Source organism: Triturus cristatus, chromosome 2_2 (genome assembly GCF_964204655.1).
Source record: "Triturus cristatus chromosome 2_2, aTriCri1.1, whole genome shotgun sequence".
Classification (NCBI taxonomy): Eukaryota; Metazoa; Chordata; class Amphibia; order Caudata; family Salamandridae; genus Triturus; species Triturus cristatus.
The window spans coordinates 1,072,685,615-1,072,757,703 of record NC_140582.1 but is presented as its reverse complement, the minus strand read 5'-3'; positions in this window follow the sequence as shown (position 1 = coordinate 1,072,757,703).

Sequence of the window (72,089 nt, the reverse complement as noted above, 5' to 3'; positions counted from 1 at the left end):
AAGAAAACAACAAGACAATAGAAAGGAAATACTAAATGCTAATGGAAAATCAGAAGCAAGAAAGAATGACTTAAAAAGAAAAACAGAATTTCAAAACATTCGTAGGAAAATGTTTCATAGAAGAGTGGTGTTCAATTTGCTAAAGGATGTGAAAAAAAATAGGAAGAAAGCAATATTTTATAAGAAAAAGAAACATATTGAATCAATTGTTGCAAAGGCTTTGGAATTAATAAGAAAACTATTCATTTAAATTTTGACCAGGATCCGTACATTAGATAAAATAGTCAATGTAATTCAGTCAAAAAGCAAAAGGAAAAGAGTAGTGAAAAAAAATAACTTTTGTAATGTGTTCTTAGGAGAATGGAAGCATAGTTCAAGTACTGAACCATTTTTTAATGAAGAGAGTTATCTTCAAAGTAATAGTTTGCTGTATGCAGTTGACACCAGTGGTCGAACTTATGAAGTTAAAGATGGTTGTGTAATGGAAAAGGAGAAAATGGTTTCAAGAAATGAGGAAGAAGTGTTAGCTGATGAGGTTATGGGGAAACGTCCTAAAGCCCCAGTGTACACTTGGAATTGTAGTAGTATTTGTACTGTACGACAAGAATCTATTGATAAATTACGTGACTTTCTAAGAGAATATAGTAAAAAAAAGTGTTAAACAGAAGATTAAGGTGCTTCAAAGACTATATCCATGCAGAGTGAGAAAGAATACTGGTTTGCAAGGACATTCTCTGGCTTGTCTTTCTAGGAAAGTTTGTCAAAGTGTTTTTCACAATTTTACCATTTTAGGATGCTGGCAGGACATCATACTGAAATGAGAAAGTTTGTGAGAAGATTGTATTTTGCTAAAAGTCCAGCACTAAAGTTAAATGAGTTGAATAGTGCTCTGTTGCATGGATCTGTATCAGATGTAGAGAAGGTTACTGATGATATTCAGTTTTGTTACTTTGGTCCAGAACAAGAAAGTGCAGGAAATGACACAGTTATTGAAGAAAATGTGGAAGAGAATATAGAACCCACTGTTAGTAAAAATTTTGAAGATCAAATGACAAAATGTACTATCATCTCTAATGAAAGACCAAATATTACTTGTATTTGTTGCCGGAGAAGCCATTATAAAAGTCAAACAAGGAATGTTGATCTCTATAAAAAAGTGAAAAAGAAAATAATTATGAGTGGAAGGATTTTGGTAGATATTTGTATCTGGAAAATTGTTTTGATTTGGGTGAAGATCAGCGTATTTGTAAATACTGTTATAACAAGTTAGAAGAAAATAAAATGCCAGCTAGAGCTGTACATAATAATTTAGAATTGGTTGATATTCCTGCAGAACTTAGTGATTTAAATACGTATGAGTCTATACTCATTCAATGTGTCCATCCGTTTCAGACTATAGTTCGTATGGAGCCCAAAACAGGTAAATTACCTCCTTCAGATTTACAAAGAGGTTTAAAAGGAAGAGTTGTCTATTTGCCATTAGATTTGAAAAAAAATATTGAAACAATCGATGCAGATAGTTTGGAAACTGAACCATTAGTTATTCTGGTTAATGGTGTACCTACAAAGAATAAGAAAATTTGGCAGGAGCTAGTAGATGTACAAAAAGTACAAAGAGCAAATTTCTATTTGAAAAGAAATAATAAGTACTATGAATCAATTTATATGGATGAAGATGAAGAAGTTTTACTAGTAGACACAGGAATACCAACTGGGCAAATTGAAAAAGTAGATAAGTCAAAAGAAGAAAAAATTTATGAACATTTCAGCATACATCCTCTTCATTCTAAAGAAGTTATGGGAAACACTATTGATCTGTTTCAGATGAAAAAAGCTAAAGGAACTCCCGTGAGTGTATGGGAGGAAAGCTTGGAAGCTCGTTGTTTTCCCCAGTTGTTTCCTACAGGAAAAGGTGGACGATATGATGAACGTCCAGTACAGATTCCTGCTTCTGAGTATCGGACTACAAGATTATATGCAGAAGATCCAAGATTTCGTCAAAGTATTCCTTATTTGTTCCATCTTTTATTTGAAAGTGACTTGTCTGCACTATCTTATGCAGTAAATCACATTTTAAAAACTGGAGTACATCTACATAATGTGTCTGCAAAGGATTTTATGAACAAAGTGCAACAGCGAGATGATCATTTGGAATCTCAATTGATTAATCTGATGGCTTGTCAGCGTGGAACTAATGAATATTGGTACCGACGCCATGGAGAATTGAAATGTATGTTACGGAATTTAGGAACTCCTACATGGTTCCTTACCCTAAGCTGTGCTGAGTACGCTTGGTATGATATACTGGATTTTCTTCGAGAGGCAAATTCAAATATTGAAAACATCCAATGCAAGACAGCAGGAGAATTGTGCTCATTGGATCCGGTTAATGTTTGCAGATATTTCAATCATAGATATGAGGCTATTATGTCCTTCATCTGCAATAAAAAAAATCCACCTCTTGGAGAAGTTGTGGATTTCTTTTGGAGAAAAGAGTACCAAGCAAGAGGTGCTCCTCATATTCATAAGCTGTTGTGGATCAAGGATGCCCCAAAATTTGGAACAGATTCTGATGATGCAGTTTTATCTTTCATTGAAGAACATGCAACATGTGCTATAACTAAAAGCACAGAAGAAAAAAACTTAAAAGAGCAAGTTTTACGTTTCCAAAGTCATCGGTGTGGAAAATACTGTCGACGAAAGTACAAGAGTAAAGATAAATTCTACACAAAATGTTGATTTGGATTTCCACGACCTGTTCTTTCAAAAGGAAGAGTAAACAGTTTTATGTCAGCTGTGCGACATACCATTACAAGAAAATCTCCGAAAAATACCTATAACCTAAGAAGAAAAGAAGAGTCAAAATATATAAATGACTACAACCCAGTCATTTTATCCATGTGGAATGCTAACATGGATATTCAGTATGTAGCTGACAATTCTATTGCTGTTGCTCGGTATGTCACATCTTACATCACTAAATCTGAGAAAACGGAATTGAAAGAAATGTGGGAAGAGATTTCTCATGAGAAGACTGTCAGTAAAAAGCTATACAGTTTCAGTTTAAAGATGTTATCGCATCGAGAATGCTCGGATAGGTTATCATCTGCAAGTCTGTACTCCAAATCCAGAAGAATAATTTGGGTAAGTTTAGGCCTTGCAGGAATGCGAAATCGGGTACTGAAATCTAGTCGAGAAATTTAATATTTAGCACAGAACGAACCAGAAAGTACAGACATTTTGAAAACAAATATGTTGGACACATATTACCCAAACAGAAGTCATCATCTTGAGAACATGTGTCTCTATGAAGTGCTGCAGAAATAAATTTTTACATGGAATGCCACAGAAGACATAAACAATGGAAAATATAAAGTCTTTGGTGAGGAAGGATGTTTGGTGAAACAAACAAAAGGAAGTTTGATTAATCACAGGAAGCTGAGTTGGGACACTACTGACAAAAAGGAATTTTACTACTTAGCACTTTTACAGCTGTTTAAACCATGGCGTTCAGAGGATGAATTACTTGGAGATTTTCAGAGCTATGAAGATTCCTTTAATGCATGTAAAGATAGCATAGAATGCAGTACTTTCACAAATTATGTACAAATGTTAAATGAAGAAGCTACAATTGCAGCTGAAGTAGCTAGAGACAGTTCTCAAGACAGTCAAAGTTCTGGTACGCACAGTCAAGATCCCCTAGGACAACCAATCGTAGAAAATGAAGCTGCAATAGCCATGACTGAAGTGGAAACAGCTATGAATCAAGCTCAGGAAGATTTAATAGACTTACCAAATTTGGAACAACAATTGAATGATGAACAACAGCAAATTTATGAAGAAGTCACAAAACAAATTAATCATGGATTACTACATGAAAATAAAGAGTGCTCATGCACATCATTTGAACCAATCAGAATGTATTTGAGTGGACAAGCTGGAACTGGAAAAAGTTTCTTAATTAAAGTAATTAGAAGCTACCTACAGAAAAAAACTGATTCAACTTTGTCTTGTGTTGTTACTGCTCCAACTGGGTTAGCAGCATATAACATCAAAGGAATTACCTTACATCGTTTGCTAATGTTACCAGTAGAGCATGAGAATAAAATAGAATACCACAAGCTAACAGGAGAAGCATGTTTTGAAGTTTCAAGAGTGTTGAAGAAAATGAAAGTTCTCATTATTGATGAGGTAAGCATGGTATCAAACTTAATGCTTGCCTTTGTGCATTTAAGAATGCAGCAAATTCTAAAGACAGACTATGACGTGTTATTTGGAGGAAAACATGTTATAGTTTTTGGGGATCTACTGCAGCTCACTCCAGTTAAAGGACAACCAGTATTTAATACTCTTGCACATGAAGACACAAAAAATCATTAAGAAGTATAGGTAATGTGAATATTTGGTCATACTTTGAGTACAAAGAACTCATTACCAATATGCGGCAAGCAAATGATGATGATTATGCACGTATTCTCAAAGATATCAGAATTGGACTACCTACAGAAAATGGCAGAAAAGCTTTAGAGTCGATTGCTATGTAATTTGTTTCCAACAGAACAAATAGTTCCAGAGAAAATATACAAGAAAATTGCATAAAAAAATACTGTAATCTGCTTAATGCCAACACTACATGAATGCTCTATATTCAATGAAGAACTTTTGAAATTGGAAAATGAAGAGATTATGAAAATGGAAGCCGTGGATAAAATACAGCATGAAGGAATAACTATTACATTGACAGGCAAATTGAAAACTGAATTGGATTCTCTAGAGAAAAACATATCGAAAACAGCTGGTTTAGAAAAGAACCTTTATGTATGTATGAACTGTCGAGTAATTTTAAGACGTAATTTGAATGTAGAAAAAGGTTTAGTGAATGGAGCTATGGGTAAAGTTGTGGGATTTGTTAACTACCAGAAAAAAGATGGAATTGAATTTTTAAAAATAAAATTTGATCAGATTGAAGAGGTTAAAGACATTAGTAGTTGTTCAGTTCGTTTTTTGCTTGTGAAAGACTTATATGTACGTAGGAAGCAGTTTCCGTTTTCTCTAGCATATGCTGTAACTATTCACAAATCTCAAGGATTAACTGTAGATAGTGCTTTTGTAAACATTGGATCTAGTGTGTTTAAAGAAGGTATGGCATATGTTGCTTTGTCACGAGTGAAAAAATTATCTGGTTTATTCATGATAGACTTTGATGACTCAAAAGTTAGTGCTGATGCAAATTGTGTAAAGGAGTATAATAGATTAAGAAGAAGCTATGCTCCTCATTTAGGTCAGTATCCTGTGTTTGAAAAACGTGTTGTTTGTCGGAAAAGGAGAATTGAGAATATCTGTAATGAGGATGTACAGAAGAGAAAACAAAAGGAGAGTGATGTGATTGCAAGCAAAAAGAAAAAGGACAATGTTGAAGAGGTTGTTGGTTGTCATTTTGAAAATAGCTCTGGTGTCAACTGCTACGCTAATATAGTGCTGAATGTTGTATTTTATCTTGAAAGTTTGCAACAGCAGATAATACTAAATCATGAAAAAAGATTTTGTTCTCTGCTGAGTTTCCTTTATGAGAAGTTGAGTAATGATAAAACTAAAATAGAAAGTGCTTCTGATGTTAGAAATCTTTTAGATGTATGTTCTGGATGTACACAGTTTACTGAAAATGTCCAGCAAGATGCACAGGAATTCTTAATGTATATGCTTATGGTACTGGAAGATGAAGGGGTAGAAATAGAAAATATGTTTGGTCTCTCTTATAAATGGGAACATTGTTGTGAAAACTGTATGAACACATGCAGCACTAATGTTGATTCTGAAAGGTTCATACATTTAACATTACCAGAGAGTAAATCAGTGACTTTTAGTAAATTAGTTAAAGATGCAAATCACAGCATGGAATGTTCTCAATGTAAATCAGAAATGTTATCAACGTTATTTTTAAAGAAACATGGACAGTATATAATTTTAATGATGCAACGTTGTAGAGCTGATGGAACAAAATTGGACACTTTTATAAAGAAGTTTGTAGGAAATCAGTTATCAATATCAGGAAAGACTTTTGTTGCAGTTGCAATAATGTTTCATGATGGACCTTCTATAACTTCTGGTCATTACATATTTTATCTAAAATGTGAAAAAGGCTGGACACTGTGTAATGATTCTCAATTGATTTTCAAGCAATGTTTGCCTGCAGAATTACCAAATTTCTACTTAATTTTTCTAAAACCAAAATTTTAGATACAAATTGCAGCATCTGAAGAAACCATTATTTCAATTTTATAGGATTATCATTGGATATTTCACCAAAAAAGGGTTTAAAAATTACCATTTGGCCTCATGGAATGGTAAATGTTTCTATTGTGGACTTCTTTGACCGATATTATTTTAGTGTATGTGCTTAAGCAACAAGATTTACAGACGTTATTTATTGCAAATAGTTATTGTTCTTAGAAGATATTTTTAATATATATGTTACATTTCTATCAAGGTATGTTTTACTGAGGATAGATTCAGGGCTTTTTTAAACAATCTTTCAGATTGTTTATTTTTTTGCCCGCTGTTAAGTTATGAATGCAATTGATATCACTATTTTTCATGAAATTCAATATATTCTGAAAACAGCAAAAAAAGGGCAAAAAATTACTTTGTTAAATATGAAAATGTGTACTGTATTCTAAAATGTATTGGTAAATATTACTACTTTTTTTCTTTTTTTTCAGATCGAGAAAAAAAATTTAGGAAATTGAATCTATTTTCTTGTAATTAAAAAAAACATTTATTTCTAATTAAGTTATTTTGTTGGTCAGGTAAGTTTAAAATATCTGTATTTCTCACCCCTTCACTTTCATGCTCCCTTTTCTTCACTTCTCCTCACTCTGCTTTTCTCATTCCCCTTCCCTCTCTCTTCTTCCTTTACTGCTCTTTCGTAACTCCCTCACTCCTTCTCTACTACTCCCCTAGGTTTACTGCCTCCATCACTATTTTTTCAACCATGTTTCTCTCCCTGTCTCCATATGTCTCAGTCATTCAAACTGCCTTACTCCTTTTCTCAGTTCCTTGCTCTATGTCTCTGTTTCTGTCTCTCTCCCTTTGTCTGTCTTACCCTTCATTTCCTTAACATCTCTGGGGCAGATTTATGTTTCCTGGCGCATCCCTGCAAGTCAGCAGGGATGCGCCAGGAAAGATGCGTCACGCAAGTTTACCCTTGCGCCACCACAGATGCGCCGCATTTACAATGCAGCGCATCGTGGCGCAAGGATAAACAGATGCGTGACGCATCTGATGGCGTAAGGGCGGTGCATTGCTGGAGTCGTGTCGCAAGCACGACGCAACTCCAGCAATGTTTAGGGGCTGCCCATACCTAACATGCTGCGTCATGCCTTATGCCTGCTTCAAGCAGGCGCAAGGTTTTGACACAGCAGCGTCGGAAAAGTGACTGAGTGAAATCTTGTAGATTTCACTACGTCACTTTTCTGAGGCTTTTCCCGCTGGAACGCCCACCCTGCATACATTAAACCTGACGCAGGTTTAATGTGGCGCAGGGCTTTACACCGTGACGCATCTCCATAGATGCGTCACGATGTAAATAGGGTGCAACGTGGCGCAGGGTTTACGCCGCCGCTGCGTCACAAAAGTGACGCAACGGCGGCGTAAAAGTGGCGCAAGTCTAACATAAATCTGCCCCTTTGTTTCTACCACTCCTCCTCTCTCCATCACTCATTTTCTATCTATGTTAATTTTTTAACCTTCTCCGTCATTCTCCTTCCCTCACCTTCCCTAACTGTCACTATCCTTTACTCATAGTCACTCCTATTCTCCTACTTCACTTCCTCCTGTCTGTATCTCACACCCCTTCATCTTTTCGCATTCTTTCCTTCACTCTCCCTCACTCTCCTTTGCTCATTGAAATCCTGACTCCCTTTCTCTCACTCCAGTTTCCTAAATCCCTCCATCCCCTCACTCCCCATCTCTCACTTTCCCTTACTCCCTTTTCTAATACTCATACCCCTTATCTCACCATCACTCCACTTCTCTTACTTTCAATCCCTTTACCCTGCTGTACTTCATCAGTTTCATCTGTTACTCCCTTTTCCTATCTCCGTCCCTTACTCCCCTTTTCTCACACCCCCTCCATCACTCTCCATTACTCACTGCCATTCCCTTACTCATTCACTCTTCTTACCTGTATCCTCTACCCTTAGTCCTTTTTTTGCAGTCAGTCTTTCACTTCCCTTTCATGACTGATCATACTTTCCTTTTCTCACTCTGTCTGTCCTTTCCACCTCTTCACTCATTTGAATCATTTCAATCATTCATGTATACACTACACATTCATTCAATAAAATTACAACACAGTATATTAGGAATATAGCTCTTCTTGGAGAAGTGAAGTGAGTTCTGAAAATAACTGTTTTTTTTGTCTTTTTTGTTTTGTATTTTTTTTTTAGTTTTTTAGAGCACCAAAAAAAAACTGGGAATGAAAAACTGTTCACAGGAACAAAAACAATAAATGAAAAAAATTACGGGGTGGAGCATGTGTGCTGCTGGATTTTGTTCTCAATCAAATTAATGCTGCTCTCTCCGTAACAAAGAACAGCCTTGCACACATTGCAATGTATGTGCACCTTCTTGAAAAGGGGGCGGATGTCCAGTTGCCTGGTGCACGGTGAATCTGTGGCCGCAGATGATGTGCTCGGCTGAGCAGGTGGAGGGTTGTCCCCGCACGGAGCACGCACCCCCGCGGCAGAAGATAGCCAAAGAGAAAAGTTAAGAACGTGAAAACAAGTAACGGAAGACACTTCCTAACGTCCTAGGCCTTTTTTTTTTTTTTTTTTTAAATCACGGGGTGCGCGCACCGTGCGTGCACGGTGAAAAACACTTTAAAAAAAAAAAACATTTAAAAATGTTTATAATTTTATAGAAGATATTAACTATGCTGTTCAACTTTATCCAAATAAAAAAAAAAAAGAGCTGAGCCATTCCATATTACAGCATACAGTCAATCTATAACTATATACATAGGTAGTTTATTGTAAAATAAATATATAAAAAATATGATAATACATACATAAATTAGCATTTAAAAAACCTTACAAATTCACTAAAAAAACCATAGGTTTCACACATGTTATAGTTAGAAATTAGCATTTAAAAAGCCTTGCAAATTCACTTAAAAAACCATAGGTTTCACACACGTTATAGTTAGGAATTAGCATTTAAAAAACCTTGCAAATTCAAATGCATTTGAGATGTCATCAGTGATGTCATGAGTGATGTCACTGACCATGTCATGAGTGATGTAATATGTGACGTCATCAGCAGTGGATTGCGGGCGCGCGAGTTATAGTTAGCTGAACTAACTATACCTAGGAATTTCAATGGTTTTTTACGAGTGAAATGTCCAGCTAACTATAACATGTGTGAAACCTATGGTTTTTTAAGTGAATATATATATATATACAAAAACACCTTCTCCTCCGAAAAAGACAAGGGGACATGGCAGGGCTTCAGGAAAACATTTATTCAATTTTCTGGCATGACGCGTTTCGGCGGTAGCCTCTTCAGATGCCTCCGATGTTACTATTTCAAGGTTGCCTCCTATTAATTTAGCCCCTCCTTCATGGGGCACACCTGTACCATATCTCAGCTGAGAACACTCGACCAGTTCAGGATTACGGACTACAAGTCCCATCATGCAGTTGGTTCACACCGGAAACGAGTGTCACATACAGCCAGATTTTTCCTCCTCAAGGTGAGTGGCTGACGAGTGATAGGCTTGAGATCGTAGCACTGTGCTGGGAAAATTGTAATTCTTGGACCCTGCGCTTCCAACCTCATCATCCCGATGTCGGCAAACGCTTAGGAGACGACGATAAAGTAACTCCGTCTCTCCGTGTAATTCACAGAATGTCAACTGACAGCAAGGGCCTCTGCCTCCATCAGGCGTGGGGTGGTCCGGGTATTGCCACTGGTCCCTGGGCACTTCTGGAAGGGTCCCCCTTGCGTGATGCTGGCCCACGCTAATATGCAATAATTAATCTCAACAAAAACATATTCAAGTAAGTAAAACTTATATTCAAACAAAATATTTAATGTTATTAAACTAAAGAATATAATTTAACAAATAAATAGTAACACACTCTGCAACTTTTATCTATTTACATTGACTTCCTAGAAGAAAAGAAAACCAACTTCCAAACCAATAAACTGCCAAATAATACAACTTTAACACATCTCCAAGAATATATATTATAAAGTAAGTATGCATAAATTATAAATTACAAAATCTCTCAACCAATGGCTGGAAATACATTTTATAATTAATGTTAAAGAGCACAACCTCCCCCCAAATGTGACAGAAATAGTGGTTGGAAACATTTTACAAGACATAAGAGAAGCAAGCACTAGCTACCAGGAACCTTAAAGCCAAATCCTTAAAGACATACTACCCAAAGTCCCCTTACATGTAACAGGCCAAATACCACCTATACAAACTTTAAAATGCTGAATTGGACACACAAAAAAATACATCAGCATTAGCCCACCTGTCCCTAGATCATACCAAGACATACATATACCTGAACCCCTTTCTATTACATGACCGCTTTATTACGAATATGGGGGATTGCTACTGCACAGACCGCAGCTGAACCGCCGACACCAGCAGCACACCTCAGACCGCCGGGGTCACGGTCGGGGAAAAGCAGCTGCCATAGGGTTTCACTGCTGTCTGTATTACAAGTTGGCTTTCCGACGAGCTGACCGCAGCGGTCAGACCACCAACTTCAAGTTGGGGGAAATGAAGGACTTGGGGTGCCTATTCACCACTTTCCTGTTCTCACCTTCAGAGTTCGACATGGATCCCTTTCTTCAGGTCCCCCCTACATAGCAGCATCTTCAACCCGAGGATTATGACCCTGTTTGTGGCGATATATACAGGTGAGTCCTTCTTGTGCCATATACCCAGTGCCTCGACTACCCACATATGGGCCAGACTCCAGCAACGGGTAAATGGTATTTTTGCACATGTATCATGCATATGTGTTCATTCTACACTTATGGAGTTGAAATGTTCACACAGGCTTTGATACATGTGAAAAAATAGCCACCACTGCAGCAAGATCTCCACAGCCACACCACTGGCACCATGGTAGACTCGGAATATGGCAGTCTGAAGACCGCCAGCGCTGTAGTCAACTGGCGGACCCGGATGCGGCATTTAGGCGGTCAAACCGCCAAACTCATAATCAGGCCTTAAGTGTATCATACTCCATTAATAGATAATTCGCTTTCAAAATAAATAAAAAAGCTAGCACTAGCTTATGTCCCTGTCACAGAGGTAGTCAATCACTGTAACTTACTAATAGAAAGTACTTTCTACCAACAAAATAAAGGCAATCTTAGTCCCCTAATGGACTATTTTGAAGATACTTGGGTTGGCAAACTGCATCAGTGGGACACGGATGCCAAGCCAAGTACCAGGTAACATGATGGAATGTCTATATCAGCAAGCTCAGCACAGGAAGTCAAAACAAACAACACAGTGGAAGGGTGGCACAATGCCTTCAAATCCACACTAGGCAGAACTCAACCTAGATTATACAAATTGAATTGATTCATTACAAAGAGTTTAGAGTTACTAACAATGGAACAATCTGGTACCCAAATTGGCCTTAAACTTAGCAAACAAACTAAAAGAATGTACGACATGCTACAATTTAACATCAAACTCTTCATAGACAACAATGACTACATCATTTAAATATTATAGCCAAAAGCATATTATAAATTAAAGTTTAACCAACCAAAAACCTCAAAAACTACAACAAACTCTAAACCAGTAAGTATTATAAATATGTTATTACATCAGTGAAACAACTATACAAAATTACAAAGTTGAAAAACACTGATATAATAAAATATATGTAAGAAATATTTATTTTAAATGTACCAGTAAACCACCCAACTTTGAAAAAATTCAATACATAACATCAAATAAAAATAACACATAATCCAAACATTTCCACATAATAATAAACATACACCTAACATCCATTAATATAATATCACATATTCCACAAAAAATAGGAAATAAAACTTACTCTTATGTTGCTGCATATCTTTCTCTATCATCACATAAAAAAAGTACTCCACAAAAAAGATAAGAATCCAAATGCAAAAAGCCCCCAAAAATACATATAAATAATATTCTAATCCAAAGAGGCAGCAGTGGTACAGGAGTTGCATTTCCTTGTCGTAGGAGCAGCATAAGATACATAAACACAACATCAGTGCTCTGAACACTAAAACACATCTGTTGTCATGATGTGTGCATCTATTCTTGACCAGAGAAAAAAATCTCACAGTCCAGGCATGAGCAAAACAAAGAATAGTGCAGCACTGCTCACTTTTATCCTAAATTGATTGTCCAGGTCAATTAGTGCAATTATTTATACTTTTTATATTCATGAAACATATTTCAATGAACAATGTAATCAAAAAGACTCAAAATATTTTCATCAACGCTTCAAATATTGAGAGTAGTGATATTTGTTCTTGTTCCCGATATTACAGAGAAGCATACAATGTCATAACTGTGAATTACATTTTTTTCAACAGTAACTACAGAGATGTTGGTTGAAATGCTTCATAGATGGTCTCAAGGAACACATGTTTTACAACAGCTATGGGCTTTTTCAAGGCTGAATATTGGTACAATGAAAAAAGAAAGCATAATTAAAAACAATTTTTTATTTCCAAGAATAAGTAAAAATATTAAATAATAGTAAGAACCATTATTGTAGCACCACCTGGAGCATTTCCTTCTCACCACGTGATCTAATAATAATTTGTGACCATTAAAAACATAAAATGATGAGGTGCCAATGTATCCAATTCGCAAACCATCACCTAGACAAAAATTGCAAATGTGATAGGGAAAAGAGTTCTAACGTTGTGAAACCAGTGAACATGAGGTCACACTTGATGTGAGTTCTCTATGTACATGCATTCCCAAGAATAGAGACCTGGAGGTAGTACAATACTTTCTGTCCAAGAGATCAGCTTCTTACGTGGAGCATATAGATATGTTGATTGACATGATTGAATTCACACTGGAAAATAATGTTTCCACCCATGCAGGACAGTGGGTCTGACAGGGAATAGCGATGAGCTCAGGTTTCTCACCTTTACATGCAAGTTGAGACACATATGGCAGAAGGGACCTCCTCATCTAACTGAACATATCCTTTTCTGGGGTAGCTACATTAATGATGCCCTGTTAATTTGGACGGGGTTTGAGTAATTGTTGATAAAGGTTTGTGCCTACCTCAACACAAATGATTTCAACATCCAAATGACATTTGAGTTCAGCGAACAGTCCAGCTGCTTTTTGGACATATAAATATACATCAGTGATGGTAAGGTACAAACCAAAATCTACTGCAAGCCCACAACATTCTACATATTATTAGATGCTGCTAGTGCCCATCTGGCAACTCAATTGTCAACAATACCCTATGGCGAGGTGTCAAGGATTAAAAGAAATTGCAGTGAGTCTGGATTATCTGAAACTGAACTAGACCACCCGGCTTAACAGGTTCTTACACAAGGACTATTACAAGAAGGTCATAATAGGTGCCTGGATGAAAACTGCAAAAGTATCCAGAGCATCTTTGTTAAGGAAATGGCAGAACATATGAAGAAGGCAGCATAAGGCACAATCTCTTTTTATACACCATATTGTAGTGACAGTAATTCCATCCATAGAATACAGCTAAGGCATTGGTACATTCTCGGCATAGACAATATAATCATTGTGTAATTTCACCAAAACCAAAAATGTTTCACGAATGAGGAAACACGATCACAGACACAGCATGTAACAGCTACTTGCTGCATATAGGTGAGATATAAAATACACGCCTACCCACTACACCAAAAGGTTTTTTCAAAATGCAGTACCTGTAATATGTGTAGTTTGACAATGCAAAGGACATATAACATTCATGATTGAGACTTTTATCAACTGCAACCTCAAGTATGTTGTTTATCTGTTGATCTGTGCTTGTAGGATCATCTATGCAGAAAGAATAAATCAAGGCTTAAAAGAAAATATTGAAGAACATATGCGTTAAATGAGAAACAATGACCCAACTTCCCTATTAGTGAGGCACATTAGAGTTATGCATTCAACATCCAAAACACTTATTATTATATTTTTGGGGGTAAGTCAGACAAAATCCAAGCCAAGTGTTGGAAACCATATGGCTTGTCTAAGGAAAAATTAGACACGGTTGACTATCAAATTGAGAACCATAGAGGTGGGCATGAACCAAGTCAATAAAATGTATCATTTTCTATAGTAGACTGGATTTGGATTGTAGTTTATATCTACGTCATTATGTATCACTGCCAAAAGAAGAGGGCTTGTAAATAAGGGTAACGTTGCATAATTATGTGGGGCATATGTTTACTCCCACTCCATTAACCAGCATGTTGATGCAAGATATACTTTTCAATGTTATTATATCTATCATATTGAATTGTTCTCCTTATCCTCCATTATATGTGTCTCGGTTAACCTATGTATCAAACAAGTGGTGGGATTATGACTTTACATGATGATAATGTTCTATGTGAGCGATCTAGGAATATGGTATTACAATGCAGACACTGGTTATTCTAGCACCATAAAATAACTTTAGGTTTGAAACGCCATTGTTATGGTTGCATATTTGACGTCTTTTATCTTGGCATATGGATTTGATTGCTTGTTTCTCTGTACATCTAAGGCATGCTTGACATATGTATGCATACATAATTACTGTTGTCGGCTTATTTCTAAATATGCCATTGATGTACTTACTGGATTTAGACACTATCTGACTTATGAGAAAGAACTACTTTATTTACATCCATGCTGGTTGGTGATGGGACTATGCAACTCCCCGATCTATCACAAACATGGGCCTTGACAAGTTACTAACCATTTTCTGTGAAACGGATTGGGGACATGATCATATATTTCCCCTGGACCTATGCCTTCTCTGGTGTGAGTCCTGGTTATGCGTTTTTCTTCACTGATAGTGTTTCTTATTTAGGAGACCTAGTTAGCAGTGGATAATTGTGATAAATTGGGCACTCACCCTCTGTCGAATAGATTGTGGTATACATGATTGCGTTGTTCTGGTGAAAGTCCTGGCAATGTGTTTTTCTTCATTTATAATGTTTCTTATTGAGGAAACCTAGTTAGTAGCGAAACATTTTGACGAATCAGGGACTCACCCTCGGTTGATTTGATTGTGGTATATATGGTCACGGTTACTTTTATATATTTTCTCATTATTTCTTTCTTCTCATTTTAACTTGTTCATGTTGCTACACTGCTATCTACATGGTGGAACATCCACCAATGTTTAAATGTTCGCCTTGTCCATAGTTATATTTTTACACACAGAGTCATTTTTATATGGTCAATTAAATGGAGCTTTTTATAATATGGAGTTTGATGCTTTTTTCCCCCCCTCCTTTTCCTTTTGTTCTACAGGGACTTTATCCATTTAACATTTGCACAAGGTGATTTCCTCTCTCCTATACAACACATCTTCTATCTCCATAGCACGTGAATACGTTTATTAAGGAAGCCTTGTTAAGTACTGTAGACCTCATTTCCGCAGCCCTGGCAACACTTTTGCATAGCCGGAGCATCACTTTTTTGACGCTCCGGTGGCGTAATGTGACACAGCATATTTACAAGGCCAAGCAAAGCCACTTTGATTGGCTTTTCATACCCTTGTGTATATGTGCCCCTTTCACACAGAAGACTGTGTGAAAGGGGTGTACCATGGATGTTGCCGTGGGTGTTCAGACACAACACCCATGAAATTTGAGGCATTCCCAGATTTATAAGGAATAGTAAATCTGGGAATGCGTCACACCCAACGAGGTGCAACGAGGAGAAATATCCCTATTTTTCCTCATTTGTACCCCTTTCTATGTGTGGTGCATTTTGCAGCACACATAGAAGGAGAAAATCAGCTCCATTGATTATATGCAAAAAGTTGTCCCTACCTACACCAAATTGTCTCCGCAAAGCAGGCACCCGTGCAACATGGCACAAGGGTGCCTGCATTGGCACAAGGCTGCTTTTTAACACCTGCGCAGGGACTAGTACAAGAATGCACTGTGTTCTTGGAAATACTAGACATTACTGCACTTTTAGAATGACGCAGCATGGCAAAAAATTGCTTGCTGCACTTTGCTGTGCTATTCTACTGTAATTGAAGGCCTCAATCTTTTAACGTGAGTTAAATTCGAAGTATTTTCATCTTGATTGATTATATGTGTTTTACTTTTAGAATTTGGCAGCTTCCTCTTTGTACTGGTATCTAGGGCTGCATGCCATGAAGGAAACAAAATACTTGTCGACACACGCCTAAGCATTTTTAGGTTCCGCTGCATCATTCCCTCAAAATTACTCATACTTTGAAGTCAGTTTTGGTTTTTAAGGTTAGTCCTGACCTTTAAAATTATGGTTTGGAATTGCTTGAGTTAATGCCAATTTTCACACATTTCCCTTAGTGATTCTTATGATCCTATTGATTTATAAGAAGACTTTGACTCTTGCGCTTATCAAACTACTTTCTCATTTATTACCTATGGAAATTAGTTGTACCTCTCTTTTCATTATTATGGCATATGATCTACCCTATTTACTAACATAGTGCACTTAGTAGGTTGATTCACTTTTGGTTTCCTTTGACAAACCTGTTCTCTAAGTAACTTTATAGGCTCTCCTTGACACAATTAATCTCTAATTTCTGTTTTCCTATAAAATCACTGGTTTTACTCCTTCGGATCTAATTTGCCTATCACATTTGCAATTTTTGGCTAGGTGATGGCTTGCACATTGACTACATGGCCACCTCATTGTTTTATGTTTTTAATGTTCACACAATATTTGGAGATCACATGGTGAAAATGAAATACACCAGGTGGTGCTATGATAATCTTCCATATTAATAGAAGACCGGACTGGGACACCCCCTTGACGTTTACAACTGGAGGACATCTGCCCCGTAAGGTACTGTTGACCCTGCTTCCTGTCTGTTTTTGCCTTGTCTCCCCGTAACATATGGCGAAACGGGCCAAGCGGAAGGAAATTCAATCAGGCGGAGGTGGACTCGTGCGGTGTCAGTGTTGATGCATGAAATCCTCCTAACTGAAAAAAGATTGTCACTGGATACTGTGGTGACCCATAGGAGATCATCGCTGGGAGGGTTGAGTGGGGCTAAATCCCCGTAAGTGCTACGTCTGATTTAGAGTTCGCGCCCGCAAAAAGGCGGCGGAGTGGCGAAGGCACGGGAGAGGGGGAAGAGGGGAAAACACAAGGAATCTTACTGGGAGTACATGCCAGCAAACTGTTGACACAGGGACCGGGAAACACAGTACTGATAATGGGGAAATGATGACCATAGTTAGCATTAACCCCCCTCTGGTCGCGCCCAGTAAAGACCCAGCGCCCCTGATAATCCTGGCCCCAAACCCAGCTGGAAGTCGAGAGGAAAGAGCAGCTCGTACTAGATCAAGCAAGATACAGAGGGCCAGTCTAATTAACCCCGGTGCCACTCAAACCCCATCAGCAATAAATGATTCAATGGCTAAATGTACAAGGGGAAGAGCTGTTCATAAGCCTAAGCAGAAGTGCAGAGCGAGGAAGTTACCATCTAGAGCAAATACCCTTGACCAGTCAGCGGAGGTAGACAACCGTTGCATAGAGGAACACCCCCAGCTCCCGCGAGTCTGTGAATGTGAGAATGACCAATGGTCCAGACTAGAAACACTGATGGCCATCACGTTAGAGCCTTTATTGAGTAAGTTAAATATAATCGAGGAGAAACTACGATGCATTCAATCTAAAAAAGATTCGCACATGGGGGAGTCTTTCAACCCAACAGGTGACAATGGAACCAGCTATTTCCAATACCCCATTAGTCCAGGGCCTTGGGTTACACAATAGGCATAATATGCACGGGGATAGGCCGGGAGCAGGGGGACACAAGTGTACTGATCATTCACAGGAGGGGGCCATACAGAGGGGGAGCGGTAAAGACATAATAGATCACCCCATCAGCCGAGTTGCCGACATAAGAGGGACGGACTCACATCCTCCTAATTCAGAGTTAATCGTAGTAAACAGGGCTATTGCAAATTACCAACAGCAGAATAGACAGGGGGCATCAGTGAACAACCAGAGGGAAGCATCTCAAGTTATCAATCTCCCCCCAGCCTGTACCCCGTACACTGTAGTTTTAACAGTTGTTCCAGCTTATACACTTAAGCACGAAGAGACCGCCGAGCAGCTAATTAATAAGGTGGCTCACTGGCTGTGCAAATTCACTAGATTCCATAGGGAAGATTATCGGCACATTTTCATGGTCCGCAGGGTCTCATGGATAGGTAGGTCTCAAAAAGTTTATGGAGGGGATTGTTTAATTGTTACCCTCAGATACCCGGGGTTGGTGCAGGGGATCCTATCAAACACAGCTAGGTTATTTGATTTGGAGACCAGCATCAAACCCATGCCATTTGGTTTTTTTTACAGACCAGTGCTGGGACCCATCGGTGTTAATGCAAGGGATAGCCACATACAAGGTATAAGCGGGAACCCTTGGGGAGGGACAATGGAGCTATCTAACGTTTTTACACCATTAGGGGATTTAAATGAAACAGACTGACTGACGGCCAGTAAGTGTGAGGACAGTCTCCCTGAAACCCCTATACACCCAGCCATGATTAGGGACTCGCGCGCAGAGCCAACAGAAGTCCCACATAGGGTCTGTAGGGACCCGCACGAGACAGACCAGATGTGGGTGGGCTTAGTAGATCTTGGTAGTAAAGATAGTGGTCCCCCTGAACCAGAGGTGGACACTGGTCCAGGTCACAGAAAGATCATCTCCTGGAATATAGCAGGGTTGGCAAGCAAGCTTGGGGTGGCCCAATGGCTTAATTTTGTGAAGGGCTTTGATATAATATGCCTACAGGAAACACGGGCAACGGAGAATGACTTTTTTATAGAAGGGTTTAAATCCTTCTTTCGCCCGGCGGTTAAAGCAAGAGCAGGGCGGGCAATAGGGGGCTTGTTAGTGTTCGTTGCCCTGAAGTTACGTGGCAGCTGGAATGAGCTGCAGTGTGACTCCAAGAATAAACAAGGGCTGTCCTTTAGATCGAAAGGACTTAGGGTCACCATAATACATTTTTACAATGCCACTCAGACAGTTGCCCAGGGCCCAAATAGTCTAGCAGAGTTAAATAGCTGGTTGGAGCATAATACAACGAATGCAAGTGCTACCTCGCAAATGATCTTAGTGGGCGATTTCAACTGTCATATGTGCCCTCATCTAAAGGTAGCCAAGGGTGATTGGTCAGCGTGCCCCCTCACTAAAGGTCCACATTTGGAACATACGGAAATGGGAAAGGTGCTAACAAGTATTTTATATGCTTTTGGGTTAACTCACACAATGGACATGGCCACTAACAAGGTTGGTTGTGTTGTACCCCCGACATACAAAGGCAGAGGGTGCCATTCAGTGATTGATTACATATTTATATCCCACACATTAGAAATTAGCGCAATAAAATTTACCTTCGAACATAGCGCGTTCAGCGTCCATAATCCCCTGACATTAGAAAAATTGCTTGCTGCACTGTGCTGTGCTAATCTACTGTAATTGAAGGCCTCAATCTTTTAACGTGAGTGGGCTAGGGTACAGATGGTTTTGTCTTGCAGTAATTACATGGTTTATGTTCTCAAAATTCGAAGCCTTTTAAAGAATGTATTTGAAATTTGGGAGATGTGTCCATTTGAAACAATGTAGAATTTCGCTGGATTATGTCTCATTGCAATTACGGCTTCACGTGTCCATCTAATGGAGATTAGTTTGACATGCAATGTCCTTGTTTTCCCATTTATTTTGTTCATCAACATGTCACATATATACTTGTTTGTGGCAGTATTTGGAGCAAATGGGGTTTGTATTGAAGCTCTCTTTCTTTGTTTGTTACAGCTTCTTGGTACAACACATACATAGAAGTTCGGTACCTTAGCTTTACTAAATATTAGTGGTCCGATATCTGATATTTCATAGAACTATTTGGATTAGTGGGAATTCTTAGTGCTCCACATGACAGAGCCTTTTCTCGCAAAACACATTGCTCAAATAGACTGGCAGGACTAGTCTACGTACTCGTTTGTAAGTCATTTTACTGTGAGAATCACTGGATGACTCAGTTAGTATTTTCATCTTGATTGATTATATGTGTCTTACTTTTAGAATTTGGCAGCTTCCTCTTTGTACTGCATCCCATGAAGGAAACAAAATACTTGTCGTCACACGCCTAAGCATTTTTAGGTTCCGCTGCATCATTCCCTCAAAATTACTCATACTTTGAAGTCAGTTTTGGTTTTTAAGGTTAGTCCTGACCTTTAAAATTATGGTTTGGGATTGCTTGAGTTAATGCCAATTTTCACACATTTCTCTTAGTGATTCGTATGATCCTGTTGATTTATAAGAAGACTTTGACTCTTGCGCTTATCAAACTACTTTCTCATTTATTACCTTTGGAAATTAGTTGTACCTCTCTTTTCATTATTATGGCATATGATCTACCCTACTTACTAACATAGTGCACTTAGTAGGTTGATTCACTTTTGGTTTCCTTTGACAAACCTGTTCTCTAAGTAACTTTATAGGCTCTCCTTGACACAATTAATCTCTTATTTCTGTTTTCCTATAAAATCACTGGTTTCACTCCTTTGGATCTAATTTGCCTATCACATTTGCAATTTTTGGCTAGGTGATGGCTTGCACATTGACTACATGGCCACCTCATTGTTTTATGTTTTTAATGTTCACACAATATTTGGAGATCACATGGTGAAAAGGAAATACACCAGGTGGTGCTATGATAATGTTCCATATTAATAGAAGACCGGACTGGGCCACCCCCTTGACGTTTACAACTGGAGGACATCTGCCCCGTAAGGTACTGTTGACCCTGCTTCCTGTCTGTTTTTGCCTTGTCTCCCCGTAACATATGGCGAAACGGGCCAAGAGGAAGGATATTCAATCAGGCGGAGGGGGACTCGTGGGATCTTTAGATGCTTTTTTAACTCGAGCGGTGTCAGTGTTGATGCATGAAATCCTCCTAACTGAAAAAAGATTGTCACTGGATACTGTAGTGACCCATAGGAGATCATCGCTGGGAGGGTTGAGGGGGGCTAAATCACCCGTAAGTGCTACACCTGATTTGGAGCTCGCGCCCGCAGAAAGGCGGCAGAGTGGCGAAGGCACGGGAGAGGGGGAAGAGGGGGCATACACAAGGAATCTTACTGGGAGTACATGCCAGCAAACTGTTGACACAGGGACCGGGAAACACAGTACTGATAATGGGGAAATGATGACCATAGTTAGCATTAACCCCCCTCTGGTCGCGCCCAGTAAAGACCCAGCGCCCCTGATAATCCTGGCCCCAAACCCAGCTGGTAGTCGAGAGGAAAGAGCAGCTCGTACTAGATCAAGCAAGATACAGAGGGCCAGTCTAATTAAACCCGGTGCCACTCAAACCCCATCAGCAATAAATGATTCAATGGCTAAATGTACAAGGGGAAGAGCTGTTCATAAGCCTAAGCAGAAGTGCAGAGCGAGGAAGTTACCATCTAGAGCAAATACCCTTGACCAGTCAGCGGAGATAGACAACCTTTGCAAAGAGGAACACCCCCAGCTCCCGCGAGTTTGTGAATGTGAGAATGACCAATGGTCCAGACTAGAAACACTGATGGCCATCATGTTAGAGCCTTTATTGAATAAGTTAAATATAATTGAGGAGAAACTACGATGCATTCAATCTAAAAAAGATTCGCACATTGGGGGGGGAGTCTTTCAACCCAACAGGTGGCAATGGATCCAGCTATTTCCGATACCCCCATAGTCCAGGGCCTTGGGTGAAACAATAGGCATAATATGCACGGGGATAGGCCGGGAGCAGGGGGACACAAGTGTACTGATCGTTCACAGGGAGGGGGCCATACAGAGGGGGAGCGGTAAAGACATAATAGATCACCCGATCAGCCGAGTTGCCGACATAAGAGGGACGGAGTCACATCCTCCTAATTCAGAGTTAATCGTGGAAAACAGTGCTATTGCAAATTACAGACAGCAGAATAGACAGGGGGCATCAGTGAACAACCAGAGGGAAGCATCTCAAGTTATCAATCTCCCCCCAGCCTGTACCCTGTACACTGTAGTTTTAACAGGTGTTCCAGCTTATACACTTAAGCACGAAGAGACCACCGAGCAGCTAATTAATAAGGTGGCTCACTGGCTGTACAAATTGGCTAGCTTCCATAGGGAAGATTATCGGCACATTCTCATGGTCCGCAGGGTCTCATGGATAGGTAGGTCTCAAAAAGTTTATGGAGGGGATTGTTTAATTGTTACCCTCCGATTCCCGGGGTTGGTGCAGGGGATCCTATCAAACACAGCTATAAGCGAGAACCCTTAGGGAGGGACAATGGAGCTATCTAATGTTTTTACACCATTAGGGGATCTAAATGAAATAGACTGACTGATGGCCAGTAAGTGTGAGGACAGTCTCCCTGAAACCCCTATACACCCAGCCATGATTAGGGACTCGCGCGCAGAGCCAACAGAAAGAAGTCCCACATAGGGTCTGTAGGGACCCGCACGAGACAGACCAGATGTGGGTGGGCTTAGTAGATCTTGGTAGTAAAGATAGTGGACCCCCTGAACCAGAGGTGGACACTGGTCCAGGTCACAGAAAGATCATCTCCTGGAATATAGCAGGGTTGGCAAGCAAGCTTGGGGTGGCCCAATGGCTTAATTTTGTGAAGGGCTTTGATATAATATGCCTACAGGAAACATGGGCAACGGAGAATGACTTTTTTATAGAAGGGTTTAAATACTTCTTTCGCCCGGCGGTTAAAGCAAGGGCAGGGCGGGCAATAGGGGGCTTGTTAGTGTTCGTTGCCCTGAAGTTACGCGGCAGCTGGAATGAGCTGCTGTGTGACTCCAAGAATATACAAGGGCTGTCCTTTAGATCGAAAGGACTTAGGGTCACCATAATACATTTTTACAATGCCACTCAGACAGTTGCCCAGGGCCCAAATAGTCTAGCAGAGTTAAATAGCTGGTTGGAGCATAATACAACGAATGCAAGTGATACCTCTCAAATGATCTTAGTGGGCGATTTCAACTGTCATATGTGCCCTCCTCTAAAGGTGGCCAAGGGTGATTGGTCTGCGTGCCCCCTCACTAAAGGTCCACATTTGGATCATACGGAAACGGGAAAGGTGCTAACAAGTATTTTATATGCTTTTGGGTTACCTCACACAATGGACATGGCCACTAACAAGGTTGGTTGTGTTGTACCCCCGACATACAAAGGCAGTGGGTGCCATTCAGTGATTGATTACATATTTATATCCCACACATTAGACAGTAGCGCAATCAAATTTACCTTCGAACATAGCGCGTTCAGCGACCATAATCCCCTGACATTAGAAATTCAGTGTAATAATCCATCACTGGGCAGACAGATGGAGAGGGATAGATTGAGACCTGTGGAACAGGGTAGGAGGCTTAGATGGGCCCAGGTAGACGCAGCTGAATTTAATGCCGTTTCATTGAAAAACGGGGCTAAAGATTTTAGTGACTGGTTAAACCTGGAGGTAATAGGGGCAGACCTGATGGAGGCTTTTTTTAATATCACAATAAGGGTCAGCAACATGTTGAAGTCAACCACATCGAGACGTATAACGGACAGCCCGCGGTGGTTTGACAGTCACTGTTCGCTGGCCCTGAGGAAACTGAAGGCGGTACTCAAACAGAAGCCTAGGGATAGGGAATGGGTGCGCGCATGTCGAGCATCCTATAAGCAATCGGTAAAAAATCGCAAAGGCCAATTGCAGCGTTTAGCATGGGAGGAGCTTGTGGATGCAGCCCAGTTGAAGGACTTCGCACGGTTCTGGAGGACCATCAACAGTCCTTGTTTCTAAGACCCAAATAAATCTGGGCTAAGTGTGAATATTCTCCCTGAACATTGGAGGCAGTATTTTCAAGGCCTGTATAACCATACCATAGATATACAGGAGGAACCTCAACTAACAGTTTGTTTAGCCAGCAGTGGACCGGTCTCTTTATCTCTAGCAGAAGTAAGGGCTGGAATAGATGGCCTTACCAGACATAAGGCCCCAGGACTAGACGGGATTCCGCCCGAGCTCTTCAAATGCAATCCAGAGGTATGGGCGTCCCTATTGACAAGGGTGCTAAATGCAGCAATAAGTTCCTCTATGCCAGGTTCATGGTCGTCTGCAATTATCGTGCCCATTTTCAAGAAAGGGGACAGGAACAATCCGCAATGTTACCGCCCAATATCTTTGATTGATGTATCAGCAAAGGTTTTGGGCCGGCTGATGGACTGGGCTGAATCCACTAATATAATCACTGATGTTCAATATGGGTTTCGCCCCGGGAAATCCACGGTCGCTCAATGTTTGAATCTTTACCTCATCACGGCCAAATATACATTAGCGAAGGAGGGGGTCTTCTATCTAGCGTTTATGGAATTCACGGCGGCATTCGACCGCGTGAACCAGAGAAAATTGTGGTCCCTGATGGCTAGTCAGGGTGTAGACATAGCTATAATTAATATCCTACAGTCTCTGCACAACAATACCTCAGCTGTGGTAAGGTACACTCAGGAGGGGGATATCACAGAGAAATTTGCATGCTCCAGTGGGGTCAGGCAGGGGTGCATACTGGCACCTTTCTTGTTTATGCTGTATATCAACGGGTTGGATGCCACCCTGCGCGATATCAAGACAGACCTGCCGAGGATAGGGGAAAGAGCAGTTCCTGTTCTGCTCTATGCAGACGATGCGGTGTTACTAGCCCGTACCCCCCATGGGTTGCAGTTGCTAATCGATGGCTTTGTGAGGTTTATGGAGAGTCTGGATATGTCCCTGAACCTCACAAAATCATAAATGATGGAAATGGGGAACAAGAAAGGGAAATCGTACAACTTCTCTATTGGGACACACACACTAGGTAAAGTTCCATCATTTTCCTATCTAGGAATAATATTCAACGGCGATTAATCTTTAAGCATCTACTCGATGACAAAGCCCTGTCCCTGATCAAATCTACAGGTGCAATTATGAATTATGGCCAAAGACTAGGGTATTGAAATCCGGACGTGATTTTAAAATGGTATAATTCAATCTGCTGTGCCAAGGTCTTGTACGGAAGTGAGGTCTGGGGATTTGTAAAGCTTAACAATCTACAAAGGGAGGAAAATAAATACATGAGGCGCTTGTTAATGATACCTAGCAGCACCCCTGCATTTATAGCGCACGAAGAACTGGGGGCCGAGTACATCTCGGATACTATAGTAGTTAAACCCTTAGCATTCTGGTTAAAAATTTGGTTAGGCGAAGAGCTTGGACTTACAAGGATGGTGGTCCAGGATTGTCTCACACTGGACCACGTTATGAAAATCCCTTGGCTAAAATATGTGAGGGATGGTTTTCATAACCTGGGTCGTTCAAAACCCTGTTCTCCGATATAGTCACTATAAGTCAGAAAGACAAGACGGACATCAAAACATAGTATTTAAAGTTCAGTCAGTCACAACGGGAGACTACCGAATTAGAAAAGGAGTCTGTCTCAAATTATATTTTAGTGAAGTCTTCCCCAACTATAGCACCTTATCTAATCCTTTTGACCAGTCCACATGAGAGGTTCTTAATAACTCGTTTAAGACTAAATCTGATTGACCAAATCCATGGATCTCCAGGGGGTTTTATGAGAAACGTAGAAGAGAGAGGGCCCTGTGGCTGCGACGACTTGTCTCCACAGGATACCTCTCATTTTCTTTTTATTTGCTCATATTATACCTACCCAAGGAGAAGGTTTTTAAAGACTTTACTCAGGAATACTGGTATTAAGCAGATTTGTGTTGCCTTGTTATTTTAAAAAATCTCCTCAGATGTTTTTACCCTCCACTGTGTTGTAAACTTTTTAAGGATTGCATTTAAATTAAGAAACTCAAGAGGGATTTGTAATAATTAGAATTGAGTGTGTTGTCACATCTGATCTTTGACAATTTTTATGGTGTTTTTAGAGTTTTTTATTTAAAAATGTATGTAATGCCTTTTAATCTAGGTTGTGGACTATAACGTTAGCGGATATATCGATATAAGGGAGTACATTTGATATGTTTAATTCTGTTTTAACATTGTGAATACTTTTATGATTTGTGTCAAATCGAATAAAGAACTATAATAATAATAATAATTTACCTATCACATTTGCAATTTTTGGCTAGGTGATGGCTTGCACATTGACTACATGGGCACCTCATTGTTTTATGTTTTTAATGTTCACACAATATTTGGAGATCACATGGTGAAAAGGAAATACACCAGGTGGTGCTACGGTAATGTTCCATATTAATATTTAATATTTGTACTTATTATTGGAAATAAAAAAACATTTTTTAAGTATGTTTCCTTTATTCATGGTACCAATGATCAGCCTTGTAAAGATTTCAAGCAGGGACTAAACACATGTTCACTGAAACCATCTGTGAAGCATTTCTAACCAACATCTATGTAGTTACTGTTAAAAAACTTTTTAATCACAGTTACGGCATTGTATGCTTCTCTGTAATATCGGGACCTAGTACAAATACCATTAATCTCAAAATTTGAAGCCCTGATGAAAATTAATTTGTGACTATGATTTATGTATTTGAAACATATAAATGAAACATATAAATAATTGCACTAATTGACCTAGACCAACACAATCAATTTAGAATAAAAGTGAAGAGTGATCTGCAATTCTTTGTTTTGTTTTAAACTTTTAAACAATCAAATTGAAAACCCTCTAAGCAATCCCAAGTCTGTAGGTTCCATAAGAATAAAAACTCAAAAAAGTATTTAAGAAAAAGAACCCTCCAGGAAACTGGAAAAAGAGAAATCTATGTAAAACCCACCGGTTTAATTAATGAAAAAAGATTTCCTTTTTTTTTTAAAACATAAACTATAAACCTCCATATAAATCGCTTGGAAACATAAACCTGTAAAATGAATGTTAAAGACCCACCGGCATAGATGAGAGTCTCAAATATGTAAACACAGAACACGTAATCATCAAAATATAAATAACATCACATAATTTAACTTAAAAAAATCCTTAAAAAATTCCTACAATAATATCACATTAAAAAAAAAAAGCAAAAACAGTGCAAAACACTGTTGGACACACATCTAAATAGAAATATCACTATACCCAACTTTTAAACATGCATCCTAAATCCCCCCTACCCTCAAAACCCTTAAAAAATCCTTAAAAAATGACTTACCTGTACCGGCAAACAGCAGCACCTAACCGCGACTTGGTTCCTGGAAAAATTACCCAAAATAACACCAATCAACTACAAAATAGAATGTAGCAGAAATAAATGGCCTTCAAATAAAACAAAAAAAAGAGTATCTCCCCATAGAATCAATAGAAATATTCTAAAAATGCTTAATAAATGTGAAAAAATGTAATACATTTTTTAAAATTGTGAACATTTCAAAAAACGTAAAAAATGTTAAAATAATAATGTAAATAAAAAATTTAATAATAGTATCAAATATATGCAATTATTATATATATTTAAAAATGTATTTGAAAAAGGTAATAAATGTATAGGAATTGTAATCAATGAAAAATAGCAATTGCAAATATATTAAGGGGCCGATTATGATGTTGGTCGGACAGCCTCACAAAAGGGGTAACAATTACTATTCAACTCCAATCTAAACCAACTTAGGGAAAGTGTTGGATACTAAAGGGGTAACATTTACTATTTCCACTTCAACCTAAAGCAACGTAAGGAAGGTGTTGGACACTAAAGAGAGGACACTTACTATTACTACTCCAATCTAAACCAACTTTGGGAAGGTATTGGGTACTAAAGAGGTGACATTTACTATTCCAACACCAACCTAAACCAACTTGGGGAGTGTGTTGGACACTAAAAGAGTGACATTTTCTATTCCCACTCCAATCTAAAACAACTCAAAAAAGTTTTAGACATGCAAGGGGTAACATTTACTATCCCCCCTCCAATCTAAACCAACTTGAGGAACGTGTTGCGCAATAAAGGGGCGCCATTTACTATTCCAACTCCAATCTAACCCAATTTGAGGAAGGTGCTGGACCCTAAAAGGATGACATTTATTTACTATTCCCACTCCAACCTAAACCAACTTGGGGAAGGTGTTAGGCATTAAAAAGTAACATTTACTATATCCCACTCCAATCTAAATAAACTAGAGGAAGGTGTTGGATATTAGAGGGTTAACAATCACTATTCTAACTGTAATCTAAACCTCGCTTGAGGATTGTGCTGGACATTATAGGGGTAACATTTACTATTCCCACTCCTATCTAAGCCAACCTGGGGAAACTATTGGACATTAAAGGGGTGACATTTACCCCACTTCAACCTAAACCAACACAAGGAAGATGTTGGACAATAAAGGGGTGATATTTAGTATTCACACTCCAATCTAAACCAACTTGAGGAAGGTTTTACACAACAAAGGGGTGGCATTTACTATTCCCACTACAATCTATACTAGTTTGAAAAAAAACATTGGACAATAAATATTTAAATCAAATTCAAAATAAAACTTTTTACCTAAAATATTATAAAATAAAATTTTAAATTACAAAATTAATATCCCACATTCTAACATTTCAACAAATTACAAAATTACAAAAATATTATAAACAACTCACTAATTAAAAAGGTGAAAGGGGATAGGAGCACACTGCCGTCACGTTTCAGCGTCATTACCTCTAGGCACCTTGGTCGATGTAGTACATTGTTTTTCGCTCTGTACCAAGTTCGAAATGATAATTGGCTAATGCCATATTTTTAGTAGTGTATCCCTAGACACGTGTTTCTGGATTCCTCCGTCATCAGTAGGGAAAAAGTTAGTAGGTTGCTGGACATGATGTCACTTTTAATTTTCTGTTACAATTATGTGTAATATTTTTTGTTTAAACATCCAAACAAAACCAAATATACTTAATGCAATATTTTAAAAATAAATTTATATTTCTCAAAAATGTAAACAAAAAAGTTAAATGCATCCCATTACAATATATGATATTCAATATAAAATGTAAAAGTCTTAAAAAAGATTATTATAATAAAATGCATTCTAAAATTCAAAACAATTGATTGACATAGCTTCCAAAAAAAAATCACACTTTACCCTTGTCTCCTCATGACCCAACATCCTGCTAATATAAGATAATTCAATAATTAGCTAAAACATTAGTACAATTTAAAATACAAATGCAAGAATAAATAAAATAAATAAACAATTATCAAAAATAAAAACAAATAAAAAAATTACAAACACATAGAATACAAAATACAATACTTTGCATACTAGTTAACACTAACAAGTGGTATTCCATACAATATTTAATACATCAATATTTTTAAGAACTATATTAAAAAAAACAACACTAAAAACAATCTTTTTACCTTCAATATTCCTGTCCACAATATATTTGAAGTCTCAGTATTCTTGACACGATATTTCTGTACTATGTCATTTTTCATCCGATATTTTGTCCGAACACCGATGTGCGGGCCTGCATCAAGGAGGCATGCACAGTGACGGTACCGAAGAGCTGCATCTCGGATGCTATGCGGATGCAATGTGTAGCAGTGGTTTTGATGCAGAGCTGCGAGAATATGCATCACGCTGAGTCAGCTCTGCCCAAAAGAGCACAGCTGGGCTTGGAGAGGGTACACTTTCAGACCCACTTCCAACGGTCCAAGAGGGTATTGTATTGTATTGTATTAGTATTTATAAAGCGCGGCTGCGACCCTACGGGTATCCAGGCGCTCTGACAGAACAGGATCACTTGTGCTGAGGGGTGGAAAGATCAGGGGTCATCAGGCTGCTGGAAATAGCCAGGTCTTAAGGCTCTTTCTGAATTCCATTAACGAATTCGTCTGTCTAAGCCCCTGTGGTGGCACTACTTGGGGGACAAGACTCTCAGCAGGCAGAGTTCAGGTGCAGGGTTCATTGCGGCTGGAGCTTTTTCTGTCCCTGTGGCTCCAATCAGGACACCAGCAAACAAGCTTTAGAGTCACTCTGGTGGTCCTGGGTTAAAGATGCAGGTTCAGACCTTCTAACTCAGGCAACAGGGCACCAGTCCTTTTTTCAGTAGAGCAGCATAGCAGTCCTTGAGCTTTCCACGGGTCCAAATGTGTGCTGAAGAGTTGGGCCTGAATGTCCACTTTGGAAACACTTTGAAGTGGGAGAAGTTCATAGAGTCCTCCCCATACCTGGAATTTCCTGCCTCCCTGTCCTGGATTGTCTAGGAACACAACAGACTAGTGTGACTAGGGTGAAAACCTATGTGAATGTGCTGAGGCCCTCTGGGCTGTCTAGGTCCTGACCTAGGGGTGAGTTGTATGCATTAAAAAGTAACGTTTAGTCCTGGCAAAAGGGTTATGTTGCCAGGTTGTAATGTCAGTTTTAAACTGTACACACAGGTTGTAAACACAGGCCTGAGACATGCTTGACAGGGCTACTTAAGTAAGTGACAAAATAAGTGCTGCAAGCCAACTAGCAGCATTTAACTTATAGGCCCTGTGTACATGTAGTACCTCTTTACTATGGACTTACAGGTACATTAAATGTGCCGATTAGGTGCAGGCCATTTTTACCATGTTTTTAAAAAAAATTGTTTATTGAATTTTCCAAAGTAAATACAACCCCAAATCGGGAGAAAGAAAAATAATATAGGGATAAGCAGCATAGCATACAGGGCAATGGCACACAAAAGAAAGCAAACAATGCGGCATAGCAATCACGGTGTCAAAGTTGGTCATAGCAACCCCCATATAATATCATGGGTATCTCCTTACCCCATCATTACTTTCTAAATAAGCAAGCATACAATACAATGACCAATGCATATACGGCTCAATTAATACAGATTAGTCCCTAGGTTTAAACAGATACAGTGGGTGCAGACAGCGCTTGTGTCAAGACACTGTTACCATCCTGCTCATTTAACAGGTATGTTTGGAAAGGTTGCCAGATGTCTACAGGTCTAGAGGCCGGTAGCTGCAACTGCGCATATGTGCTACTTGTGGTATTACAATATGTCATGCTATGAAGCCATGAATTGAGTGTGGAGAGCATACTACAGGCCCACTTAAGAGTCACCTCACGTTTAGCAATAATTAGCGCTATGGCAACAAATCGATGCTGGGATGGTCATGAACATACCCCAACAAGGCCAATAAGGGAGATGGCCCTACCCCTACCATCTTGGATACTTCTCTGAATATCGATCTCCAATAATCCTCTATTCTAGTACAAGTTCATGTCATATGTGCAAAATCCGCAATCGGAGAGCGGCATCTTGGACACACATCTGAGCGAGAGGGGTCCATACGATGCAGTTTACTAGGAATCACATACACTCGCCACAGAAACTTAAAATGCAGCAATTTGTGTTGATGGTTCGGGGACACCCGGCGTGTTTGTGCGCAACACCGACCATGTTTAAAGGAGAGAGCACAAGCACTTCAGCACTGGTCAGCCGAGGTAAAGAGCTCAGAGTCCTAAAAGCTAACCTAAACATGTTTAGACAACAGGAGGTTGAAGGCAAAAAAATTTGGGAATGACCTTGCAAAGAGGGCCAAGCCCAACAAGTACCATTCCTATTATCTCCGTTTGTGTTTTTAGATTTTTCCATTTACTTTTTAGCCCAAATATATTATATATTTTTTTGCAGGCACAAGTTCTAACAAACTTAGCACTACATATGTTTTTTTATGTTGTGGTACTCATCAAGTTAGGACATTTCTACATTAAAAGCATGTAGCTTTCAAAAACATTTCAGATCGGTGGTTATATGCATGTCTCACGATAATATATGGTTGATGAAAAATGAGACAGAGAAAAAATTACACTACAATACAACTGCAGTGTTGTGTCATACATCGTTAGGGCGTGTGTGTGTGCGTAGTTTGTGTCTTTTGCCTGTCAGTTTCTTAGCACAAACAGACCTGGTGACCGACTCAATTGCCGTTGGGGCTCTACTATTGGCACTTACCTCCAGTGATAAAAAAAAAAGAACTTGTATGGTCAGGGTTTTGATGTGCGGAACCCAGTGAGTATGCATGGTGTGGTTCCTACGGCCGGTGAAATCCCTGAATAGTCCGGATGGCAGGGATATGTCCTGTGGTAATGCTGCAAATTATGAGGGACATATTATAAACACTCTTTTCAAATGTGTAATGGTGTGGAGTGGTGTGGCTCACTGGTTAGAGGCAGCAGACCCGGAAGCAGAGGACAGCCTGGGACCAGGGTTCAATTCCTGACGCGGCAGGGTTGTGTACCAGGGCCAGCGGACTCGATAATTCTCGCTTCGGTGCCTACTCTAACCAGGATCACACTCGGCAACTCTGGGCATTAGCTTGCCTCATCTCCACACCGGCTCCCCACATTCGCCGGGGATGCCTGGTTTCACCTTGGAGATATTCTGGAGGGACCATCTCACAGGGATAACCAGGACGGGTTCCCCAGCGGTCTACAGCGCCTCAGGGCAGCAGTGCGCTTTACAAGACACATACATTTACATTTGTAACCTGTGGATTTAGCAATATAGATGACTAAAGACTGCAAAGCATACATTTGATCAGATGGGGCGGGTGTCAGAAGATTCTTCGTTATTGTTATATTTAAGGTGGCTTAATACCTGCAACGAATCACCCTGAATTTTTAGAAAAATCAATTTCTTGTGCAAAGCAATCGGATGTACGGATCAGAGGAGGTACGAAATTAGATATTTCTGTTTTTGAAAGCTAGGGTGAAGAATGGCGAAGTGCCCAGAGCAGAGCCTTAGGGAATGGACCCCCCCCACACACCTACGTTTTGGGGTCATGGTGTACCCACCCTGCCCCCTTATTCTAGATTTACGGTTTAGGGTGTGAGGACCATGCCCCATGTCCTTTAATCAGAGCCTTCAAGTTTAGAAACCCAGTTTTGGTTTTGTGGACTGGAAAAGAGTGATGGGAGATAAAAGCTCCTCTTTCAAACACATTTTTTACATTTGGGCTGGTAACCTGTCCTCAAACTCAGGTTTGCAAAGAGGCTCCAGTTTAACAATATATATTTCTCCACCTTACAGTATTTTGCAAGATAGACAGCCCTATATTTATAATACTAATTTCTTGAAAAATAGACAATTCAGGTACACCATACTAAGCAAAAGCTCTCCATTGAGCAAAAGTTCTAGTTTCAAGCCACGTTTGCTGTTGTTCCGATCCGCACTTACCTCTGCAATAGATTCCTCTGGGAGTCTTCCAAACAATGGTGGTGTGATGGAGAAGATGGCGGAGGAACCACATGCAATTACTCCTGGAGGCTGACAGGACGTGTCTGCGGTTATTCTAGACCAAGATAATATCTCTGTCCGGATGCATGAGTATCGTAGCATCGTCTGCGCAGCTGATGCATCTTTTTAACGCTGCAGTGGGGCGTTGCAAAGGTTGATCATAGTGGACCGTGGCAGGATCCCCCTGGAACGCCATAAGCTTTATACCTAAAAATATTAGAAAGGAGAAAGAAATACTATCTCTGTGCAGCCAGTGAAACCATTGAAACTTAACTAGGCCCACAAGGATCGATGCAGAGATGCCACAGTGTCATCGTTATTTTCTCCTCCACCTCAATGCGCTATAATGATCCTCGAAATGAAAACTCTGCAGCCTCAGGGCAGGATGTGGTGCTGCATAGGGAGACGCCTGGAAGTTCCGACCGTCCTGTGGTAATGGGCAGAGTGTGCAGTGCATCCTATGGCAGGCACTCCCATTGCTGAGCCAGTAGGAGGGCAACTCATGATTACCCATTCATCTAACAATTCATACACCAATGGATTCATTGATCCATTCACATTCATGCATTGACTCATTCACCAATTCACCTGCACTCACTCATCCACTCACACACAACCTTTGATGTACTCACTGACTTGCCTATCTTCCCATACAGTCACCCATAGATTCATTCATCCATGAACATGCTTAACAAACGACCAATCCATTCATCCATTCCATTCCATGCATTCATTCACTCATTCCTCCAGTCATGAATTCACTCACACATTCATCTTTCATCACCTCTCTCACCTATGGATGCTCCCATCTGTGATTTCACGCACCCATATAAATGTACACACATACTTGCATAAAGTCATATACATAAATGCACTCCTCACATTCGTCCACTTCGCCACCCACACGGCTGCCGCCTTGCACATACGTGAAACATTGAAGAAACGTTTTACTGGAAAAAAGTAAGCCCAATTGGTAGGGTTAACTTTTGTTTTACACATATAAAAATCGCTACTCGAGAAATAAGAATCATTAATTGGCGAGAGACATAAAAACACATGTATAGAGTACATTTTATAGTGGGAGGTCTCCAGGATATATAAATTATCCTATACGATTTTCAAGACAATCCCTGTTAAGTTAGAAAAATCCTAATGGTTTCTAATCTATATCACTGCCTCAAGACCACAGAGTGATTGACTGTCGGTGTAACTCTTCAGCTGCTGCACACCGCTCTTGGTGTATTGTACATCACAAGATCACAGGAGCCATAAATACAAAGATGGGTGACAACAGATAAGAGGAGACAAACTCGAGAGGTAAGTCTAACCAATTATCTCCTGAAATGAACTATCCACTGATAAGAGGAAATACCTCTTTTAAGTACATTGTTATCTGCGCTTAGAGCTAATTTAGTTTGATTGCAAATGTCACATTTATGATGGCCACTACCCTGCAATGTGAAGTGTGATGTTTCACTTACTGCTAGGCCACGTCAGAAAATAAATACAGCAGAGCTTTACAAGATGTCCTATGACACATGCAGCAAACATGCAGTAAACCTTTTCAGACAAGACTCAGAGAGTAAATACATCATTCTTGCTAAAGGAGTATTAGAACACATTTCAAGGCTTTATTTAAGAACAGCACACAGGGACTGAATATAGTTAGAGCATGCTGAGGGGTGCTATAAACAAGACTGTTTAATCTCATTTAAACACAATGGTTAATTTGTATAAACATAGGTTGTGGGGAACAGATTACTTCCTTTTTTCAATTTAGTCATAAAATTGTTAAATATCAACTTTACTTCTGGGTAAAAGTGCAAAACAGCCTTACATTGAAGTCGAGCAGTGTTGAAACTCTACCATGGACCGGGAGACAGCTGCATCTTCTCTGCTCCGTCCAATGAGCCACCATCCCTGACTTCTCATTTTAAAGCAACCAGTGGGTCACGCGTTTTCCAGCTCTTCCTAAAAAATGTCCACATAACCCAAATCATGGTACCAAAATTAATATAGTAAATGAACAAAACCTACAAATTATTGCATGACAATACCAGAGTGTTTTCCTAGAGAGATAACCGGATGAGCACAGGCAGATCAACAGCACTCAGTGGCAGCCTAGCAAACCTGTGGGCAGCTTGATGGGTGCAAGGAGGGCTGGGGAGTTAGAGCAGTGTGCCCATTGGCCAGCCCTTCCTCGAGGAAACTGGTGAGGCTGCAGCAAAATCATGCACCATCGCATCCCCGTTCTTAAGCTTCCTGAAAGAGACACATGGGAATGCGCATTCTCTCTCTGGTGAGTCAATGAAGCAGGGGTACCTGAGGGACTGAGAGAGCACCTGAGCTGAAATATGGTCATGTGCCGCAGCCTCTCTAAACTCTCAGGGTAATAAGGTGGGATTACAAACCAAGAATGGTCCAATAAAGAATGTACAAACGGTTTATGTTTTGTGATTTATAGTCGATTTAAAAACATTCTTACTTAGGCAAACTTATTGGATTGAAAGATGATTCAAAAATGTGAATTCTGCCAATTATAATGATCATGAAATTACAGAAGGTTCCAAACTCTCTCGCCTGCACCGTAGCGCCAGCAAATAGGTTTCCACGTTCTTCCAGTTTTGCATAAGCTTCAGGGGCCACCCATTCAGAAGAGTCTTTAAAGCTGCTCACCACTTTCTCCTTGTCATATGAATAAATAGATTACAAAATATATTAACATCTAAGAAAATACAACAATCCTACAAGCGTGGCATTTTGCCAGGTAATAGTGTCCTCACTGGGTTCCTTCTTCCGATTTCCTTGCCTAAATTAGAGTTGCAGAAAAAAGTCCAGTGCTGGAAGTTGCACTAGAACCTGCAAATGAGGAGTTTCAGCATGGGGATATACCTCCATTGTGCTTGCTCACAGTGCCTCAGATCTTGCACTGGTGATGAGGATGGGATCCATTCACAGGTCAGAGATGCATTTTCTTCACAAGTTAGGCACCACATTGGAGCAGTACCACTTTGGCATGAGAGCAGAACATGTTGACGAGCGTGTCGAAGATTATGTAACCTCTCTTAGAAAGTTAGCATCTACTTGTACATTTGGCACATCTATGGAAACCACATCAGAGCCCAATGTATGTTGCACTGCAACCTAGACAAGATTTGAAAGGTATTTAAGTAGAGTTATTAAGCTGGAGCAACAGACTGAACATTGCTTAGCTTGTTATGAGGAGCTGCGAACGGACAGCTGTATCAAACCAAACATTCAGTTGGTAATTACAAAAAGGAGTAACTAAATGAATGGAAAGGAGAGGTCAGAAAACTTAAGGGGCATGCTTTAGGTGTAGGGTGTTTGATCCTTTTGCTAATTCGAGAGAATGCCCATCACATAAGAGTCTATGTAAGATTCGTAACTCAATGGGTAATTTTGTAAAAATTGTAGAACAGAAAGAAAAGGTGGGAAAATTAATGTGGTATGTTATATGTGGGATGAAGCTGTTCTGCTATTCTGTACAGTAGGTAACAAAAACCATCCCAAAGATGTTGCATATAGACACTGGAAGGAAGTGCAAGTGGTGATGGATTCCGGAGAGTAGCTGATGCTGCTGTCACATGAGGTGTATGACAATATATATGAAGGCGCAATGGAGCTGTTGGACCCGGACATCCAACCAGGAGGATATGGGGGAAAACCAATTGAATTTCAAGGGTACTTTCAAAAGTGACACTGAGTTTAGAGGATAGACAGGATTTGGGAAAAGTTATGCACCCAAAAAGGGGACACTGTCCTTGATAATCCTTACCAAGGGATATTAGGCATTCTCTGAGATCCCAATGCCAATCCTTCTGTCAGATTCAGAGACAGTGGATGAGGGTAAAGGTCTGTAATTGTGGGATATGGATGCGAGGGCTGATTTTTATGAGAATTCCCAGAGGTTTGAGGAAGACTGACGTTGTTTGAGATTGTATGTGCGTAAAATCACACAGAAACCATGCCCTATGCCGGTTGTGAGGAGAAAAGTATGCAATTTTGAGTGAGAGAAGCAACTTTGAATCAGCTAGAAAGGTTTTGTAGAATAGTCTGATAGAAACAGTTGGGAGTTTGGAATTGTTGTTGCCCTTCGTGGGCCTCATAAAGCTTTGGGTGAGTTCTGACTGCGCATAGACCTCATATCAGCGAGAAATGCTTATCTCTTTGGCTGGTGCAAATTTTCTTACCGCCTTTGATCTTGCATCAGTGTACCACTAAATCAACCTCCGGGAGGAATGCAAATATGTCAATGATTTTGATATGATTAGATTTTTGAAAATGTCTTTTGGTCTAATATCAGCTATGCCAGCTTTTACTGAAAGATTAATAGTATGTTGTGAGAAGATGTATGGTGTAAAGTTATTTCAAAGCAATATTTTAGTGTATGATCTTACAGCACAGGAACATGATCAGAGTTTGGTAAGGCAGGTTATAAGCATACTGATGGGAAATTGGTTGACCCTAAATGAAAAAACGGCTGAATTTGCATACCTTGATCATCTGATTAAAAGTTCTGGGGGTAAGTAAAAATAGGATCTGGTTTTGACACTTGAGAGACTGCAGTCATCTACTAAGAAATAAGAGGTATCTGCTTTTTAAGCATGATTGAATACTATGCCAAATTAATTAACAACTTGGCTGACAACATATCTAAGATTAGGAAATTGCTCAAGAAAGATGTTCAGTTTAAAAGGAGTTTCAGCATCTAAAGAGGGATGTCAAGATGCAAGTAAAACCTCATGGTAGATACCATTCTGAAAGGCTTAAGAGCTGTTTTATTGCAACTAAGAAGACCAGTGGTTGTAGGACGGTTGTGTTTGCATCCAGGAATCTTAGGGGTGAATTGAAAAATGAATCCATAGCAGAGAGGGAAGCTTTAACTGCTCATTGGTGTAGAAGGAAATTTCTTTATTTGTTTGGGGAACTGAGTTTTCTTTTTAGACAAATCATAATCACTTCCTTGATGTTTTTGTGGTAAAGGAGTTGGATGCTATTTTCAAGTACAAAAGTATGTGGACTTTCTGTTTCAGTTGGCGGCAGTGGATAATGAAGAATGTGGGACTGTGGTGGAGAAAGAGAAAATCATAAATGTGTGTTGGAAAGTATTGTCCATGGTCAGGGATGGTTGGGGTGCTTAGTGCTTAATGTGGTTCTTCAAGAAGGGAAGGAGAAGTTGCATTGTAGTCGGGGTCATAAACATTCATATAGCTCTAAATTAGATGACTATAAAGATAAAGGAGAAGAAGAAGCCAGTTCTCAATGACATGTTGGTGTAAGTTTACTCTTTCTCGGTATTCACAAAACTGCAATTTAATAGTAACTTTAAAACTGCAGAGTCTCCGCAGTCATAAGGTTACTATTAAAGTGCAGTTTTGTGAATACCGAAAAAGAGTAAACTTACACCAACGTGTAAGTTCACCTTTGTAAATCAGGCCCTTCGCCAAAATTCCAGACCCTCTGATCACCCATTGGGACTTCATTTTTAACAATTTTACCACATGCATCAGTTTGAAAACCTTGACATTTAATTTCTTAACCAAGGCAACTTCATTGCAACCACATCGAGTTTCACGACCAATTTCTGAATTTCTGCAACATCACCCAGACAGATGAAACTAGAAAAGTCACTTTTCTACCACTTGACAAATCAACACCAGCCTTCTCCTTCATGAAATAAAGAATCCACCAGCACATCTCCACTAGCATCAGCACCTCCTCTTTCCAATTTTTCTTTCCACTACTGGCCAACAAGAATTAATCTTATGGCAACACAATTTCATTCATAATAATACAAGGCACACTTTATAAATCCCTCCATCATTTTGAAAGATAGTTGCACCTAATTGTCATTCAGATACCCTTCTCTCCTGAACTTTCCTTCCAAATAATCAATGACACCCTTACACTCTACATTGATCACAGTACAGATTTCACACCAATACGAAAACAAATTCATCAAAACCAATAAACACAATGAAGAACTCTCTCCATGAATTGGAGGCAGAATATTGAATGCAAGCACCTTTTAATATTTGCTGGGTAGTCTCCTATATGTCATCAGAGGTCTTCAAAGCCTATGCATTTTATTGTTTTGTTACAGTTCACACATTTTCTGATACATCCATCCCAAGCCACCAGTAGCCAGAACATAAACTATTTTTTGTTCTAAATATCCCTTGGTGACCTTTATGAACCATATCGATCAAATTCCCACTCAACCCCATTGGAGCAACCATCAACCCATCACCCAAGGCAGAAGTCCTAAAAAATGAAGTGGGGGGACTAACCAAGTTAGTTAATATGCAAGTGACATCATGGCGTGTGCTATCACAGTGCATGATGCCAAGATACGTGCCATCGCATGTGACATCCCAGGAAGTCACCTCACTGGAAGTGAGATCACAAGAAGTGATATTAGATTTTAAGACCTCACACATATGTTTATCAGGTATGTCATAAGTAAATTTAAGCAAATTATGAGATTTTACAAATGTGATTTTTCATCAGGGTTGTGCCAAAAATGTGACACAATCCTGAAGCAAAATCTGGGCCTTGACTAATAATTTTTTTTAAAAACACTACCACAAAGAAATTGGCAACAAGGAGAAGCATGGTAGTAGATGTGTTCAGCTGAATTGGTTGCAAAATCTGCATTTTAATTTTTTTTAAGGGTTAAGGCATGTGCAATTGAGGCGCCCAGTAAATCTTAGGGAATAATAATAACGGTGAGACAACTCCAGAGGTTAACGCATTTGCTGGAGAGATATATATTTTTTGTTACTTGCAGTTCATAAATTGTAATCCGTCTAATATAGCACAGTGAGCTATGAAGGACATGTGACCCCTACACTTTGTAACCCTCACTGTCTCATGTAACACATATTGTACATTGATTTGTTCTCCATGTTTAATGTGTATGATACGTAAAGCACTCTGACACCCTGAATTGGGATAAGTATCGCTATGAAAGAAATTAAATCTATTTAAATTGTTATTTGTGTAAATACTAGGACAGATCAACACATCTGACATTCTTACGGTGCCTTCACTTATATACAGGGACTGACTTCTCGCCTCCTCAAGGGTAGTAAGTCTATATAATAGCATGCTTCTCTTAAGTTCCTGTGAAGAGATAACATGCTGTGTGCTTTTGTTTTCCCTCCATTGCATTTGCATTTAAGTGTGAGGGTTGCATTTCGTTTAGGTGTGACATTTCAGGCCACCTCCAGTCAGGAAACTTGATCAAAAGGAAGCCTGATGGAACCTTAACTTTGGCCTTTATCTTTGCCCCAGATGGAGGTGAAAAAAAAGGCCCCCTGGCTACATGCACGTTGCTGCTGGGAATGGAAAGCAGACAATGTGCATTTGCTACTGTACGTGACCCAGTGTCTGAAAATTACACTGGAACAAGTTCAGCATATTGCTGTGGGTCCTAACTCCTTGGCAGGTTAGACAGCATCCTCCCTGTGAAAATAGTGGGTGGATGCCATGTTCCCGCGAGTACCCCCGACTTGTGCCCTTCTATCACCCCTAAAGACCAAACTATTTAGAATCTTCAACTTGCTCGTTGAATTTCACAATCATCCAAACATAGGCTTGTCATATCTTTTTATTTGCGGAGCTTTTTGCCCCGACTACAAAGTCTCCGCAGTCATAAAATTAACTTTGAAGTCTCTGCAGTAATAAAGTTATTAATTGCAATTTTATAAATATTGAAACAGATTAAACTTACACCACCGTGTAAGTTCACCTTTGAGAATCAGGCCCAGTGTGTTGAAATAGTGTAATCAACTTAAGATTTAAGTTTTTGAAGTACTTCTTACTGGTTTAATTTTGCTTTGTTATTTGTTATTTATTGTTCTCTGTACATATATTCTATTTTCTGCTGGCATGAGAATTGTGGCATCTTGATAGATCATAGTGCCCTCACTGAGTTCTGTGTTCTGTGTTCCATGCTGGGAATTGAGTTGCAGGAAAGTTCCAAGGCTGGCAATTTCCCCGGGGCCTATGAATGAATTGCTCCAAAGCAGTTTTTGAGCCTATCTTTGTGCTACCTACTTGTTGTGGCTTGAATCTTTGAACTGGGGTTCAGTAATCTTCATGTTACTCAAAAGCACCACAATTGGCTAATTATTTTTAGGACTGTGTGGAAAATATATTTCCACTTGTGGAGTGGGCGGAATTCGGCAACTAGGACCTACACGTAACATGGAGTTCCCACTAATTTCTGCCTTCCAGCACGCGGCAAAATGATATTTCCGTTGGTGTGTGCAAGACTTGTTTTGGCACTCATGGGCGCGCAATGAGATTTGGCGACTTCTAGCGAGTGAGCACAAGTATCCAGCCAATATTAGCCATTGGGTACATGAAACAACTGTTTCTATGGTATATGTTGTTTTAAAACATCATTTAGGGCAGGGATGGCATTGGATTAAATACAAAATGTGGGTTTTCTTTTTTTTTCTTTTTAATGTTTTTTTTTTAGCAAAAAAGTGTATTTTGGTGAGGTAATATTTGATGCCTTGGGAGGATGTGTGTTGTTGTAAAATGTTTATAGCTCACTTGATTTTCGTTTTTGGCATTGCTGAATTAATGGTTGCGTTTTCTTCATTGTTACCATGCCTCCTTTGTCTCACAAGTTTGTGTGCTTTCCATAGGCTACCATTTGTCTTTGTTCTGCAAGGCCTGTGGCCAGGTGCCATTTTGTGTAGTCAGTGTCCATAGATCTGCATGTGTTCTTTCTTGTCCATGCCTCCTTGATTGCTGTTTGACCATGTGGCCAGTGACCATGTTGTATAGCCAGCCAGTGTGCTTTTGTCACTGGATTCAAGCTAGCCTGGCTGATGACCCCGAAACCGGTCCCAGGAGGCTTGTTTCCGGTTCAGGGATAACCTGGCTTGGTAGTTCGGACTGGACTGTTCCCATGAGGCACAGGGTCAAGCCTGATTTGCATATAGCTGGTTCTGAACTGAGGTGGCGAAGTGAGCTAAAGAACAATGATGGATTCAACCCAGAACTGGGACTAGGGGTGAGTGTCTCAAAAGTTTCAGCGCTCTGTCCATCATCTCATTGTGTTTGCTTTGTTCGCCCTAATTTGGCAGGGAATGCCCAGACGTCTGTCCCTTGCTCACTTTGCCACTGGATTCAAGCAATCCTGGCTGATGAGGGTTGTTACCCCAAAACCGGTCCCAGGATGCTTGTTTCTGGTTCAGGAAATACCTGGCTTGGCGTTTCGGACTGGACTGTTCCCATGAGGCACAGGGTCAAGACTGATTTAGCCAAACATGGTTAAACTGTATTACTCAAGTCAAGAGCTCAAATGCCGGCGAGGTGTATACTGCCTCTCCTAAAGTAGACACCCAAATCACTCTGAACGAGTTAACCACCCTTCCTACACCTCAATTAAAAATATTAAGGATTCCACTGAGACCCCAAAACAACTAAAAAGGCTTTATTTTAATGCCCGGTCAATCCCAAAGCACGCATTGGAAATATGGAGCCTTCTTGACCTAGAAAAGTCAGACATCTGTTTCATTATGGAAATCTGGCTTCATGAACAGGCCTCCCCTGATGTGGCCATTGCATTTCTACCCGAATATCATTTAACCAGATTAGATAGAGTTGCTAGAAGAGGTGGGGGGATAGTAGTGGCCACCAGGGAGGAACTAGAAATCATCACACTAGATTCCTGTACCACTGAAACATCTAAAACGCTTATTTTTAAAATTGCAACCCAATCAAGAGGAACATGGAGAGGTGCTCTAGTCTACAGGCCCCCATGCCACAAAACTAATTTTGTAAACCATTTACTTGAACTAATTGCCCCACATGAATTAGTTGCTGATTTCTCCTCATTGGTGATTTTAATTATCATGCAGAACATTTATCAGATCCCGATACAAGTCAATTAGTAACAACATTGAATACACTAGGTCTGGTCCAGATGGTGGTGGGACCTACTCAACCAAACTCAGAGTTGAGCAATCCCGCCCTCTACTCTGGTCCGATCACAATCTATTAAACTTTTTTGTACCAATGGGTATTCCGAATAATTGTTCCAACAGCGAATTCACCTGGTAAGGCCATGGCATAAAGTCACCTTAGCAGCTTTCTCGACTCATTTCAACCATCCGTCTCCTTCTCACACCGAGAACATAGACTATGTAGCAACAGCTTTTGAAGATGCAATTACATCGGCCCTGAACAAAGTGGCGTCTCTGTCGCGGGTTAAGATTAAGCCTAGAGCATCACCTTGGCTCTCATTAGCATTGAAATTTGAAAAATTGTCCAGTAGGACTGCCGAGCACCAATGGAGAAAAACTAAGATCGTCAAAAATATAAACAGATCCATCGAGGATACTTAAAATAATCAGACAGGCTAAAAAGCTGAATCTCACTAACAGGATTAACAAAGCTTCTAACTCCAACAAAGAGCTCTATAATATATTAAAGGAGTTTACTACTCCTCTCTGATCAGCCCATCTATACTTCCTCGCAAGAATGGGTACACACGTTGTCTAACCTTTTTTGATGAAAAGATTAAATTTATTCATAGGTCTTTTCCCCACTACGATATAAAAATGTAGACTCCCATCTAAGTATCAACAGTGATCCCACCCTGCCTCTCTTACTGGAATTCAATGTATTTACTCCAGATGAAGTCTCCACCGCCCTAGCTAAGATTAAATCAGGTTCCCCAGCAGATCCACTTTCACCCCCTTTTTTTGCAAATATAGCTCCTTTGCTCACAGCCAAACTCACAGATCTATTCAATATGTCAGTAGCACAGGCCACAGTCCCCGCCAGATGAAAAGCAGCACAAGTCAAGCCAATCCTAACAAAGCCCCCTTCCGATCCTAAGGTACCTGGTAACTACCGTCCAATCTCACTTCTTACATATTTTGGAGAGGTACTCGAGTCCTTGGTTAATAAACAGCTTACCACCCATCTGGAGAGTCATGTACTCCTCGATCCATCACAGTCGGGGTTTAGGGCGGCACACAGTACCGAAACATCATTGGTGGAGGTTGTCGACAACATTAGGCTGGCCTTGGACAACAGGCAGTCAGCCATGCTAGTCTTATTGGATCTGTCAGTTGCTTTTGACACCATCTCCCATAGCATTCTTGAACAGCGTCTCCGGGAGGTGGGAGTCAGGGGCAGGGCCTTGGACTAGTTTAGGAACTACCTAATGAACCAAACCACCACAGTACAAATAGGAACCTTGGCCTCATGCAGTCAGTCTGTAAGCATAGGAGTTCCTCAGGAGTCCTATGCTTTTTAACTGTATGTAACACCTCTGGCCAGGGTAATCAGGTCCTATGGCTTTGATGTAGTGTTGTACGCTGAAGACACTCAGCCGTTAATCACTCTTGGCCCTGACCCCACAGACACAATGATCCGTTTTCAAAACTGGCATGACCCATATCAGCAACTGGATGTGTACCAATCACTTACAGCTTAATGGAAGCAAGTCAGAGAAAGTGGATGAGTACTGGTCCAGTAACTGGTGGCCTCATAACCTAGGCCCATGTCCATCTCCCAAACCTGTAGTGTGGAACCTCGGAATAATGATTGACAATCAGTTGTCAATGAAAAACCATATAAATCATGTAATAAGTGTCTGTTATGGCTTTTTCCGTAAATTATGCAAAATCGTTCAATGGATTCCTATCGAATCCAGAAAACCGCTGGTGCAGGGGCTTATGATAAGCCGTATGGACTAATGCAATGCCCTATTAGATTCCATAAATGTGGAGCTCCACTCCAAGCTTCAAGTCTTGCTGAATACCACTGCCAGACTGATTTTAAACCTTCCATCAAGAGCTCCATCATCACTGGCTCCCTGTTAAGAAGCAAGGTTGTTTCAAAATCCTGTGTCTCGCTCACAAGAGTTTGTATGGAACCGGGCCAAGCTATTTAGCTAAGAAACTTAGTTGTCGAGGATCAAGCGTGCGGAGGCGTTCTGGATGCGTTGAAGCAGTTTCAGGAGTTTGGCCAAGGCTCCTGCGTAGAGGGCGTTTCCGTAGTCCAGTCTACTGCTGACGAGGGCCTGGGTGACCGTCCTTCTTGTATCGGTGGGGAGCCACTTGAAGATTCTGCGAAGCATGCGTAGGGTGTTGAAGCAGGAGGAGGAGACGGCGTTTACCTGCTTCGTCATGGAGAGGGTAGACTCGAGGATGCGTGCGTGGTCGGTGGGTGTTGGGGGTGTTCCTAGTGCAGTTGGCCACCAGGAGTCATCCCAAGCCGAGGGGGTGGATCCGAGGATGAGGACCTCCGTCTTGTCCGAGTGCAGCTTCAGTCGGCTGTTCCTCACCCAGCCGGCAATGGCCTTCATTCCTTCGTGAACGTTGGTTTTGGCAGTGTGGGGGTCCTTGGTGAGGGAGAGGATCAGCTGGGTGTCGTTGGCGTAGGAGATGATGTTGAGGTCGTGCCGTCATGCGATGTGGGCGAGTGGCGCCATGTAGATGTTGAACAAAGTTGGGCTGAGGGATGAGCCTTGGGGTACGCCGCAGATGATCTCAGTAGCTTCGGAGCAGAAGGGGGGAGGCGGATGCTCTGTGTTCTGCTGGAGAGGAATGAGGAGGTCCAGTCCAGGGCTTTCTCTTGGATTCCGGCGTCGTAGAGGCGTGTTCGTAGTGTGCGGTGGCAGACCGCGTCGAAGGCGGCTGACAGGTCCAGGAGGATGAGGCCCGCGGTTTCTCCGTTGTCTAGCAGGGACCTGATGTCATCGGTGGCGGCGATGAGGGCAGTTTTGGTGCTGTGGTTGCTGCGGAACCTGGACTGGGACGGGTCCAGGATGCTGTTCTCCTCAAGGAAGCTGGTCAGTTGTTTGTTGACGGCCTTTTCGATGATCTTCGCCAGGAACGGGAGCAGGGAGATGGGTCAGAGGTTCTTGAGCTTCTTGGGGTACGCCTTGGGTTTCTTGAGTAAGGCGTTGATCTTTGCGTGCTTCCAGCTCTCCGAGAAGGTCACTGATGTTGATGGTTTTCCGGAGATGGGGTGCGATGGTGCTGCTGGCTTTGTTGAAGATGTGGTGGGGGCAGGGGTCGTCCGGGGATCCTCAGTGGACGGTGTTCATGATCTTGATGGTGTCATCGTCGTTGATGTTGGTCCAGGAAATGAGGCGGTTGGTGCGGGTGGTGGTCGTGAGAGCGGGTGTCTCAGTGGTTACTGGGGTGATGACGTGTTGAAGCTGTCGTGGATGTCTGCGATCTTGCGATGGAAGAAGGTGGCCAGCGACCGCACAGGTCTTGTGAAGGTGGGATGTCATTGGTGTTGGAGCTGGGGTTGGAGAGTTCCTTCACGATGTTGAAGAGCTCTTTGCTGTTGTGTGCGTTGTTGTCTAGGCAGTCTTTGAAGGAGGTCCTTTTGGCAGATCTGATGAGGTGGTGCTGTCTGCGGGTGGCGAACTTGTGGGCGGTGTAGGTTTCCGGTGTTCGTTCACGGATCCAGGTTTTTTCCAGTTTACGGCAGGTTCGCTTGGAGGCCTGGAGGTCTTCGGTGAACTAGCTGGCTTTCTTGCTAGTGTGGGTGTTGGAGGGCTGCTTGAGGGGGGATGGTGTTGGCGCAGTCGTTGATCCACTGTTTGAGGTGGCGGTGTCGGGGTAGGTTGGATCTGCGGGTGGGTTCCGGGCGAGGGAGGTGGAAAGCTGGTCTTCGGTGACTTTGCTCCAGCAGTGGCGCGGCATCTGTTGGGTGCGGTGGTGCATGGTGGGTTTCCGGTAGGTGAAGTGGATGCAGCGGTGATCGGTCTTGTGGAGCTTGTGGAGTGGTTGAAGGAGATGTGGGAGCTTGCGGAGAAGATGGGGTCAAGCGTATGGCCGGCGGAGTGGGTGGGAGTAGTGACGAGCTGTCCGAGTCCGTGGTTGGCGAGGTTGTCGATCAGGGTGGAGGAGTTGGTGTCGTTGTTGTTCTCGAGGTGGAAGTTCAGGTCCCCGAGGAGGATGTAGTCCGTGGATGCGAGGGCGTGTGTGCTGATGAGGTCGGTGAGTCGCTGAACTGTGCTCATGGTCTGTGGGGTCTGTAGATGAGGGTTCCTCTGAGGGTGTTGTTGGGATCGGTGTGGATCTGGAAGTGCAGGTGTTCGGTGGTGCTAAGGGTGTCGTCGGTGTTGGTTGAGACTTTGAGGGAGTTCCTGTGGACGATGATGATTCCTCCTCCTACTCCATTGGTGCGATCCCTGCGGGTGATCTTATAGCCTTCCGGGATGGCTATGGTGATGTCGGGTGTCGAGGAGGAGTTCCGCCAGGTCTCCGTCAGGAAGGCAACGTCTGGGGTGTTGAAGTCCAGTAGGACCCAGAATTTTACGTCGTGTTTGCCTCCGGAGCGGGTGTTGAGAAGGATGCATCTGAGGTGGTTGGGTTCTTTGGTAGGTGGGTTGGCGGGCCGGATGCTGGTGAAGCTGCAGTTCCGGCAGGAGAAGGGTCCTTGGGTGCGATTTGGGGCGGCCAGGCAGCAGGTGCGTGATCATCCGGCATTGAGTGCATGGAGGGTGCTGGAGTTGTAGGGGAGATGGGCCAGGGTTCCTGGCACTGGGCGCGGTCCAGGCACGGACGGGCACAGACGGGCTTGCCTCCGCTGCGTCCGCTGTGTGGCTGCGCAGAGGCTGCCATATATGGGGAGGAGGGAGGGAGGAGCAGCTGGGAGGCGGGAGGAAGGGACAGCGAATGGGGGGCGGGCCGCAGGGGATGCAGCGGCGGGAACGGAAGTGGTCGACGGCATGGGGCAAGGGCACAGATCAAGGGGCACAGAGAAAAAATAGTGCACAGATCAATGGGGCACAGAGAAAAGACAGGGCGCAGATCACAGGGGCACAGAGAAAAAACGGGGCACAGATCAAGGGGGCAAAGAGAAAAAAACGGGGCACAGATCAAGGGGGCAAAGAGAAAAAACGGGGCACAGATCACAGGGGCACAGAGAAAAAATGGGGCACTCATCAACGGGGCAAATAGAAAAAACGGGGCACAGATCATGGGGGCACAGAGAAAAAACGGGGCACAGATCAAGGGGCAAAGAGAAAGAATGGGGCACAGATCAAGGGGGCACAGAGAAGAAAATGGGGCACAGAGAAAAAATGGGGCACAGATCAAGGGGGCACAGAACTTACCTCAGCAGCGGCAGCTGGGGCAGGGACAGGACGCACAGGCGGTGCTGTACGGAGGGGGAGCGACCTACCTTACAACTTTCCATTTTCCATATTGCCTAAAACATATACCAGTTGGCAAATATGGAAGGTTGGGTAAAGGATACATCAAGACATCCTGGGAATTACCTTACACACATAGATGTTGGAGTGAGGAACGTGAAGTGTTTCTTAGCGGTAAAAACTGTGAGCACACACTAAGCAGTTCTCTCCTTTGTCAGGGTATTAACTTACACGGGGCCTGTGATGGTTCCACTACAAACTTATCCTGTCACCTGCAAGGTTCACCGGCTGCAGTGATTAATCCAATTTTCGGCCAACTTTCTAACGGGAGTTACATTATATTGAATGATCACAGCTGCTGTGGCATGTTGCCAGGTATTCCATATCTAGTTACGGTTACATCCAGGGTCACTTGCTGTATGCAAGTCTTGTTTCCACAAATAGACACAGTCAGGGAGTCGCCTTTGTGGCTTTCACTAAACATCTCTTCTATACAAATTGATACTGTAAGCAGAATGAAAGCCATTCTTTTACAAAAAACAGTGCCACTGACCTCAGCCAGGGAAACCTATGATCTCCAAGTCGCAAGGACTTCTGCGATGATACATACCCTTTTGTATACAAACTGCCCTATACATTTCTCAGAAATGTTAGGTCGTATCTTAAACATGTCTGATACGAGCGTTATTATACTTGTATTTAAAAATGTGTGTGCAGGACTGTTAGCACCTTTTCAAGCAGTCCTCGGAATTTTTCCAAACTTTGTGCACTCTGTGTTTTGCGGACTGCCGCTCCTTTTAGCACTAGTTGCAGGGATCCTATTTTTGCTCCTACTGCTACGATATGGCAAGCCTCATCACCAGCATCACTCCAGGCACCATTGAGAGAACTTTATTGAAGATGAAGTGTCGTGAGTGCATCGTCCAAATTTTGGGTTTACCTCGTCTACGAGAATTAAATAGCACATGGTTTCTGTCATTCAGACCAATCTGGCAAGATTGCATCTTACCTGTTCTACGCTGCCTGTTCAGCGGTGAAGAATGCGTGCTAGACATCTGTCTAACACTCCCATCAGTCATGCCTACGGATATCGATACTCTGCTAGACCCAGTAACGGCCCATGCTCTGTGTTGTCCCCAGCGGCTACCAATCCTGATGACGGCATTCATTGAGATCTCACAGACACAAATTGCTACTGCTGAGGTACGAGTGGAAACGACAGGCACGCAGGTAACATCCGATTCAAACATTGCTGATGCAACCAATGCTGAAGGCGATAGCTCACATCTATGTGCAGTTAATCTTCTAAACGAGGTATTCCAACTTTCACCTACAACGGTAGATGAATGTTTGTCAACAGAAATAGAAGATTTCAAGTTTTCTCCAGGCCCACACACTGACTTTTGATTCAGGAACACAGTGTTCCGAAGAGGCTCTGAATTTGGCCTTCATTATTTTCAAACAAGGGACTGACTTTGGAACTTTTTCCTATGATAACATTTTTTTTGCCAAATTTGTATTTTTCATTTTTGGCACAGTAATCTGCTTATAGTAGAACTATTCATAGAGAACAGAATTCTTTGAAAACTTCCAGGGACATTATGCCACCTTGTCACATCAACAATTGATTTGTGTTAACCTGATATGAAATGGTTTCGGCTCTTTTTTCTTCTGTATTAACGAGCCATTTCATCATATGTATATATTTATTATTCATTCTTGTTGGCATTTTCAATATACGCATATGCTTGGAATGAAACATTGCTTTTAATATGTACGGCACCTTATGCATAGAAAAGAATTAGTAATGCATTTTTAGGACATATGTTTTAGCATGTTTTCGATTATCAAGCGATATTCTCTTTTAGACATGTTTAGTATGTTTAGGATTTAGTAATGTCATTCATACGAAACTGGAGTGGGTGTTGTGTGTAGATTTAGATTCCGTATATAGGTTTCCCGATTTATACGTACAATTCATATTGCCCTTATTTAGGCATAGAAAATCCAACCCTTATTTAGGCATTGTTTGTGATAACCAAATACAGGCATGGTCTCCTACATCCGTCCATCCATGTCACAATGAGTTCTTGGAAAACCAGACTCTTAAGCCTTTAGGAATTTCCCTTGCTTGGATATTGATTTCTCCAAGAACTCATTTAGTATGCATGAACATTTATTCCTTAGGGGTTCATTCATGACGTTCCGATGCCTGACTTTTACATCAATACAGGCATTCCTAAGCACCTTCAAGGTATAAATATACCTGCACTTGCCCTGGCAAACCACGGTTCCGGTACGATCCAGCTCGACTGCCTACTTGCGGTTCGCCATGGCAAGTTCGGAAGGAAATCGAGTTTCAGCCTGACTCACTGACCAGACGCTATCATCCTCCTTGCAGAGAATCCAGCTCCAGTGTTTTTGACTCCCCTTGCGGGGTGTTAGACATCGAGTCCCGGAAAAGAGATTCCAACCTTGCACATTCTAAGGTATGGAGCAGACTAGAACTTAGAGAAACTTTTGGCAACTCTTGGCAAAACTAAAACTATAGCTATAGTTAGCTATACTTTAGAAAACAGCACCTACTTCTTACCTCGTACTACACTTAGGTTTGGTACACTGCGGTAGAACTATTTAGAAGCATCAGATGAATATCCACATTTTACCCTGTGTTATTTATGTATGTATTTTATGAATATATGTCATAGCTACAAACCATGCTATTGCAGTATTATTTTATCTTACTGCTAACTCTGTACATATTGTACTTCGCAGCCTGTCTTACGATTGTAGCAGTTCATATCTCTTGCATGAGAAATAAGACTGTTCAATAAACCCCTTTTATTGAAACGCCAGTCTCTCTATTTTTGTGCAACTCTGTAGAAATGAAGCATGCACGATTGACTGAGTGAAACTGTTATCTATTGTTTCCACGGTTTTGAGATTGTGCCGACTCTAACGGAAACAAAGTTGTCATGTTTATGCGGTTTTCAGAAACTAATCCCTTCTTGTATATTCGAGAAGTTTCTAGTGACCTCTGAGTTAGCTGGCACACACAAGTAATTAAGTTTAATATACTCGATAGAGACATACTGACATCAGTCCTATGTCAAATCTATAGTGTATATTATTCCAATGCGCAGAGCCTATCAGGGATATAGGAACTACACTACAATAGCTTGTTGGGCTCAACCGGCTAACACTTCAGGATCTACTGGGGTGGCTTGCTCCTTCCATCTACTCTGAAGATATGGTGCGGTATTGGGAAAAGTATCCATTCTGTGTAACAAGGGTGGACAATGTACTTTGGATTGAAAATATCCCTTAACAATGGGTATTGAGAGGAGTCGGAAGGACCTTCCTCAGCAGAGGCGTCCCCAAGCCTTTTCTTAGTGGCAGGCAGCCATGATCTAGCTTCCTCATCCTCAGACATGTCTAAACCACCTTCAGGGGGATCAAAATAACCCACCTCCTCCTTAGGAAAGGAGGCTAAAGAAGACAAATAGGTGGATTTGAGATGCTCTAGAGCCGCTGTCTTGGATGGAATTTTTTGGGAAGGTGTTGGGTCTAGCAGCAGCGAGGCACCTTGGGGCAATGAATTGGGCATGCATTAAAAAAAGGCCTGGAGTTTCTCTACCAAGTGGCCTAAGACTTTGTAATGGTCTTGTGAACATAATGTTTCATGGCCTGAGAGACAGCAGTGTCTCCATTAGGTCCCAATGTCAAATCTAATGCAGTCTCCTGTGGTAAATTCACTGGTAAAACAGCTGGATAGGATCGAGACATATTGGAACCCTAGCTTCTACTACATGCAAGCCTGGAAATACAAGAGGGTGAACACTGGCAAGGTATGAGGAATCCCTTATTCTAACTATAAACAAAATACCAGGGAATACAAGGTAAAAGGAAGCCCATGGCAATCTATATATCAATATAAACAGAATAAGAGGCTGGATGGAGCAGCAAAGAAGAGGGAGAGGGAGTGCTGACTGCTATCACATCTATTGCAGCCCTGGCCGAGCATTATAGACTAAACACAACTGTTGCAGCCCACAATGGGCATCTGAACAGTAGAATTGGACCATCTCTGATCCAAAAACCAGCCCCTAGGGAGCACTGAGGCTTGACCCACCGGCGGCATGAAGATCGGGCTCACGCTGAGAATCAACATGTCTTGCAGCTCGCTCTGAGAGGAGCACGTTGAGCAGTAGGTTCTGAGAAGCGCGTTGGGTGGCGGAAAAATTTGGTATGAGGAAAAAGAAAATACCCCTTGAGTTTGCACTGCAAGCCCAGAGGAGGTAATGTCAGAAGGGGCCAGAGGAGGACAAAACAGGTAGGAGCCAGAGGAGATGTGTTGTGCACCGCTCAGCCCACTGCCAGGAAGCTTAAAATGGCAGCGGTGACATGGGCTGTGTGGTGCTCCCCAGTGGAGACAAATGTGAAATACTGCTGACAAAGGTCGGCGTGGTGAGACAAAAGGAAACTTCCCCAAGTAAGCAAGCACTTACAATATTACCAAAACCTAACAATAATAAATAGACAAAATAGACAATAGATAATAGATAAGCTGAGAGTACTTAACATGGCCACCGAACAGAGAAGAGAAGGTGGAGTTAAGATGGTTCAACTGGCTTTTACAAGGATGTGCACACTGATTGGCTGTTGGACATTCTATTATGACATACATAGTTGCATTATATCTTGGGATTTGTCTTTTTTTTATAACTTCCCTACGTGGTTTGTTTGTTTGTTTTACATGGCTGCTATTCAAATAATGCAAAGAGTAGAATGCATAATCTGAAGCCTCCAGTCCTGACAAAGAATCAGTACTTCTTCTTGAATGCTGGCTTCTTCTGCATATATTGTCGCAGTTAGAGAACTAGACTCATGAACCACTCATCCAGGAATGGTCCTCTACTCCCCTCTTGCTCTTTACCTGTCCCTATCCCCATCATTATCCATATCCATATCCCTATCCCTATTGCTATCCCAATCTTCTCTTCTCTTTTAGCTCCTTTCTTTTTGCTCTTATTATTATTATTATTATTATTAGAAAACTTTACTGTTATAGGTTTTTGGTACAAAAGATTTGTTCACAAAGGTGTATTTGATAAATGATTAGGGCATGTAGACATAACCAGCTCTATCTGATCAGTTTCCAAACTAGAACTATTAAAATCTAGATCATTTTATTGTTAATTCTAACTTTCCATAATACAATTCAAACTGTATGCTGTTTACTGCCTACATTTCGATACACAATGCTATTCTTTAACCATGTTACGTTGTACCGTTGTTTATATGAACTGCATCTCAATAAAGGATTTTGAAATCAAAATATCAAAATGGAAAATATGAAATAATAATATTTATAATTTAGCAATATATTTTTGTCATAAAAATAGTTAAAGATTGGCAGAAGAAATTAAACAAGCACTGGCAAAGTCAATAGATCTGGCTTCGTCCGCCAGCCTTTTGTCAATGCTTGTTTTGTTTTATCATGGCTTTTGCAAACCTTTATTGTTTAGGAAGCTGCCTGGAGTTTGTCAATCTCTTAAAAAACTTAAGATGCTGTAACGCATAATGAAGTCAGCCAATGGCTAAAATGGGGTGATGAATGCCCATTGATGCATGCTCGAGTGGGCGGGAGAAAAATGTGAATGACCCAACCACAGATAAATGGCATAAGTGTGGCTGAAAACCCCTACAAGTAGCTATGTCATACAAAGAATATTAGTCAAATCGAAAGGTCCTCAATAACCGAAAATGCAAACATTATGCCATTGGCTTTCAGCCGCTTGCCTGTGAGATAGAAATAAAGAAAAAGATAAGAAAAGAAAGAAGGAAGAGAAGGGAAGGGAAGGGAAGATGGAAAAAGAAGGCAAGAAGAAAAGAAAGAAGACAGTAAAGAAAGAAGGAAAGAAGGCAAACAAGAAAGAAGGAAAGTAGGAAGGTAAGAAATAAAGGAAAGAAAAAAGGAAGGCAAGAAAAAGGGAAAGAAAGCATCAGAAAGAAGGAAAGAAAGAATAAAGACAAAAAAGAATAAAGGAAAGAAAGCAAGAAAGAAGGATAGAAAGACAGACAGAAAGAAGGAAGTAACAAAGGAAATAAAAGGGTAGAAGGGGGGTGCTAGGTGGCGCCGGACCAAGATGGCCGCGCTTATGTGAGGCTCTGGCTGCCTGACCCGACGATGCTTTAATTATTTGCTGCAGGACCCCTCGCCCACAGCTGCACCACCCGCGAAAATGAGCCCAGCACAATCTTGAAGAATCGCTGTGAATTTGCAGCCGCTACGCGGTCTCGCCCTGCAGTTATCCGGCTCGGTTGCGGCCCGGGGGAGCGACGCCCGCTTTCGCTGGAAGAGCCCTGCGGCTGCTGGCGTTACGATAGCGCCGGTGCGGCCATGTGGTGCTGGGCCTCAGACCGCATTGAGTACGCCGCGGCTCCTCCGGGCAGACCGAACGACAGGAGAGAGCAGCACAGGCGATTCGCGACCTGCGCTTGGACGCTGGCTGACCCCGTGAGCACGAGAGCTGCTGAAGATCCCCTTTACGAATCTGTGGTGACTGCTGTAATTGCCGTGAGGATCCGGAGCCTGCGGCCCAGCGGGTGAGGTGCCTGGGAGAGCCACGCTGCGCGGCCGGGACCAGAGCCTAGGCATTGAGGGGTCGCTGGGGCGGCACAGGGCGGGCCGCCCCTGATGCAGAGGCGGCGCTGCTGACGCCCGTAAACACGGTGCTGGATCTGGGTGGGCCGGCTGTGGGGCTGGCACTTGCCGTGTCGCTTCAGAGTGAGGCCCGTGATCGGAGACGCATCGACTGGGCCCCGCTTCGGTAGCTGCGGTAAGACACATGCGCGAGGCGCTAACTGGCCTGTATATTGGAGGGGCAACACCTGAGAGGCGGCATACAACACCACTTAATGGACCGAGGTGGCGCTTGGTCTGGGGAAATCCCAGCAACAAAGCATAGCTGAGACGGGGAATGAACACAGGAGGGAGAATCTAATTTACAATAAAGGAGCATAGAAACTGAACGGCAGAGAGTGCAGACCTTGCTGGGAACGGGGCGCTGCTGTGCCTGAAGAGACGCATCACGGCTGGGGGGACTTTGGGGGCGCCTTGTCGTACCGGCAGTTGTGAGGTTCGCATCATGGGGAAAGCGGAAGCACGCCAATCTAGACTGCCTTTCGAGCAGAAAATAGCGACCACGCGCTCTGCTGCTGAAGAGGCGGGCGAGCCCGTCCGGGGCTGCAGGGTCCCCTGGAGATCTCCCCTAATGAGGAACTAAAGACCATGCTCATAGCAATGCAGCAGAGTTTGAATTCCCTCTCAGGGAAAATGGACACCATGAACACCCGGCTCAACTTCTTGGTGTTGAAAGTGGATAAACATGAAGGACAGCTTAAGGAGGCGGAGAAGAGGATCTCTGACACGGAGGACAACACCACTGCAATGGCCAAGCAAATGTCACAAATGTACAAGCTGCTGAAGGTGATAGCGGCCAAAAACGAGGATCTTGAAGCACGTAGCCGAAGAAATAACATTCGCCTGATAGGAATTCCGGAGACCACAGCCACGGAGCGAATGGAGGACTATGTGGAACGGCTACTTACCTCCACACTGGGGGCGGACTCCTTCTCAGCGCATCTGATAGTTGAGCAAGCGCACAGATCGTTGGGCCTGTGGCCTCCAGCTGGAGCACCGCCGAGACCCATAGTGGCAAGACTGCTTAACTATCGGGACCGCGATGTAGCTTTGCAGAGAGCACGGGACCTTCCGGAGCTGCAATACGAAGGGAATCCGTTCTCCATCTACCCGGATTTTACTCTGGCTGTCCAGGAGGCGAGACGGAAATATGTCCAGGTGAAGCAGAAACTACGCAAGGCGCATATCGAGTACGCCCTGTTATATCCAGCCAAACTGCGGATACGCCATCGAGACCGCACAATCATTTGCACCAACCTGCAACAGGTGGAGGAGTTCCTCAGGACACTACGACGATCCTCCCCGGCACACGATGGCAGTGCCATGCGCCCAGGATCCCAACCACCTGTGGAAGAGGACTGAATGTTAAGTGTCGCAACTGTTGACGACTAAGTCAAGAACCACTATCTATGGATTGCGCGCCATTGCGGCGCTGAGGAAGGAGAAATCCCGGAACTGCTCTGGGACAGGGACGACAATTAGCGGTCTGGATGACGGAGACTGAGTACGCGAAGCCACGCAGGTGACACCAGAAAAGAAGCTGTCCTGGAACTGTACTGCTACTGTCAGATGAGTACTTGGGCCTGGGGCTGAACTGTTTTGTTAAACCAATGTCTGGGGGGGAATCCTACACAGAGAGGCTCATGATGTTCCGAGTTACATAGTGCTGACCGGAAAGTTTAAATAGATTGGACTGGCAGGGGTCTTTCGGATAAGGGTCGGGCACCCTCCACCCTGACCCTCCTCCATCCCAGATCCACTGGGGAGGGCTCAGGAAGTTCTGCTGTCTGGTGGGACACGAGGGTTTAAGAGGCACACCAGCGCCCCACTACGGGCAGTCCCCAATACCTACAGATAGATAGCTTGGAAAGGCTCTGAAGCTAGACTGCTTTTCTTTTGCTTGATGTTATTGTTTTGTTATTTGTTTGTGTTATTGCTGGGGGGGCGGGGGGAGGGTCAGGGGATTCCAGTGCATTTGGGGTGCTGATGTGGGAGGGAAGAGTGGGAGGGACAGTTGCAGGAGAGCTTCACGGGAAAACGGGAGTTGGTCACTGTATGATTAGATGCCGAGACACTTTCGGAACTGTACAGCACTGCACGACGACAGTACAAACTGCATTACACCACACGCCACAGTGGGATATTGCATTATGCTCCACGCTTGCACAAACGTTCAACCCTGACACTGCCTTACAAACATGGAAGGGACACGACAGGACACGGTGAAATTCCTGTCATGGAATGAAAGGGGGCTGCGAGATCCCAGGAAGAAGAGACAGATCCTCTCTTACCTTGACCGACAAGACATTAGCATAGCGGCGCTACAGGAGACACACACTGACCCTAGATGCCCCCAACCTTTGGCAGCAAATGGGCTTCCAGTAGAATATTTTCAGTCTACTCCACGTATGCATGAGGCATGGCCATTCTGGTCAAGAGAGGGACCCCGGTTAGATGTGGAGGGGTGCGAAGTGACGGAGGGGGCAGATTCTGCATGATTTGGGGCACCCTATGCGCACATTCGGTGGTTATTATTAGCTACTATGGTCCCAACATCGATAGCCCTGACACTTTGAATGCACTGTGGGGACAGATACTGGACATAGGGGCCACTCATGTACTATGGGCGGGAGACTTTAATACGGTCTGTGACCCTGCAAAAGATCGGTCTTCACACTTGCCTCAGCACTACACGCGCAGCCAGGGAGCATTAAAGGGATTGCTGGGCGACGGCGGACTAGTTGATCTATGGACATACAGACATTCAGAGAGATGGGAGGGGACCTTTCACTCGTCAATACACACGTCCTGGTCGAGGCTGGACTACTGGCTTGGATCTCGGGGGATCTGCCCTTGGGTGCGCACTGTTGATCACCTAGCTCGTACACTGTCTGACCATGCCCCGGTGTGCCTCACTCTGGACATCCCCAATTTGAATGCCAGCCCCAGGTGCTGGAGACTTGCCCCTGAGGCGCTGCTCGATGAGGTATTCAAGACAGAACTAGGAGAGGCTATAGCTGAATTCTTCGAGCGGAATAGGGGATCGGTCGAGCAGGTGGGGACAATATGGGAGGCGTTTAAAGTGACCATACGGGGGATTTGTATGTCCAAGAGCTTTGGGGTACTGAGGGACATCCGCCGACGGCTCCGACGGCTGGAAGGGGAACTCAAAGACCTGGAGGCAGATCTTTGGCGGAATAACGCTGGGGAAGGAAGGGCTAGGATGAGGGAGCTACTGACTGAATATACGGAAACGGCAGAAAGGGAGGCAAAGTTCAGAGGGAAGTACGCCCAGGCACGACGGTATGGGGAGGGAGGCAGACCTGGGAAAGCCTTAGCTCAGGATATAAGACTGCCCCGGTATGCTGACTATATACTTGAGGTGGAGGACGGAGAGGGTAATTGCCAAAAGGACAGTGCCCAGATATTGCAGACCTTTACTGACTTTTACGCTGAGCTTTATAGCTCTAAAGGGACCAACGCAGCGGACTTCCCACGCTTTTTTGGGGACATCACGCTGGGGTTTCTGGAAGACAATCAGAGAGAATTTTTATGTGCGTCATTTTCAAGTGATGAATTGAGAGAGGCGGTTCTTCAGTTGAGGTCCGGGAAGGCATCAGGTCCGGATGGGCTTCCGAGCGACTTCTATAAATTATATCTGGATCAGCTCGCCCCCATCCTGCAGGAGGTGTAAGCAGAGGCACTGGAAACGCAGACACTGCCGCCCACAATGAGGGAGGCCCTTATTATGTCCATTCTGAAGCCAGGGAAACCGGCCAACAAGTGTGACTCATACCGGCCCTTGTCCCTCATTAACGTGGATAGTAAAATTCTCACAAAAATGAGCTAATCGACTGAACCTCCTGATGGATATGTTAATTTTACCAGATAAGGCGGGTTTTATTCCCGGGAGATCCACTTCCCACAATCTCCGCACCCTCTTTTTAATTGTCCAACAGGTTGCCCCGCAATTGCCGCTGGCGGCTATTTTTTGGATGCCACCAAGGCATTCGACTCGGTCGAATGGGAATATTTACACGCAGTACTTCATTGCATGGGGTTCCCGGTAGGATTTTCTGCTTGGATTAAATTGATCTATAATGCTCCGGTGGCCCGTGTGCAAATTAATGGCCACACGTCTAAGGCAATACCACTGACTCGGGGCACTCGGCAGGGGTGCCCGCTGTCGCCGCTGCTATTTGCCCTGGCGATGGAGCCGCTGGCAGCTAGAGTGTGCCAATACCATCAGGAGAAGGCTCTAAGATGCCTGCTGCGTCCCATCCTGATTTCGCTGTACGCGGATGATGTCACCCTGTATGTGAAAGACCCGATACACAACCTCAACCCTCTCCTGCGAGAATTCGTGCGATTTGGGGGACTCTCTGGAATATAGATTAACTGGTCGAAATCTCAAATCCTTCCTCTTACTCCGGCTGCCACCCCCCTTTGTGGTCGACTTCCCATTAGAGTGGTGCGACACTACCGTTCGATACTTAGGTGTGAATGTCACCGTAGATCAGGAAGAGTTGATCCGCGACAACTATGGGCATGCTATCGACACACTACGCAACACAATAACAAGGTGGATAGCCATGCCACTATCCATTGCTGACCGGATTTCCCTGGTCAAGATGATAGTGCTACCTAAGTTCCTTTACTACTTCCTGAACATCCCATATCACCCGGCCTGCCCCTTCTTTTCTACCTTGAGGACAGAGCTCCTGCGCCTAGTGTGGGCCGGTAAGCAGCCACGGATTAAGTGGGAGACACTGGCCAGTCCATACGCTGTGGGAGGGCTTGAGATGCCCAACCTTGAGTTATACTATATGTGCGCGCAGGCGCACTCTGTGCATTATTGGTTTAATGGCCCGAAATACACAGCTCATTTGGCCACGGAGCATTGGCTGGCTGACCCCGTCCCGATAGAGGGGGCAATCTTGCAGCGGACATCACAGCGCGAGCGGGTCCCCACAACTGTAGACTGCACGGTGCGTGCCTGGAGGTGGATTGCACACAAAATGCAAGCCCCAATGCTTTACTCCCCCGGTTGCCTCTGGCGTTTGATCCCCAACTGACCCTCCTACAGGAGGGTATCTTCAAAAAATTCAAACGACAGCAGGGAATTCATACATGGGGAGATATATATCAAAACGGGAAATTTGTTACAATACAGCAGTTGTGTGCCGATCCTCCACCAAATGTTATGGAGACATTCCTTTATTCCCGTCTGCGGGAGGGAGTGCGGGCCTGCACCCTGGAATACCCACGGGAGCCGTCGGTGCTCCCCCAGATGCACGCACTGCTGGGGGCCAAAACTGTGTCTCACTTGGTGTCCATCCTCTATAGGTCTATATACGTAGAAATTGGCGCGTCGCAGAGCGCTGCCCGAGCTAAATGGTCTCACGAACTGGGATAGGAAATCTTGGATCGAGAGTGGCTCTATTGCTGCATGCAGACAGAGAAAGTGTCTGCTAGCAGCAGATTGCGTATCACGCACTTCAGATAACTGCAGAGATACTATTACACACCCGCTCGCCTGTACCGGTTTGGGCTGCGAGAGGACGCCAGATGCGACAGATGTCGAGCTGATGGCGCTGATATGCTGCATCTGGCCTGGAGCTGCCCGGCCCTTCAGGAATATTGGGAACAGATATTTGAAGCAGTTGGGAAAATGTTGGATACCCCGCTACCACCGTCCCCATTGATGGGCATGCTGGGCTACATGGAACGGCTCCCGGTGATACATAGGAAATTCGCCTTGGTTTGCTTTCTTCTGGCTAAATGGAGGGTGGCCTGTAAGTGGGGCAGAGGGAGGGCACCTAAGTTCAAGGACTGGCCAGAAACGATTATATTCTTGCAGGATCAGCTTGCCCTGTACTCTGACCTCCTTCCGTCAGCTTCCCGACCACGAGACATATGGGGTCCCTTGAAGAATTACTTATTGCTGACCCCACTGGTACCTGGCGCAGCTGCCACTTCCTCCCCATCTAGATAGATCACTAGGCTACACGCAGCGGAGGTGAGAATGGCCTTGGGAATGCCTGGGATGGATATGCAAACAGCAGCTTCCGACACCCCCGGGGGTCGGGACTGCACTCTGCTCCTAAAGACTGGTTTTGAGCTGTGGGATTTGGGGAGGCTACACAACCCAATGAATGTGCTGGTGTGCTTGATGCGGGGACATGTGAAGTTGGTCATGATGTCGAGACACCCACTGCAATGCTTACGCCCTTAAGACTGTGTTCTGTTGTTCCGGGTGCTCTCTGAATCGATATGCTATTTTAAACCCTTTTCTTTTTTTTTTTATGAACCACTCTCACTGTGAGGCTAGTTGGTTATGTTCTTAGTTTGTTGTTATTTAAGACTATTAGGGTTCGTGATCCCTTGTTCTGTTAAACAGCAAACCTACATATATTTGGACGCGGCCGGCCCTTTTGGGTTGTTGGCGATACGCTGTGTACACCTCTGCCTCTCTCATAATCTAGCACGCTGCCAGCCAAGAATGGTTGTAGGCACTATGCTGTATACGGACGTCATATGCTAAATAAAGGTTTTGGGAAACAACAAAAAAAAAAAAAAAGGGTAGAACAACAGAAAGAAGAAATGAAAGCAAGAAAGAAGAAATTGAAGCAAGTGCCAGGAGGTTTTCTTCTAAACCAGTACAGGTATCTTGTATTTTTTTTTTTATTCGCTTCCCGAAATATAGAAGTGAGCCCCAATTTCCAAAGTCAGCTGTTTTAACAACCCCTGGACCGTTTCTGCACTTTGAGCATCTTCCTCCAACGGTGTAGACCCTACCTCCTCGAATTCTTCTTGTCTTTCATTCCCAATCAATGCAGGCATAGTACTCAGAGGTGCGAAACAATAAGAGAGTATAATAGAGGGGTCCACCTCCCTGCTTTCCTCTACTGTTACTGTAGTCCCACACTGTCTTACGGAGTCAGTGTTTCCCCGTAAATTAGCCATAAAGTAAGACCTAAGTGAGGGGACTACCTTTAAAGGTACTAAGTTCTTGTTTTTCTTACGGCTCTTTGTTGGCGTGAGATTCACTGGTTTGTTAGCTTTATTAGCTAACTACCTCTGTTTGGGCTTTTGTCTGCATTCACCTTGACCGGGCTCAGCAACTTGATGAAACTGTACTGCTGGTTGATCACCCCCAGGAAATTACGTGATCTTAATTTATACCTTCTCCCCGTGTCGACTCAGTGGCTGAAGTGAAAGGGACGGTGGCAGTGGTAGGGGTAGCAGTGGAAGTTGAATTGGGACTTGAACAGCCTGGAATATCAGTGATCACTGAGTTTGACTGCCCCTCTCGAACGACCTCCACAGCCTTAGAGACACCCAGTTGTTGAGCAGAATGTTGGATATCTATCTCCATGGGGTAGGGGTGAGGTACATATCTTAGTTTTGTAACCTGATTCCGGAACTCCACAAGGTAAACCGAAGAATCAGAGGGCGAGGGCGAGCTTTGTCTTATTGCTCTAATTAAGTCTGTACATAACTGTGCATAAGAATCCTGCTTATATCCGGACTCGCCCCTGCCAGAAGTATTATAGGCAGTGACCTTGTACTGATTGAGCCTAGAGGGGATATCTCTACAGCGGGTGGTGCACCGGAAACGACGATGCTCCGCAAGTGCACCTGCAGCCCTGTAGAACGTGACAACTAAAATATGCATTAAAAAAAAAAATATATATATATAATACTCTACTGAGCTGCAGCAACTACTAATTCAGTACACAGGACCCTCTTAGACCCTTATTTTTTATGTGCAGCCCAACCACTATATGCTCAAACTCGAATCCAGTGTCTACCATGATGCTTTCACCAGTCTTTCCAAGCTATCACCGCTTTTCCCCCTGCCACCATCACCACCTGCTTCGGGTAGGCTCCTTCCCCCTCTCCTTCTTTCTCTCCAGCCAGCTCTCTCTCTTCAGGGCAGCCCCCGGCAGCTCCTAGGCGACGGAGGCCCAGAGGGACCAAAGTCCCCCCCCAAAAAAAGACGCTTCCCATGGGCCGAGCAGCACGGGAAACCAGCCCAAGGCAGCTCCGTCCTCAGTCGACTCACCGGAGCGACCCCTCCCTCAGCACCACCAGCCAATGAACCGCAGTCTGCGGCAGAGACAAACACACCTCGGCTCAACCCGGAACCCGCAAACTCGGCAACAGAGGCAATCCACTCAGCCAGCAGGTAAGGAAAAGATTACATTGCATACGGCAGCACAACCATGCAATGGAGGCTATCCGGGGGACTCGACTCGCTGGCCGCCATGTTCCCGCTCAGCATGTCGGCAAAACCTCCTGGCACTCACCCACAGGATGGAAGACCTAGAACAAAAAGTAGGGGAACTCGGGCAGGAGGTTAAGGACAGGTTAAGGACAACGCTCAAGAGGTATTGATACTAAAATAAAAAATAGAGGGCGGGACATGGCAGAGAGATTGGAGGGATTGGAAAATATGTCAAGAACGAACAACATTAGGATTTTAGACTTAAAAGAAGGGTTGGAAGGAGATAACCTAAAATCCTATGTTATTAATATTCTGTCCAACGCTTTCCCACAGATTGCATCGCCTCGGTCTGGGAGGCAGAGATCCAGCGGATTCATAGAGACCCCTTCAGGTTAAACCAGGCTCAGAAAAAACCTAGAAAGATCTTGGTCTATATACAGTCTTATACCCTTAAGGAGCAATTACTGGGGGCGGCTCTGAAACTTAAAACTATCCAGGTGCAAGACGCCTCCTTTAGAATTTGTTCGGACATCTCCCGGGTTACAGAGGACAGGAGATGAAAGTTGGGAAAGCGGATGGATGTGTTAAAGGATTTAGGTGCCCAGGTGCAGCTGCGGTTTCTTGCCTTCTTAAAAGTGGTCCTAGCAAACAAAATGCATAATTTTAGGTTCACGGAGGAGGTAGACAGCTTTCTGGCACAATGTAACGCCACTGTGTAAGGTGTGGGGTAAGTGAATTAGCATTCAACTTTATCTCTAACACTAATACTATTTATACAAGAGGCTAGGGGCTCTCGGCTCAAATAGGCAATATCATTGCCGATAGGCAGTATGGGAGGGTTCCCGCAGGGTGGGGGGAGTGGGTAGTTGGGGGTGTTGGGGAGTTTTGGGGGTTTTCACGTTGTTTGGTGGGGAGCATTGGGAAAAAATAAAAAAATATATATTAAAATCATGTGACATTACAACTTCTAGTAGCTACTGCAGAAGGTGGAGTCAGTATTATGATGGGGGATAAACCTACCCACGATGGGAATCAATACCTTGAATGTCTTGGCTGGAATGTCAATGGTTTGAGAGTTATAAAAGACAACGTATGATTCTTCAGTACTTAAGGAACAGCTCAGGTAGACTCCTTTTGATCCAGGAGACTCACCTCCTGTAAGCAGTGTGCAAGGCACTATTTGCTAAACATTAGTGGGTGGATAAAATCATTGCCTCGGATCAGCAATGCTGTTCTAAAGGGGCTGTGATTATAATAAAAAGGAACTCCGGAGTAGAGATAACTAAGTCTCAGGTAGACAGTAGAGGGCGCTGGTTTGTTGTTGAAATCAAATTTAGGGGGGGTCAAATATACACTGGCTAGCTATTACGGGCCTAATGAGGATGATATTTCCCCTCTGAATAATCTCTATTTGGCACTCGCCGATTTCGAGGCCCCTTTGATCCTGGCTGGGGATTTTAACGAACTCTTAGACAACAGGCTAGATAGGTCTTCCCCGAGCACCCAGATAGCAGATCCTTGAGTTGAAGCACACCTCTTGAAAAGTCTAAAAAACTTTAACTTATGTGATGTATGGAGGAAAAACCATGGTAAGGTTAGGGAGTATTCCTTTTACAGTAAAAAGAATTCTCACTATTCTAGGTTAGATTATGTATTCATGGAGCATGCGAAAACACATAGGGTGACCTCAATCAAATATCTGCCCATTCATTTATCAGACCATGGTGCTATGGCTTTCAAACTGGATTTTCCTCCGGATTTCTCGTTAAGAAGATGAACATTAAACAGGAGGTTTCTCCTGCTACCTTCTACTCCGGGTTTTTTTAAGCTTGAAACTGATAAATTCTACCATAATAACCTTGGGTCTGCCCCCATGCATATCATCTGGGATGCCTTTAAGACTTGGCTGAGAGGGATACTAAAAGGGGCGGTATCAGCGTGGGCTAGGTTAGAGAGGGAAGAACTGGCTGTCTTAGGACAACAGATAGCAGGGGCCGAAGCTGATTTGAAGGCGAGACCTCCTGATGACCCGGGGAAGGGGCAGTGGGTAATGAGAGTGGAGGAGTGTCAGCTAAAATTTAAACTTAAAACTGAAGAAATTTTACATCAAAAGTGGGAGATAAGTAAGATGAGGGAGTTTGATAAAGGGGAGAACTGTGGCAAGCTTCTTGCCATGAAGTCAAGGACTGATAGAGCTAACATGTATATCAGTAAGATCAAGGTGGGCTCACAATTGACAGAGGAAAAAGACAAACTAGAACATGCTTTTACAGGGTTCTTTAAGGATGTATATCATGAAGATCTCCAGGGGGTGGAGGAGCTTATAGATAGCTGGCTGAAAGAGAAACAACTTCCTAGGTTAACAGAGGCCAGTCAAGAATTTCTCTCTTTAGAAATATCAGGGAGTGAGATATTGGAAGTGTTAGATTTGGCTAAAAAGGAGAAAGCTGCAGGCCCAGATGCAATCCCAATTGAGGTTTATTTTATGTTGAAGGATGAAATCATTCCAGTCTGGCTGAAGATGTTTAACGAAATACTAAAGGGTACATGTCCCTTGCCGGATTCATGGTCGGCAGCAGTTATTACCCTGATCTTGAAGCCTGGTAAGGATCCTTTTCAGTGTCAATCATACCACCCAATCTCCTTATTAAATGCAGACTATAAGGTCTTTGCAGGGATTTTGAATAAACGGCTTTGTAAAATTATAGACCAAATAATTCATGAAGATCAAAAGGGTTTTCTACCGGGTAGGCAAATGTCAGATTTGGTCTACACTTTGGTCAGTTTCAGTGGATATGGCATCATCAAGGGGTGTCCCTTTGTCAATTATCACGGTCAACGCGGCTAAAGCCTTCGATCGTGTAAACTGGCATTTCCTAGACAGGACCTTGAATGTTATGGGCTTTACTTCGGGTTTTAGAGGGGTCATTAAAAAGATTTATAGTTCACCACGGGCTTGGATCTTAGTTAATGGAAGCCTCTCCCCCGTTGTCAATATAGAACGTGGTACAAGGAATTGCTGTCCTCTGTCCCCTATTCTATTTGATATCTACTTAGAGCCCTTGGCTCAGAGTTAAAGGATAAATAAAAAGATCGTTCCTTTTATACTGGGGGGGTTTGTTAGAAAATTGGCTATTTATGCAGATGATCTAGTCGTGTTCTCATCTATTGTAGACACCACCATGCACAAACTTATACTTGAAATTGAAACCTTTGGGAAGTTCTCAGGTTATGAGATAAACAAGGACAAGAAGGAGGTTATGGCTTGGAACATTGTTAATTAGGGGGTGGCATATGCGACAGAACTTAGATACCTCGGAATTACAATAACCCAAGATCCTGGGAAAATTCCAAAGGTTAATTTAGACAGAGTTTCAAAGGAAGTTGAGACTCTTTTAAAAAGATGGCAGAACATACCCCAATCGCAATATGGCTGAGTCAATCTTATTAAAATATGTGTCCTCCTGAAATATACTTATCTTTTTAACAACATACCATTGGAATTTCCAAAAGCTGAGATTCTTAAAATTCAGGGTAGGATCTCCTCTTTTATCTGGGCAGGAAAAGGGATTAGACTGTCCTGTAAAAAACTTAGGTGTAAATTAACACTGGGTGGTATGGGTTTACCTGACTTTCAGCTCTACTGTTGGGCCTACCAACTAAAAAATGCCCTGATGTTATTACATACCCCAGATAACTCTCTAATTGGTAGCATGTTTAAAGCCATGCTGGAGGGGGTAGGGGACTATGGATTTGTGTACAAATTTGGCTCTCCTAAATTTTATAAAAAGGTTCGCCTGAAAACTCTGGGTATGGCGGCCAAGCTTTGGTCGGACTGTCGAACCTGTTTGGGGCTTCCCTACTACAGTGAATGGGTGCTGGTGTGGGATACCCGTGGATCGCCGGAGTGCCTTCTAGACGCCCTAGCCTAACCACTAAAAGTGGCGGGAGTCCTACTATAGGGGGATTTGGTAGTAGATAGCACATGTCAACCTTGGAAGTTCTGGAATCAAACTACAGCTGGAACTTTGTCTAGATTTAAACACTACCAGCTTACGTCCTGGTGTAAATCTCAAAGTTGGTTGTGTTGTGAGGACAATGACATGGAAAATGATTTGCAAAATCAAGCCAGAGGAAGAAAGAAGTTGCCCTATGGTATAATTATCTTTTGGCTGCAGCAGAAAGGAGGCTGGATAAGCCACATCGGGTATGGGAGAATTACTTGCCTGGCGAAGAACGGAAAGAGTTATGGCAAGTATCTATTGACCTACTTTATTCTGTGATTAAATCTGCTGCACTCAGAAGAAATTATTTTTTCACACTCCATAGGATATACTGGACCCCTCTTAAAGTCTCTAAATTGAAGGGTGGAGGAGCAGCCAATTGTTGGAGGTGTGGTTCCCTGAACGCGGATGATGTCCACATATTCGCGTCTTGTCCCAAGGTTTACGATTTCTGGTTGGATGTTGGTAAGACTATCTCCAGGGTTCTGGGCGTAGATGTGGAGGTAAGCCCAACTCTTATCTTATTTGGGGTGGTGTCTATGCCGGGTGGGATATGACTCCAGTTGTTGTTGGCAAGGAGGGAGATCTGCTTGCTGTGGCGACAGGAAACGTCTCCTAGTTGGAATGCCTGGTGGAATTCTGTTAAGTACTATCGAGCTGTAGACCAGAGGGTTAATGTTTTTAGAGACAGGGCTGACACTGGGCTGTTATGGAATTGGCTGGATGACCCTCTCTGACTAGATTTTGGATCACTAAATGTTAGATCTGGATATAGGACATCTTCCAATGATTAACACCTCTGGGTCAGCTCAAGTTGAGTATAAACGGGCATTCCCTGTTTAGAATATATCAGCTGAGACTAAGTACCACCAAAAGTTATCTGCGCCATTGGTGGGACAGGTCGAGAGGCGGCAGTAGCTACGGAGGTCATATGAGGAAAATAAAATAAATAAAGAAATAAATAAAAAGAAATTGAAGGAAGAATGCAGACAAGAAAGGATGATAGCAGAAAAGAAAGAAAGAAGAAAAAGAGTGAAAACAACAAAAGAAAGAGAAAGAAAGCAGAAAGGGAAGAGGAAAGAAAGAAAGGCAATAGAGATGGCAGGGGAGAGGGAGAGAAAGAAGGAAAGCAAAAAAGAAAGAAGAAGGAATGAAAGCATGAAAGAAAAAGGAACACAAGAAAAGACTGAAAGAATGAAAAAAAATAGGAAAGTAAGAAAGATGGAATGAAAGAATAACAAGACAAAAGGAAAGAATGAATGAAAGAAGAAAGGAAAGAAGAAAAAAGGGGAAAAAGAGAATGAAAGAAAAAAAGAAAGAACAAAAGAAGGAATTAAAAAATGAGACAAACGAGTAAACAACTACAGAAAAGCTAGAAAGAAAGTAAAAGAAAGAATACAACTAATAGAAAGACAAGGAAAGGGAAATGAAAGAATGTATGAAAGAAAGAAGGAAGTAAAGAAGCAAGAAGAAAAAAAAGAAAGGAAAGAAGGCAATAAAAACGTTTTACAAGTATTGCAAATTAAGGACAATAAAGTTTGGTTTTCATCTTGGGCAAAGTTAAAGACCCAGTGAGTCCAGAATATATGAGTTCTGAAGAATTATCCGCTTATGAATTCACATGTATAGTATTATATTTTTCTATAACTTAAACCAGAACAGCTTCAGATGAAAACAATATGGTATGATGTGAAATACCAGCAGTCAAACAGTAAACAAAGGGCACTCCAAAAGGTATTTACAGTGCCATTGGTGGGAGACAGGAACTGATAAAGAGTGGAATGTGGCCTGTGCTCACATATGGTGCAAAGTGTCCTGCTGTCACATCTGTCTCTAAACACAAAGAAAACTTCTACGTAATAAACATAAAAACAAAACATCGGCACAGAAGGGAAGTAGTTCGTGTGTGGATGTGCTCTTTGTAAAAGAGCAAAATACAGTCACTCATAGTGAAGTTATCCAGTGGCTGTAATGGGTTGACCCCCTGACATATGCTGTATGCTATACTGGGCAGAAGCAAAATGAGAATGACACACCAATAGACTAATTGATGAAAAAAGCTGTCCGAAAGCTCCTCCAAATAAGTATAGTGTACATATTTTTTGTTAGAACTCAAAAGGTTTTGGCAAACGCAAGATCTAAAAGAATTTTAACCTAGTCAAATTTTGTGAGAGGGGCAGGAAAACAGAACGGCAGCTAAAGAGTACAAAAGAAAGAAAGAGGAGGGAGTTGAGTGGGAATGCATTGATGCTGCATTGAAAAAAGGAGAACTAAAAATGACATTGGTGATCACGGGAAGGCATTTCCCATCGTAGGGAGAACTCCGCTGTAAAAAAATCCACTTAATTTAGAACTTGTAAAATGTAATGCTATTTCACCGGTATGTTGAGATGTAGGAATTATTTTTTCAATGTTGTCACAAGCATTCATCTGAAACAACCTGGAGAAACAAGTTTATTTGACTCGTTTCTATACAATGTTTTTAAATTATAGGGCTTTAATATTGAGAATACAAATATTCTTGGTATTCTGCTTTTCTACGACATGAGTTATGGCGCATGAGAATATTATCATATCAACTGCTTCGTCATACATCCCAAGATAAGTGAGGGTAAGTATGAGAGGTGAATACAATAGTTAATGGGGTAAACTAGACAAAGTAAAGTAAAATGATTATTATTAAAAAGAAGAAAATAATAATAATTATTAGAATTATAATAATTATAAGGATTATAATAACATACTTCCCGTGAAGACATAGTGAGTGATAAGCGATACATTGGATAAGACATTGTTGTAGCTGTAGTTTTCTAACCACAATATAATGTCACTTCATGTATTTTTGTATGCTGATTATTTGAAAACTTGAATTGCCATTTTGTAAACATTCTTTGAAGAGTACAGATGTACTTTTACATCGTTTACATTTTACATATTACACATTTTAACCTTCCACAATGTGTAGAACGCTATTGCAAATTAACAAATATGAGCAATCAAATGAAAATAACAATATTTGTAACAAAATATACTCATTGTCGTTATTTCTACGACTAGTCTCTCTTAGAAGGTAAATATTATTTTCGCTGTTATTAGCATCTTTATAGTGCAAGGGTTTTTACTCCCTCTGAAATGTTTCATGATACATTCAGACACAGTAATCTAGAATAACAGCTACTTCCATTCATGCCATCAGTCCCATAAATACAATTCGGTCCATGCCCAGAAACAGCTCAATTCCCTTTTTCAATTAAAGACTAGACAATTTATTAGCTTCATCATACGGTGTATTTTGTCGTGTCACCTTTATTGACAGTAACTGAATAAATAAACTCATGCGCTACTGATAAAATGTATACCAGATGACTTTTATATTTTGTGGCAGTGGCGGGAGCATGCACATAAATGTTTTTAGTGGTGTATATTTTCTTTGCTATGTACCGCCGCTATCACAGCACTATTTTTTCAATTAGGGCTTCTTTGCTCATCCAACCTAATGCGTGGTGCAAATTGAATTTTTAAGTTTTCGTGTCTTTTTATCCCATTTGACAGGAATGTGACATCATTTATTCTTTAAATACCTAGGATCATTCTGTTCCCGCGATATAAGCTACTGAATATGGGAAAGTGATGCTTTTGCTGACATTAGATTCTAATGAGGTGGGTGGTAATGATTTCACACGGTAATAAAAGATTGTGTGAGTCTGAGATAATTAGCTTTTTCTGCTTTAATTGGTAAAAAAATCTAAAACTGGCTGAAAAAAACCATAATTTGGGACTTTAATTTTTTTGCTGAACTTTGGTAAATTTTGAAAAGGAGTATTGAACACACACTAAAAAGTATTTTGGATGAAAGTGTTTATTTATAGGTTAACGGGTGGCCCTTTGGGCCCGTCTTAACTGTGCACCCAAGCAGATGACTGCTTGCCATATTGTGAGATCTGTGCCGTGTCAGCAGCGACAGACAGATGAGAGAAGGTAGAGAAGCATATGAGAGATGTGTGATGGACTAAGATACAGGGTGAATAACGGTATAGTAAGGTCGGATTTTTCTACCTCAAAGCAGAAATGTTCAAGGGAGACCCTGAAACATCAGCCAAGATCCTCCATTCACTATTCACATCAGTTTGGGAGGGAAAGAAAGTACCAGATGACTGGAACAAAGGCATCATCATCAAGATTCCAAAGAAGGGTGCATAAACCAACTATAGCAACTGGAATGGAATCACCCTTCTTTCCAACCCAAGTAAAATCTTGGCAAAAATCATTCTACAGATGTCATGGATACGCAGTAAAGCAGTAAAGATAAGAATAGGCAGGATTCTTCTAGAGCAGAGGGTATCTTGAGCAGATCCTTACTCTATGCAACATCATACAGCAGTGCACAGAGTACCAGTAACTATATGTCAATTTCATTGATTTTGAGAAAGCCTTTACCAGTAGCTACTATGACAGCTTC